The 72,089-nt window shown below is 45.4% G+C and overlaps 2 long non-coding RNA genes across 2 annotated transcripts; one reads left to right on the forward strand and one right to left on the reverse strand.

The window, feature by feature from the left end:
* Nucleotides 1-11,598: 11,598 nt before the first annotated feature.
* On the reverse strand, nucleotides 11,599-17,814 carry LOC148686749 (uncharacterized). Its single transcript, XR_015947957.1, has 4 exons — nucleotides 17,626-17,814; nucleotides 14,268-14,368; nucleotides 13,365-13,627; nucleotides 11,599-11,843 (listed from the first exon to the last, which is right to left on the reverse strand). It is a non-coding gene; the product is annotated as an uncharacterized LOC148686749 (long non-coding RNA).
* An 11,915-nt stretch (nucleotides 17,815-29,729) lies between these two features.
* Nucleotides 29,730-46,051, forward strand: LOC148686750 (uncharacterized). Its single transcript, XR_015947958.1, has 3 exons — nucleotides 29,730-30,510; nucleotides 40,783-40,878; nucleotides 45,659-46,051. It is a non-coding gene; the product is annotated as an uncharacterized LOC148686750 (long non-coding RNA).
* Nucleotides 46,052-72,089: the final 26,038 nt, after the last annotated feature.

Here is a 72,089-nt window from a genome sequence, read left to right on the forward strand (position 1 = left end):
ACCGGTTCCCACCAGTCTGAACCGGTCCCAACCGGTCTGAACTAGTTTAAACGGGCCTGAACCGGTTCAAACCAGTCTGAACTGGATCCAACCTGTCTGAACTGGTTCCAACTGGCCTAAACTGGTTCCAACCGGTCTGAACTGGTTCCAACTGGCCTGAACCGGTTCAAACCAGTCTGAACCGGACTGAACCGGTTCAAACCGGTCTGAACCGGTTCATACCGATCTAAACCGGTCTGAGCCAGTCTGAACCGGTTCAAATCAGTCTGAACCGGTTCCAACCAGTCTAAACTGGTTCCAACTGGCCTGAACCGGTTCAAACCATTCTGAACTGGTCTGAACTGGTCTGAACTGGCCTGAACTGGTCCCAACCAGTCCCAACCAGTCCCAACCGGTCTGAACTGGTTCCAACTGGCCTAAACCGGTTCCAACTGGTCTGAACCGGTTCAAATCAGTTCCAACCGGTCTGAACCGGCTCCCACCAGTCTGAACCAGTTCCAACCTGTTCAAAGCAGTCTGAACCAGTTCCAACCGGTTCTAACCGGTCTGAACTAGTCCGAACCGGTTCTAACCGGTCTGAACTAGTCCGAACCGGTTCATACCGGTCTGAACTGGTTCCAACCGGTTCCCACCGGTCTGAACCGGTCCCAACCGGTCGGAACTAGTTTCAACCGGCCTGAACCGGTTCTAACTTATCTGAACCGGTCCAAACCAGTCCGAACCGGTTCAAACCGGTTTGAACCGGTTCATACCGGTCTGAACTAGTTCCAACCAGTTCCCACCAGTCTGAAACCGGTTCCCACCAGTCTGTACAGTCTGAACTAGTTTCAACCGGCCGGCTCCAACCTGTCTGATCCGGTTCCAACTGGCCTAAACTGGTTCCAACCATTCTGAACTGGTCTGAACTGGCCTGAACCGGTTCAAACCAGTCTGAACCGTTCCAACCGGTCTGAACTGGTTCCAACTGGCCTGAACCGGTTCAAACCAGTCTGAACCGGTTCCAACTGGCCTAAACTGGTTCCAACCAGTCTGAACCGGTCTGAGCCAGTCTGAACCGGTTCCAACTTGTCTGAACTGGCCTGAACTGGTTCAAACCGGTCTGAACCGGTCCCAACTGGTCTGAACTAGTTTCAACCGGTCTGAACTGGTTCCAACTGGCCTAAACCGGTTCCAACTGGTCTGAACCGGTTCAAATCAGTTCCAACCGGTCTGAACCGGTTCAAACTGGTCTGAACCAGACTGAACCGGTTCAAACCGGTCTGAACCGGTTCATACCGGTCTGAACCGGTCTGAGCCAGTCTGAACCGGTTCTAACTGGCCTAAACTGGTTCCAACCATTCTGAACTGGTCTGAACTGGCCTGAACTGGTCCCAACCAGTCCCAACCAGTCCCAACCGGTCTGAACTGGTTCCAACTGGCCTGAACTGGTTCAAACCAGTCTGAACCAGTCTGAGCCAGTCTGAACCGGTTCCAACTTGTCTGAACTGGCCTGAACTGGTTCAAACCGGTCTGAACCGGTTCAAACCGGTCTGAACTGGTTCCAACCGGTCTGAACTAGTTTCAACCAGTCTGAACTGGTTCCAACTGGCCTAAACCGGTTCCAACTGGTCTGAACCGGTTCAAATCAGTTCCAACCGGTCTGAACCGGTTCAAACTGGTCTGAACCAGACTGAACCGGTTCAAACCGGTCTGAACCGGTTCATACCGGTCTGAACCGGTCTGAGCCAGTCGGAACCGGTTCCAACTGGCCTAAACTGGTTCCAACCATTCTGAACTGGCCTGAACTGGTCCCAACCAGTCCCAACCAGTCCCAACCAGTCCCAACCGGTATGAACTGGTTCCAACTGGCCTGAACCGGTTCAAAGCAGTCTTAACCAGTCTGAACCGGTTCAAACTGGTCTGAACCAGACTGAACCGGTTCAAACCGGTCTGAACCGGTTCATACCAGTCTGAACCGGTCTGAGCCAGTCTGAACCGGTTCCAACTTGTCTGAACTGGCCTGAACTGGTTTAAACCGGTCTGAACCGGTCCCAACCGGTCTGAACTAGTTTCAACTGGTCTGAACTGGTTCCAACTGGCCTAAACCGGTTCCAACTGGTCTGAACCGGTTCAAATCAGTTCCAACCGGTCTGAACCGGTTCAAACTGGTCTGAACCAGACTGAACCGGTTCAAACCGGTCTGAACTGGTTCATACCGGTCTGAACCGATCTGAGCCAGTCTGAACCGGTTCCAACTGGCCTAAACTGGTTCCAACCATTCTGAACTGGTCTGAACTGGCCTGAACTGGTCCCAACCAGTCCCAACCAGTCCCAACCGGTCTGAACTGGTTCCAACTGGCCTAAACCGGTTCCAACTGGTCTGAACCGGTTCAAATCAGTTCCAACCGGTCTGAACCGGCTCCCACCAGTCTGAACCAGTTCCAACCTGTTCAAAGCAGTCTGAACCAGTCTGAACCGGTTCCAACCTGTCTGAACCGGCCTGAAGCAGCCTGAACTGGTTCAAACCGGTCTGAACAAGTCCAAACTGGTTAAAACTGGTCTGAACCATTTCCAACCAGTCTGAACCGGTTCCAACTGGTCTGAACTAGTTCCAACCAGCCTGAACCGGTTCAAACCGGTACGAACCGGTCTGAACCAGTCTGAATCAGTGCCAACTGGTCTGAACCGGTTCCAACCGGCCTGAACCGATTCCAACCATTCTGAACCAGTCTGCACCAGTATGAACCAGTTCAAACCTGTCTGCACCGGTTCAAACCAGTCTGAACCTGTCCGAACCGGTTCAAACCAGTCTGAACCAGTCCGAACCGGTTCCAACCCGCCTGAACAGTTTCATACCAGCCTGAACTGGTTCAAACTAGTTCCAACCGGTCTGAACCGAGCTCAACTGTTTCTTTATTATTATTATTATTATTATTTATTTATTTTCATAAAGAAATACACAGAATAACAATAAAAAAAATTCACAAGTCAAAAGTAAGTGTCACGGTCCGGTCGGCGGGCGTCAGGACCAGAGGCAAGATGGTGGTGTAGAAGCAGGAACTGGTGCAGAGCTGAGGGTCCAGCAGCAGGCAGTCGCAGGGTCAAAGAGCAAGGTGGAGGCGAAGGTCTGGGAGTCAAGGAGCAAGGCGAAGGCTCAAGGAACAAGAAGTACGGCGAAGGTTCAAGGAACAAGAAGCAAGGCGTCGGCAAGGCAAGGGTCCACGGAGCAAGGATCAAGGCGTCGGCAAGGCAAGGGTCCACGGAGCAAGGATCAAGACGTCGGCAACGCAAGGGTCCACGGAGCAAGGATCAAGACGTCGGCAAAGCAAGGGTCCACGGAGCAAGGATCAAGACGTCGGCAAGGCAAGGGTCCAAGGAGCAAGGATCAAGAGGCCAGATGCAACCAGGCAAGGATAGCGTTGCTGTGGCAAAGAGCTGAAGGGAAATGCTGAGCTTTTATCCCTCCCAGCTCCTGCCACCAGGTGCAGTGAGATCTCAAGTGGCCTCACCTGGGTGACTACTCCTTGCCTCTCCAGCACAAGCTGAGGACTTCACCTGTGTGGCCACGCCTTGCTTCTCCAGCACAAGCTGAGGCAGGCCCCAGTCCTGCAAAGCACTACAGGCCCCAGAGCCTGACTCCTGCCCATACTCCTGACAGTAAGTACAACAAAAAGAAAAAAGAAAAAGAAAAAAGAAAAAACATTCCATCCTTCATTTACTAGTATAATTCTTGTATCAGTGACTTCCACCTTCCCCCCATCCACGTTTCTATTAATATCTTTTACAGCGCTCACGTTTTCAACACTCTTCACTTTTTCTAATACCAAACTTGTCATAACTGTTATCAACCCAATTCTTAATATTAATCTATGCATTCAAGCTCAACTGCTTCTAACCGGCCCAAACCAGTCTGAACCGGTTCCAACCTGTCTGAACCGGTTCCAACCGGTCTGAACTAGTTCCAAAGCAGCATAAGGCACAAGTCACATGGCAAAACCACAAGGTGGCACAAAGCCGCACAAAGCCGCACAAGGCAAAAGGCGGCATAAGGCATAAGGCAACAAAAGGCACAAGGCGGCACAAGGCAGCATAAGGCACAAGTCACAAGGCGGCACACGGCGGCTTAAAGCACCAGGCAAAAGGTGGCACGCGGCACAAAGGCCCGGGCCTAGGCTATGGTCCAGGTATGGGTGAAGGTGAATGGCGAATACTCTTACCAAGGCAGAAGGTCCACTTATCAAGGCAGAAGATGGGAAGATTTTTTCTTGTACAGTCTGCATCTGGTTTGGTTCTTCTAGTGCAAAATCAAGCAAGGATTAGCTGTTGCAGATACAGTATCGAACAAATCGACTCTGTACAAGCTGTAAGGCATGTTGGGAACCAGCAGGTGGCAACAGAAGACCACACTCATTCAGAAGTGGCTTTTCAAGCAAACTCCTTCGCCATTGAAACGAGAAAAACACATCTTCCGGAGCAACACGCTTAGTGAATGGGTGAGGGATTGCGCTCTTGATAACTCGAGGCGGTCCCAGCACCGGAGAGGAAGAACAGGGGCAACTGGAGGCATAGGTTTCCCCCCCAAAACCCAGATGGGGATCCTGGTCAATGCTGTTATTCTCTTGTCAGTATCTGAAGAGAGAAACCATTTTCCTCTGTTATTGTTCATGGTTTATGCTACAGCTCTGTCCTCTCAGGAAATGTTTAAGTGCAGTGGATAAACCATTTCCTGCTTCAGGGGTGCATTCTTATCTATTTGATCTGCAGTATATACACAGTTCATGAGAAAATAACCACTATTCAAGTGATCACTTCCATAAAGATCCCATCTTAACCCGTCTTAAACTGGAAGAGGAACCATCCCTTCCGAGCCATGGGGGGCACACCTATCCTGAATTGATGTTTGAGCAGGAAGATTGCATTATTGTCTTTTCAATTCTTCCACTGAAAACACATACACACACACACCGCAATTCCATTCTGTTCAAAATACTATTCATGAAACAAAACTGAACAACGGCAAAGGTTATTCCAAAAGGTTGTTCGTTTGCTTTTGATTTGCCAAGCTTTCTAATCAAACAACAATTCTGTAGACATCGTGCGCAAACAGATATCTTTCAATAAAGGCTGAAAAAGAAGCCGAGGCTAAAAAAAATGGAATATCTTGCTGCCTGAGAGAAGTCCCTTCCCAGAGAGACTTATATATATTTTTGATATATCAAATCACTATGGGTTTGTGCTACATTACATTCATTGTTTGACGAATTTGTGGGGTTTATTTTTTGCTTTATTTACATGCTACTGCGGTTCTGATATGATCGCAATAGTGACTGCTAATTTTTAGCACTGTGGTGATCTGCTTTGAGTTCGATGTTACTTTAAAGCCCTAAACGGCCTCGGTCCGGTATACCTGAAGGAGCGTCTCCACCCCCATCGTTCTGCCCGGACACTGAGGTCCAGCTCCGAGGGCCTTCTGGCGGTTCCCTCACTACGAGAAGCCAAGTTACAGGGAACCAGGCAGAGGGCCTTCTCGGTAGTGGCACCCACCCTGTGGAATGCCCTCCCACTAGAGGTCAAAGAGAACAACAATTACCAGACCTTTAGAAGGCATCTCAAGGCAGCCCTGTTTAGGGAAGCTTTTAATGTTTGATGGATTTCTGTATTTTAGAATTTCTGTTTTGTTGGAAGCCGCCCAGAGTGGCTGGGGGAACCCGGCCAGATGGGCGGGGTATAAATAATAAATTATTATTATTATTATTATTATTATTATTATTATTATTATTATTATTTAAAAGCAGAATACGAACATTAAATTGAAATCCATCTGCAATGCCTGCAGTTTCTTTATTATGTAGTTCACCCAACCCCCTACTAATAATCTGCTCTTTCTTTAGAAAGATGGGTGGAGGGAGAAAAAAGAAAAAAAGAAAAGAAAACGTCCCTGGTTCAACTTCCTTGCATCTCCAGGTATGGATGGGAATGCCCCCTGTCTGGAACCATGGAGAGCTACCATAATACTGAGCTAGGTGGACCAATGGTCTGGCTTGGGATAAGGCAGTTTATTCCTATCAGGATGCTTTCCAGCATCTCCAGGTAGAGCTGTGAGCATTCCCTGTCTGAATCATAGAATCATAGAGTTGGAAGAGACCACAAGGGCCATCCAGTCCAATCCCCTGCCAAACAGGAAACACCATCAAAGCATTCTTGACATATGCCTGCCAAGCCTCTGCTTAAAGACCTCCAAAGAAGGAGACTCCACCACACTTCTTGGCAGCATATTCCTCTGTCGAACAGCTCTTACTGTCAGGAAGTTCTTCCTAATGTTTAGGTGGAATCTTCTTTCTTGTAGTTTGAATCCATTGCTCCGTGTCCGCTTCTCTGGAGCAGCAGAAAACAGTCTTTCTCCCTCCTCTATATGACATCCTTCCATATATTTGAACATGGCTATCATATCACCCCTTAACCTTCTCTTCTCCAGGCTAAACATACCCAGCTCCCTAAGCCGTTCCTCATAAGGCATCGTTTCCAGGCCTTTGACCATTTTGGTTGCCCTCCTCTGGACACGTTCCAGCTTGTCAGTATCCTTCTTGAACTGAGGTGCCCAGAACTGGACACAGTACTCCAGGTGAGGTCTGACCAGAGCAGAATACAGTGGTACTATTACTTCATTTGATCTAGATGCTATACTCCTATTGATGCAGCCCAGAATTGCATTGTTTTTTTTAGAAACTCTGGAGAATCCCTGCCAATCATTGTAGACAATAATACTGAAGCAGGGAGACCAAAGGTTCTTTCTTTCTTTCTTGTTGCATTTCTTTTCTTTTTTTCTTTTATTATTATTATTTTATTTTGACAAAGTAATAATCACAAATAAATAAGAATAAAACTGTGCACCCCACCACCGAGACCATTCCATTGTAACTATCCAACCTCCCAAAATTTCAACACCTCTCGCAATGGTTTGACCCCTTTCCGTTTTTTAACAGTACAAACTCTACAAACACCTTCCATATCTCCTCAAAATCATTTCTCTTGGATATTCCCTTTCTTACCTTAATGGCACATGCTAATTTATCATTAATTCCACACCTCTGTATACCATTCTTCCATTGTATATTCTACTTGCCCCTTCCACATCCTAGCTATCATAATCCATGCAGCTATCATTAAATTTGTGAGCAGGTCCTTCATAGCCTGCAAACCTTCTACCCCGTCGTAAATGGATAATAATGGACATAAATGGATAATAATGGACTTTTAATAATGGACTCTGGACTTTCGGTCAGCTTTAACCCACTGACTTCTGTTATCTCCTTAAACACCATTTGCCAAATTTATTTATTTTTTTACATATTTACACTCCCACCACATGTGAATATAATTCCTGGTTTCCTGGCATCCCCTACAACATAACACTGAATAGTCCTTGTTTATTTGGTTTAATCTGACTGGTGTTAAAGGCAGATTCTTATATTCCTGTATCCCTCAGTGACATGGATCAGGTGAGTGATGCTTCTGCAAGGGCAATGAGGAGCATCATCATCATCACTAAGGAGGGCTTCAGAGATTGGCCATGAGCTTCCTACTGAGTCCTGTGCCTCAGCAGGTTCCTCACAATGATGCTGACCTCTGGTTCCAGTACTGACCCCTTCCCATGATCCAGTTCGTTCAAATATTGTCAGATGTGGATAGCTGCCTATCCAGTGGTACCAGCTTGCCCCCATGATTGCGGGGGCCTGGGGCCGCATGACATCAACACGCTGTGCGTACACACCACGCATTGTGTGTGCACAATGTCACCATGCCCCACAGCATACGTGCGCAGTCGCCGCCGCACTTCGGGGGAGCACGGCCCCTTCATTGAAAATGTTTGGGGGGGCCTGGGCCCTGTCAGACGAGCAAAACAAATACATGGACAGGTGGAAGTTGGAAACATAGCAAGATGGCATGAGACAACGCGAGGCGTGTATACCTCAGTTTAAGTATGCTTCGGTTTGAGTACTTTCAGTTTAAGTACTCCGTGGACCCGTCTGGAACAGATTAATCCACTTTCCATTACTTTCAATGGGAAAGTTCGCTTCAGGTTAAGTATGCTTCAGGTTAAGTACGAACTTCCAGAACCAATTACTCATACATCAGATTAAGTACGCTTCAGGTTGAGTACTCCGCGGACCTGTCTGGAACAGATTAATCCACTTTCCATTACTTTCAATGGGAAATTTCGCTTCAGGTTAAGTACGCTTCAGTTTAAGTACTCCGCGGACCCGTCTGGAACGGATTAATCCACTTTCCATTACTTTCAATGGGAAAGGTCACTTCAGGTTAAGTACGCTTCAGGTTAAAGTACAGACTTCCGGAACCAATTGTGTACTTAAACCGAGGTACCACTGTACTACACAACCGTAGTCAACCTCAGCTTCTCTGCATATGTAGTTCTGCAAAATATGACCATGTTCATATTTTGTGCCATATCCCATTCATGTCCATGGGGGTCCCGCTGCCGTTGATGCTGACTGGGGCTTCGGCATTGGGTTGCTATTTTTCAAATGGTGTTTAATTATCTCTGATAATTATCCATTTCGGACTGTGTGAGAGAGCATGTATAAACAGTTTAAATACAGTTTACATACCTGTATATGCAGGTTCGCTGACACAATCTCCACCACTGTTCTGGGTGCCTGATTTTATCACGTTTTACGGTGATTTCCTCATGGTGTCTGGCCTGTCCACATTCTTGTTTCCAAGGGCTATTTGTTTTGGATTGGACTTCAAGAGACCATTGCCTTAGGACAATTGGCAGCATTTTAGTTGCCCTCAGAGACTCCAGTGAAATTTTTATAGGCCATTATTCGCATGCTACTGTTTCCTGAATGTACCCATAGCATATAAAGAGCCAGAGGCTGTTTAAGGCCTATTTCATTTAGAAACACACAGTTAACCATGGGCTGTGGTGGTAAAGGGTGGGGAGAACCGGTCAGCTGACTTCAAAAGGCCTAACATGGCCAACCTAATTTGGAAGTTTTGACATGGGGCTCAGTTTGAAACAGGGGAGGAGGTCACCTGAACATAGCTGGACAATTGAAACGGTATTTGGGGTCACAGCTCATCTCAGAAAGTAATATTTTTTTTTCCTTTAATGAGGAAAAGCCATGAGAGGTACAGTGGCTGCTTGCTTGCCTAGTCATTGTAATGCATATTCTGAGTGGGGCAGCTTTTGTCCCTGAAGGACCAGGTGAGCAGCCTGGGAGTCATTTTGGACTCACAGCTGTCCATGGAGGCGGAGGTCAATTCTGTGTCCAGGGCAGCTGTCTACCAGCTCCATCTGGTATGCAGGCTGAGACCCTACCTGCCCGCAGACTGTCTCGCCAGAGTGGTGCATGCTCTGGTTATCTCCCTCTTGGACTACTGCAATGCATTCTACGTGGGGCTACCTTTGAAGCTGACTTGGAAACTACAGCTAATCCAGAACGTGGCTGCCAGACTGGTGGCTGAGAGCAGCCGCTGGGACCACATAACACCGGTCCTGAAAGACCTACATTGGCTCCCAGTACATTTCTGAGTACAATTCAAAGTGTTGGTGCTGACCTTTAAAGCCCTAAATGGCTTTGGCCCTGCATACCTGAAGGAACATCTCCACCCCATCATTCATTCTGAACATTGAGGTCCAGCTCTGAGGGCCTTCTAGCTTTTTCCTCTCTGTCAGAAATGGATTTCCACTGAACCAGGCAGAGAACCTTCTTGGTAGTCATGCCTGCCCTGTTGAATGCCCTCCCATCAGATGTCAAGGATGTAAACAACTATTTGACTTTTAGAAGACATCTGAAGGCAGCACTCTATAGGGAAGTTTTTAATGTTTGACGTCTTACTGTGCTTTAATTTGTTGGAAATTTGCCCAGAGTGGCTGGGGGTAACCCAGTCAGATGGGCGGTTTATTATTATTATTATTATTATTATTATTATTATTATTATTATTAACAAAAACAAATATGCATTGACCAGTTATTACAGGGCACACAGCTGCCTGTGTATGAAAAAATAGTTTGATATGGTGAAAAAATGCACTCTGGTATTGTTCATAGAGCCCAGACAACAACAACAACAACAACAACAACAACAACAACAACAACAACAACAACTTGTTATTTATACCCCACCCATCTGGCTGCCCACATGTCATATTCATGGTATATCTACTAATTCCATAATAACGGAAGTTTTTTCCAATGTCTTGTAAAGCAAATACTCCTTATATTGACCCAGTTTATACAACAGTGGAAATCTATGTCCATCTGGACTTAATTCTGTGGAGTCTCCCAAGAATGACTAACTCCTAAAAGGCTGAAAGCTCAAAACCTCAGACACCTGGTCAAAGAGCCCAGCTGTTCACAGCTGTTCTTTCAATCTCATTTGCTTCATTGTTTCCAGAAAACAATGTGGTGATCAAAAAGCAAAATAGACTTATGCGGACAAAATAATTTGTTGGGGGGGGGGGAGAAAGGCCCAAGTGCCAAGCTTTTAAACATTCTTAGTTGTACAAAAACCAATGGAAAATAAATCAAGCTTGGACGCAAACAGGAAATTGAAAAATTACATCAATGAAAAAGGCAGAAACATAGACGTCAAGCATTTGGCGGTGGATGCTGCAGGACAAAGATTTTATCTTGCTTCAGAAGAAATCAAAATAATTATGGTTCAATTTCCAGTGTGCAACATTATCTATATGTCAGTTTTTGTTGTTATAAGAAACAGGAGACTTTAGTCTTCACAATTTTAAAACACTTGCAGAATAACTCGTTTTGTACCTTCTCTCAACAGTTCTATAGAACTGTTAAGACACACATAACGTTTCATGGCTTACTGGAGATCCAGTTGTTCTCAAAGACTAAATCGCTATATGCATGTCATCAATTGTTTCGTCTTTTAAACAGCACATGCAAAAGCCTTTCTTCTTGAGAACAAAGGAGCAGTGAGTGACAGGGGCTGTGACCTGACCCTGAAAACCATTGGCGTGGGATCACGGGCCAACGATCCCAAAAGCTGTATGGTGCAGAAACTTTGATCCTCTCATCTGCACTGTGTTCTGGAGCCAGGAAGAATCACCCTGGTCCACCAGAGGTGCTGTTAACGGGGGCTTCTTTTGTGACATATTACCTCTTGTGGTTTTGCGAGAGGTTTCCAGCACAACATGAAACACACTCTTGTCATGCACACCCAAAGACTCAGGTCACACCTTTAATTCCTTCAGAGTTTTGCTTCCTGGTTCCTGGGTGTTCCCTCAAAAGCCACACCCACCAGACTAAGATTAAGTGGTTCTTATTTCATGTGCTTCTTCTCTGGGTACATTTCCTTAAGCACAGAGGGTGAAATCTAATGGATGCTTCTTGCATTTTTGCTTCAGCAGAGACACCTGCTAATGGAAGAAGAGGGTGGCATTTTTGTGCCACTGCTTACCTTGTTTTCTCTCTCCGGAGCTGATTTTTGGGGTTCCTGGAGACAGGAGAGGGAAGATATTGTCATGGAATTCTACTCAATATTGATCCAGAGCAGATTCCAATGTATAGTTAGCAGACTGAAAACTTAAACACGGTGCAGGATTCCCAAAAAATAAACCAGAGGCAATTGTATTTCATCCAGCAGAGCTTTTTTTATACAGTTGTACCTCAGTTTTTGAGCGTCTTGGAAGCCGAACATTTCAGAACCCAAACGCTGAAAACCCGGAAGCAATTGCTTTTGTTTTCGAACGTGCCTTGGCTTCTTTTTTCTCCATTGACTTCACCGACTGCCTTTTGCGCCTCGGTTGTCGAACGTTTCGGAAGTCAAAAGGTCTTCCAGAACGGATTACTTTCGACAACTGTAGTCAGCATGACCTTGACAGAAGAGATAACAGAACCAGTTTAAGCCAGCTGTACTCAGCTTCTCTGAAGGAATAACCCAAACATCATGAACCTCCTGCTTGTTTCTTTCAAAGAGAGAAGCTTCCAGGACCCTCTTGAATTAATTAGACTAGGAAAGATCTCGACACATCATATCAATACTTTTTGTACTAAGACATGCAAACTGACAGATACTTTTTATACCTTTTTATTTCAGCAGGCATTTCAAATAGGTCTTCTTATTTTAAGGTTAGTATTAACTACTTTTAGTTTATTGCATATTTTAAACTTTACTGTCTCCCATGGGGTTAAAAGGTATATAAATGTTTGATATAAAGTCTCTTCCTGCAATAACTGTGTCTTGCCTCATAGAAACCCACATACACATCCCTTAGAATAAACCCATTAAAATAAATGGGTCTTAAGTTAGCCATGGGCCCACCACAAAGTCTGGGATTCAGAGGGTCAAATTCAACTAAGTAGTGCTTCTAGTGGGAGCCCCAGAACAACATATGGGTGAGACGGGAGGAGGTTATTCTATCGGATAAGCAGAAATGCTTCCACTGACATAATGCTTGTTTTAGTGTGAGCGAGCGTTCTCCTTAGCCCATATTGAGAAAAAGTCCCTCCTGTGCCGAAGAATTTCTCCAAGGAGCTGTTACCCAATTCTTCCTTCGAAAACCTAACCTTTATTTTTGGCACATTCCCCACTGTTGGTTCTACGGGCTCATATATCAAAAGTCGTACCCAGACAGGATTTCAGTTGTGCAACAATAGAAGACTGCCCTTTGCATCATTTCTTTTCTAAAAAGCTATTGCAAAAACCTGATTGTATTGTGAAGTATTTATATGTAAAGCTCATAATGGAAAGAAAACTGGGCACTCTAAATACCTGTTGTTACAGCAACAAACTGTGGGTTGCTGCGCTCTCCATCGGCTAGTTTTGTCATCAAACATTCTCATAAAGTGTTCTGTGCACACTTCTGCAATAAATTGTACTGAAGGGACATTCATGTTGTTCATTTTGGACACAATTTTGTACGGCCCCTCCCAGGCTAATTGCAATTTATTACTTAAAGGAGTTATTGCAATTTATTACTTAAAGGATTGGCTTCGGGATATCTGGTTGTGAAATCAATAATTGTCAGGATATATTTATTTCCCCGTTTAGTGGCTCTGGGCAATGGTCCTACCAGGTCAAGCCCCAGCCTTTGAAATGGGGGTGGAGATCACAGATAAAGGACACAGTTTGGCCTTTGTCTTGTCCTGCCCCGTACCCCATCTCTGGCAAATGTCACATGCCTGGCAATACGGTTTGATTTGTTTCCCCATGCCTGGCCAATAGAAGTTTTGTGCAACCCATCGTTTGGTGTGCTTTATCCCCATGTGCGCCCCAAAAATGCTGTTATGGGCTTGGTGCAAGATCTTTTCTCTATAGGTATGAGGGATTACTAATTGTTTACGGGTTTCTCCTCCTCCACTAATAGGGTATTCTTCTATTACCAATTGCCTTACCTAAAGTCTGCTTTGAAAAGGAAGTTGCATCCATACTGAGGCTGATGTAAGAAAAGCCTGGTCACCATGTTTCAAAACCAGCCACTGGTTTCCATTTAAAATCTTTAATATAAACATAATACTGAAAACCATTCGAGTCAGTGAATTGCACTGATGTAATTGGGCCAGGCACTGCTGTTGAGAAGTCCTCCTGGGGGTTTATCAAACCGCTGTTTCTCTGGATACATTAAACTTGATAGGTGGCCTTCTCCAAGTTGCCTTCCCTGAAGAAACAGGAGAAATAAAATATAAAAAACGACACTTGGCTTATACAGTAATTGCAAGACATCTGTTCTTTATTATCTTTTTCCAAAAGGACAAAAACATCTGTTCACTCTCTGCAGGACAATTTAAGGCTATTCTTTTTTTTCTGGGGAGACAGTACCTTGAGATAGGGTGTACTTTTATAATTGCTTATTTAAACTATATTTCCAGCGGGGAAAATATTAAAGGCTTTGCACACACAAAAAGCCCTAATAAGTTGTGTTCAATATTTCTTCTGCAGTTTATGCATTTTATATATTTGTTAGCTTCTCCCAACCCCATCACACACACACATTGGTCAACCACATTGACCAGAAAATATTCTGTTCTCTTAATCAACACCAGGCACCCCCAAACTTCGGCCCTCCAGATGTTTTGGACTACAATCCCCATCATCCCTGACCACTGGTCCTGTTAGCTAGGGATCATGGGAGTTGTAGGCCAAAACATCTGGAGGGCCGCAGTTTGGGGGTGCCCGATCAACACTCATTTCTACTCTGAGACCTCTGGGCATAGGGCAATATATAAATTCAATAAATAATATGTTCACTGCTGCCTTCACAGTACCATATCCTCTTCTTCTTCCAAGTTCCTTCTCACCTCTTTCCCAGCAAGCCCTTTGCTTTACAGAATGAACTTTTGATTTTCTTGAACTGCAACGAAACCTGAACCATCATCTGCAAGCCTCTCTCGAACCTGAACTGGGACAGACATGCAGATTTTATAGATAGATTTTATGCAGGTTACACTGATCAGGTTGCTATATCAAAATATGGATTTGATTTAAAACAAAAAAAAACCTGAGATGGAACTCTCACAAGCTCTGCCAGAAGCAGAATGGATAAGAACCAGTTTGTAATACAAAGCACAGTATCTGAAATGGTTAGAGTTCCAGATCACACAGGGTTCCAGAATCTGGAGATGACTCCATGCAAAGAGGTGAAGGCACAAAGGCTTCCTTGCCACAGATAGACACACTATATCCAAGCCTGAGAGATGGGGCACATATTATGGGTGTAGGACCGAAGCTAGAACACAGCCCACACTGGGAACCAGTGCAAGGACTCCCGCTAGCACAAGAGAACTTTATCTCCTTTCCTCCTAGTGTGCTCCCCACTCATGTTGACTCAGAGGGCAAGTCATGAAAAAAACCCCAGAACTGAAATGAAGATGGGGAGATCATTCTGTTGGGCAGTCAGGAATTCAGGAACGTTTCTGTTAGCAACGCTGAATTCTTTCCTTAATGTTAGATTTGTCAGATCATTCTTTGGGAAGTTCGACAGCATTGAATAAACAGCAAATCTAAGTCTGACTCTGAGTAATCCTGAATATATATATATATAATGATTTTTTTAAAAAGAAATATAACAAATTGAGAGAACAACGAAAGTTTATTCACTGCACGAAAGCTAAGCACTCTCCCTCTTGTTAATATAGAAATTCATTAATGTAGAAATATTAAAATATTAAATCATGAACATGTTTTTTTGTTTGTTTTTTTAAGTACAGTGGTACCTCGGTTTATGAACACAATTGGTTCCGGAAGTCTGTTCATAAACTGAAGCGTTCATAAACTGAAGCGAACTTTCCCATTGAAAGTAATGGAAAGTGGATTAATCCGTTCCAGACAGTCCGCGGAGTACTTAAACTGAAGCGTTCATAACCTGAAGCGAACTTTCCCATTGAAAGTAATGGAAAGTGGATTAATCCATTCCAGACAGGTCTGCGGAGTACTTAAACTGAAGCGTTCATAAACTGAAGCATGGGTTTAATTGGTTCCGGCAGTCTGTTCATAAACTGAAGCGTTCATAAACTGAAGCGAGCTTTCCCATTGAAAGTAATGGAAAATGAATTAATCCGTTCCAGATGGGTCCGCGGCGTTCATAAACCGAAAATTCATAAACCGAGGTTCCACTGTAAAAGACATGGAAATAACACCAACATTGTTATCATGGAACTGATTCATTCCCTCTGAAAGGCTCAAGAGGGTTTCACTTGGAGGTAGTTTGGTACAGAGGGGTGGAACAATAATAATGAAGCCATGTTTTGGCTTCAGTTATTATTGTTTTCTTGACTGCTTCCCAGAACAGTACATTGAAATCTGCGGAGAAATAATTTTCATTGTGAAAGGAGAAGGGAACATTACCTAAACTGAAGTAGGTAGTTCTTAGGTTTCCACCCAAATGATGAGCTGTAGGTTGTTGTGGCCCGTGTGTGTGTGTGTGTGTGTGTGTGTGTGTGTACAGGAAGAAAATGTCCATTTGCAGAATATAATTCATGTGAACAAAAATTCAATAGTTGCTAATTGTCTAAGGGTCAAATTACATCTTGCACAGAAGACAGTAGGGTGAATGTGCCAATGTTTGTTCATCTCAGTTTTCTATTTCTCTTACTTATTTTCAGTTCTCCATATTTCCATGTAAGTTTTAGTTACAGGTAGGTAGCCGTGTTGGTCTGAGTCGAAGCAAAATACAAAAAAAATTCCTTCAGTAGCACCTTAAAGACCAACTAAGTTTATATTTTGGTATGAGCTTTCGTGTGCATGCACACTTCTTCAGATACACACGTAAGTTTGTACCTGAAGTTTGTCGTTTGTTTTTAAAAATGTAAGTTTGTCGTTTGTTTTTAAAAAGAGTCCTCATGAAAATTCATTAGCATTTTACTACGAATTTCTCCTAATACACACATTTTTGTATTCATTTTTCATCCAATATAATAAATTTTCTCTCATATAAAGAACTTTTGCATGTCATTTCCAATAATACGGGCCTCTATATGCACACTTTTCACCAGCATATGCCCTTTTGCACTTACATTGCAAAATTCAGAGAAGTGCGAATTTTGGAAGGTTTTGAATTCAATTTTTTTTCTACAATCAAGCAATATTTACATTTTATGAAATGGGTAAGAAAATAAGGGGTGTCCATGTTTCTGTTCGGTGTTTTGAATTTTGTTTTGGAAAATGCAAATCAGACACATTCATTTTTAAAATGTGAACTGAATCTTACTTTGTGACACAGCTGCCCTCCTGCAAACAGCACCCAGAAATATTTGATGGTGTTGATGGTGTGTGTGTGTGTTTATGGCAACTGGTGGCTGGGGAAACCCAGCCAGATGGGCGGGGTATAAATAATAAATTATTATTATTCCTGGTGCAATAGTTGGAGATAAATGAAGTGCTAACACCTCCCTGGGAGTCATTTGTTTTGAAGAGTATGTTCAATTTGACCAGCTCCTTCCTGTGACACGGCCAATTGTACACAGACCACCCAGTTACAAGGGCAAATAACCCTGTTTCCCTCCCAGTTTTTACTCTCTTCCAGCTTGGTCTCGGGCAGCTGCTGTTTTAAAAGCCGCCCTTGTTTTCCCAGCTGCTTACTGTGCCTGAAATGAGGTCGCTAAAAGCCAAGAGGGGGGTTTAAGAAACAAAACAAAAGTATGAGTAGGCCCAGCAAGAGGGTCTTGTTGCTACTAGCAGCAGGGGGGGGGGAAACTATGTTGGAAAAAGAGAGAGAGCTGCACAGAAGTCCATTCTTTCATGGGTCTGGATAACGGCAGGAATGTATTTGCTCCCCTAAAGTTCTCCTCAAAGAATGTTGGTAATATGCATATATCCTTTGGACATTGGCCTAGAATTTACAGATATATTTGATTATCTGTATTCGAAATTGTATTTCAGTATGTGCCAGTTGGACAGCTGTCGTGCAGTAGGCGACAGAGTTGTTCAGATGACATGCCATGGCGTTTTGCGCAGCTTGTGAGGTTTCCTGCGGGATGAATGCCAAAGACATCAAAAGACTGAGAAAGGTTTTTAAGTATACTTTTCCCAAGAAACCAGAAGCATTTTTGTTAGGAATTATAGGACAAGAGATAATAAAGGAGGACTATACACTATTCTTGTATGCGACAACTGCGGCTAGGACATTGTTAGCCCAAAAATGGAAAACTCAGGACTTACCGACGATTGAAGAGTGGCAGACAAAAATTATAGACTATGCGGAACTAGCGAGACTGACTAGCAGGATCCGGAACCAGGGGGAAACAAGGTTCCAAAGAGACTGGAGTAAATTTGTGGACTGTATGGAAAAGAACTGTAGAAGTTTAAAGACACTTGCAGGACTGAAATAAATCCTACGAATTGACTTTAAATGGGAGGTATAAAGGAACTGCAAGATAAGAACTGAATAGAAAACCAAATGAGGGGAGGGAGGGAAGTCAAGCTCGGCAGAGCATTGAGAATGAGAGTTTGGGAAAGAATTGTTAAAAAGATTGATGTATGTGTTGTATTGTTTCTTAATGTTTGTTTGTTTTGTTTGTTGTTTTATATGTGCTTTAATTGGAAATCTAATAAAATGCTTTTTTTAAAAAAAGACATCAAAAGATGCCAAGTCCAAAAATCTGAAGTAATAATTCACATTCAGAATGCAAACCTGAACTTTGAAAATTCATATTCAAAACGTAAGTGAGAAATTGGCAATTTTTGGAAAAAGCGAATAGCTAGAAAACTTTACCCGGTCTAGTCTGTCGAACAAGGGCCTCAAAGGAGAAAGTAGATAAAATTCTACTGCCGTGTTATAAAAAGAGAGAAGTCTCCTGGAATAGCCGAGTCACCACTGTGTATCCTTGAATAGCCCTGACTTGCTAGGGCACACCACACTGCACATTTGAAGTGCCCTCAAAACACACCAGTAGGGCTGCCATGTGCCTGGAACTTGCCATGGCTGGGAATTGGCCACCAGAAGCAGAAATCGCTGAAATGCCCAGGAAAATCCAGACGTATGAGATTTGAGATATGGGGGTGGGAGGTGGGGAGCGCAACAATTTTGTGTTCAGATTTTCACTTTTTGAAATACGGCAACCCTACACACCAGTTCCCAAAATGAATAGGGGGAACTGTAGTTTAACCCTCACCAATCTCCAGTTCCCAGTACCATTAACAAACCTCAGTTCCCAGGATTCTTTGGGGGGGGTCCTTTAAATGCATGGTTCGGACCTGTCCTGCTGCTGGAGTGAAAGGAGATCACAGAATCACAGGTGGCAAGAAGGAGGTTGTGCAGGGAGGGCGATGCGCACCAAAAAAAAAAACCACTTTGGAGTGCATGCTACTTGATAGCTTCAACATTGCAATCAGGAGAAATTTCCTGGCTTCATATTTTCCATCTAAACACTCCCACCACTGGCTCGAGTTAATGGCTCCCTTAACTGCCGTGTAGAAGAGCTCGATTGACTCGATTGACGTCACCGATGCAGTGCGTTTCAGAGAAATGTGCTGAGCTTCCCTCATTTATATGTTTGACCCTAAACCTCTACCAGATGTTTCACTCGTTGTGCACACCGATGTGCGTGTGTGCGTGCACAAACACACACATGGCCCGAAGGGCAGCCGGCTGGAAGCAATCTGTACTGAAATGGAAATAAAATTTCTCTGACAAAAGCTTTTCTTGTTTTTGTTTTAAGAGCTCAGCGCACCCTGCTGTGATGGGATGGGGAGGGGGGGAAGGGGCTCTGTTCTGCCATCTCCCAGTATAAAGGATTTGTAAGTGTCAGGCAGGCCTCCTGTCAGGCAGGCAGGAGGGGATATATGCAGCTGACCAGAGAGGAGCAAACCCTTTTTGCCAAATCCAATCTTTGCTGTAGTAAGATAGCTGCTTACACGTCACCAAAGAAAGAAGAAATATATCAACAAAAAAGAGAGAGCACAGGGAACAGGGATTTTTTTTCAGCTGGAACTCGCCGGAACTCAGTTCTGGCACCTCTCAAGTGGGTGACATTGCCATTATGCGAGAACCAAGGAGACATTCACGGTGAGTTCTTTTTCTAGGAAAGTAGCACTGCCTAGAATTATGATTGTCACCTTTAGCTCCTTGGAGAAAATATGTGATATAAATGCAGGAAGTGGTAAGTATAAGCCAGGCACCCCCAAACTTCGGCCCTCCAGATGTTTTGGACTACAATTCCCATCATCCCTGACCACTGGTCCTGTTAGCTAGGGATCATGGAAGTTGTAGGCCAAAACATCTGGAGGGCCGCAGTTTGGGGATGCCTGGTATAGACAGACTATACGTAGTCTGTCATAGTACAATCAGTGTTTTTTTACTAGAAAAAAGGTTGGGGGACTCACCATGAAGTCTGTCTGTCTGTCTGTCTGTCTGTCTGTCTGTCTGTCTGTCTGTCTGTTGTGGCCCCAGTTGCAGTGCCAAAACCTTCCTCCAGGCAGTGGCTAAATGTAAAGGTAAAGGTAAAAGGACCCCTGACCATTAGGTCCAGACGCGGATGACTCTGGGGTTGTGGCGCTCATCTTGCTTTACTGGCTGAGGGAGCTGGCGTACAGCTTCTAGGTCATGTGGCCAGCATGACTAAGCCGCTCAGGGCAGTCTTAAGCATATCTGGCGCCGTGGCGCGAAGATCGCTCCTGCGCCCCCCCGCCCCGTTTCCCACCGTGGCTGTCTGGCAGGCGCAGCTGCGCGGTGCCCCCTGGCGGCCCGGCACCCTGCCGCCTTGCGCCACCCAGCCTTGCCTTAGAGCCGGCCCTGAAGCGAACCAGAGCAGTGCATGGAAACGCTGTTTACCTTCCCACCGAAGCAGTACCTATTTATCTACTTGCACTTTGATGTGCTTTCGGACTGCTAGGTTGGCAGGAGCTGGGACCGAGCAACGGGAGCTCACCCCGTCGTGGGGGTTCGAACCACTGACCTCCTGATCAGCAAGCCCTAGGCTCAGTGGTTTAACCCACAGCACAAGATGTGCTTAATAAACTCAAGCAGACAATGATCTAGATTACAAATGACCACAACTTTATTGATTACAGATATAGGTGGAATTTTGGCTCGGGCATTGGGTGTGTATCCATTGCAGCCCCCACAGGCAAGAAAATAATTATTCAATTTTTAAAAGACTGGCCTTGCTCAGTGGCAGAGCAAGCCGATCGGGGCGCCTGGGATGGCGCACGTGTCCTGCGCCCAGGGGTGGGGCCAGCCGCCCGTGGGACGGGGCGAGTCAGGGCAGGATGCTCCACGGGGCCTCCGAGGAGCCTGTCTGCCTCCTCCCACTCAGCTGCCATACAGCTGGGGGGGAGAGGCAGCAGGTGGACCGTTTGGGGCAGTGCGGAGCCTGTGGGCACCTAAGCCACTGTGTCACTCCCAGGAGAGATGCATGGCTCGGGCGCGCTGCAGGCCCTGTGGTGAGTGCCACCCGGAATTTCTTCACCCCCTTCAGTAGTGACACCCAGGGCGGCCCGCCCCTGGCCCTGCTAGTAGGCATCTCAAGCGGCAGGTGCTGGAAACCCCCCAGCTGTTTCTCCTGAGCCCACTGATATTCCCCAAGAATTTGATGCTCAGCCTCCCTTGTCCAAGTCCAATCAACTAATGTCATGCTTGTCTTGGAGGGCAAGACAGCATTAGAACAGATTGCAAACTGGAGATTCTCCCTTTACTCTGCAGGGAGGTGGGAACCAGGCAGAGGGCCTTCTCGGTAGTGGCGCCCACCCTGTGGAATGCCCTCCCACTAGAGGCCAAAGAGAACAACAACTACCAGACCTTTAGAAGGCATCTCAAGGGAAGCTTTTAATGTTTGATGGATTTCTGTATTTTAATATTTTGTTGGAAGCCGCCCAGAGTGGCTGGGGGAACCCAGATGGGCGGGGTATAAATAAATTATTATTATTATTATTATTGTTGTTGTTGTTGTTGTTGTTGTTGTTGTTATTATTATCACCTTCATTTTCTCCAGCCTTTGTCAATCTGCATGTGCTGCATAGGAATTGGTGGTGGAGGAAGTGAAATCATAGAATCATAGAGTCGGAAGGGACCCTGAGCATCATCTAGTCCAACCCCCCGTGATGCAGGAATATGCAGCTGCCCCATGCGGGGATCGAACTTGCAACCTTGGCATTATCCACACCATGCTCTATTCAACTGAGCTAGGCTAAAGGACCAGGGTATATTTGGAAGAAAGGGTGGAATCAGATCTAAAAGTAAAAGGGAATCTCTGGGTAGCAACCTGGCATCCCTCGATCTCAGAGAAGAGATGTGTATTCATTTCCTAATGAATAATAGTAATAATATAGCTCCCAGTGCTTTTTATTCCTAAAAAAAATGTTTAGGGGTACTCTCATTTTCCTACTCATATTGAAATACTGCACCTCAATGAGGCCAAACTTAGATTCACAAAATGTTTAGGGGTACGCACCCCCCCCCCGAAAAAAGCACTGATAGCTCCCATTTGTTTCATTAAAACAGATTAAGTGGAAATGAATGAGTCCAAGACAAAGTGACGGATATCACCCAAGTTGCAAGCAGTGTGAAACCATCTGGCCCCGGGTCTCCCACTGAAATCAATGGGTACAGGAATGAATTGGGCAAAATCTGTGACAAGATGAATCCTATTCCAACAAATCCATGATGGTGCAAAAGACGGGTTAGGGTCACAGAAAGCCAATTCATGGACACAGAAAGCCAAACGGTGAAAAGACATGCCAATTTCAATAGACGCTTGCACTGGAAAAAGCAACGCTCCCTGCACAGTCCCTTGCTGTCGCAGGTTGATAGCCAGCCCATTCACGCAAATGCTTTTTATAGCAGGAAATCCTGGATCCTGACATCAAGATGGGAATGTAATCACACGCTGAGTTTTGACAAAAAAGGTGGCATTTGGACTGAGGATACACTTAGTACTGGGGCTTTAACTGTAGCAGGGGACAGGCAGGGGGAAATCCTTCACGTATGACAAGCTGATGAACTGGGACATTTTTTTAGCTTGCACCTTCTGTATTTGCTTTCACAAGCAGATCTTCATTGCTGCACCTTGCTGCAAGCATTTGCTTTATGCTATATGGTGGAATCTAGAGAGGGAGAACGAATCTGCTGGAGGTGGGTGGTGGTTGTTTTTTAGGTCAGTTGCTACTTTTCTAGTAATGGGAAGCAAGCAAGACTGTAAAACGGCCTCTTCTTCTCCTTCTTCCATACAACATGACAGTGCCACAGGTACCGTAAACACAGCGGCCTAGCGCTTAGTGCAGACCTAAGTTGTTGAGCTTTTCTTTTATATAGGAAAGTTGTTACTTGATTCCATAGCTGCTGATTTCAGAGATGGCCCCCTTCTTGCAGTACCCAAAACATCAGGCGACTGCCACAGAGTGATGGAGCCTCAGACAATGATTGGTGGAGCTGCTCAGATCCTGGAAAGGTGAAAGAAGAATAGTTAGTCTCTGAGAAGGCGGCAGGGCAAGGAGGCAGAAGAGAGATCTGAAAGAGGTGGTGGCCTAGAGCAGGGGTCTCCAGACTACGGCCCGGGGGGCCACATATGGCCCCCAAGGCTCTTTTATGAAGCCCCCGGGGACCCCCGCCGCCAGCTGCTGCTGCCCGCTCTTACCAGCGTGGTGCGGATGCCGACTTCCAACCCGGAAAAGCAACGGAAATAGTTTGTGTGCACGCGCAAGCGTCATTTCCGGTGTACTTCCGGGTCGGAGGAGGCTTCTGCACATGCACACAAGCTATTTCCGGTGCTTTCCAGGTCGGGAGTGTGCCAGAAATAGCATTTACACATGTGCATGGGTGCGCACAGCCGCACGCTCCCCCACCCTCCGGCCCACCACGCAATCGGCGCGGCGGGCATCCGGCCCAAAGCCGGGTAAGTTTGGGGACCCCTGGCCTAGAGGGATGGGGATAAGGGTGGAAATGGCCCGAGAAAGGTTTCTTGAGAGGAGAAATAAATGGAGAGAAAAAACAGGCCAAAGGAGAGAGACATGTGACCAAGAACTCAACCATCATGGAGTGCATGCTTTAATTTGGTAAATTGCCTGACAAATGTTTGGCTGCATACCTCTAGATTCCTCCTACTGTATAGGTTAACAGTAGATTACGCAGGTCTGCAATGTTATCCCCAGAGCAGGGAAATGTGTTGTTGATGCCTCAAATTGGCTCTGGCCTGCAGTAAACCAGAAGAACGGACCTAGCCTTCCTCTTGCTTCCTCCCAGATTTATTCAGCTGTGACATAATTACAAGTGTTTGACATTTAGAGTATTACACTTGGCACTCGGATCGAGCACCTCATGGAATGACTGGATAAATCCACACAGCTGCAACAAGAGCCCAAGGGCCTTTGCATTTGTTCTGCTCGCATCATAGCAGGAGGGAATAGGTGAGGGAGGGAACAATGAAGAGTGGAATCACACAGCCATCCATGGGCGAAGGTCCACTGTATAAAAAACGGGGAGTGATCTACCCATTGTCATTGGAGGGAAGAAGAGCATGCGTGGGGTGGGTGGATTGCCCAGAGTTGCTGAGCCTTTGTTTAGGAGGACATCCCTGGTTTAGGAGAGAGCAGAAACTTAAAGTAGCCAACTCTGTATCCCCAGATGATACTTGGCTTCAGTTTCTATCATTCCCATGTTGGCTGGGGATGATGTGATTTGTAGTCCAGCAACATCTGTAGGGCACCATGTTGGCTATTTGTGTGTTGAGGTCACTGGATTGCCCCCCAATAAATTCACACACACACGTGAATTAAGTTTAAGGTTTGGGGCATTATTTTGGCCACAACTTTATTAAAATGCAATCAAATGTGAGTGGTTGCTTAGGCATTGGTTAACCCATCTGTCCCCCGCCCTGGGACCGATCCTGCACACTGACTTCCTCTAGTCAATTGTGGAAGTCAGTAGGTAAACATTCTCAGCGGGAGGACTGAGCCGGGTACCAGGCCCTTCTTTTGTCCTCCCTCGAATGTTTCCCGAGGCTCAATTTGCTCTGTGTTAGGCCCAATTCCCCTAGCGGGGTACTGGCGAGAGCCGTTCGAGCCCCGGGATTCCTTTAACGGAATACCACTATAAGCAGCAGCAATTTAGCGTAATTTCAGCCTTTCCATACTTCTCTTTCCAGCCAATTTCTTACCAGCGAATTTTAACCAATGCCTAACCGCCAACCTTATAAGTTGTGACGATTTGCTATGCAGTAGGCAAAAACCAAATGGCAACAGCCAATCAGCCAGATGGCAAAATTCCTACCGGGCCCCTGCCCCAAAGCAGGCGACCCCATGACAGGCACGGCAATGTCAATATGCAAAGCATCCTCAAAAGGAGGTGGGTGGGCGGGAAATCCGAAGCGCTTGGCAAAAGTGAAACCAATATGGCCCTGCAAGGGGGTTTTATAGGCTAGGGGCCGTCCCTTATTTCAAACTGCAACACTCTTTTCTCCCCAGCAACAGCACCAAACTGCCCAGTCATGCTAGTGGCCATTTTATCTAATCTACCTAGCAACAACAGGGTCATCCTGATTTCCCCTCCCCCAACGCATGCTCTCCATAATTGGAGAGCCCGTACTCTGCTCTTAGGAGTTAGCAACAGCTGCAACCCAACATGGAACTCACATTAAATGGCCTTCACAGTCATAAATCTATGGCAGCTTGTCTCATGGAGAGAAGCTACCACACACAAAACCCAGATCTGTGTCTTTTGCTGGTCCCTACTAGCTTACAGCTGCCAGTGGACATAGCTTCCATGAATCTGCCTGTAAGAAAAGTTGAAATACATTTGGGAAATGCAAAATCGTTGCCCGGGCAACAGAGTCTTCTGGCTCGTCTTCCGCTTAGCATCACCGGAGAAATGTTACTCCGAAAGCTTCACACCCATTCTCCCCCACGCACATGTGAACAGAGCTGTGACTCCATCAAGGGATTCCTTCCAGACTTCCCAACTGGGGACATGATCAAACCTCAAAGAAAGCACAATAAGGATGAGAAGATCCAGAGAAATTAATTCCTGCTTTTATCACACCCAGGCACAATTACGGTAATCCCTTTTCCCGCTGGACTTCCTGCTGAGCTGTGATTTACGATCTGTTCCTACGAAATGCAGCTGTTTGGCTTCTCGCCAGCCTCTCCCTCCCTGATCTGGAAGGAACACCTCTTTGCACGAGGGTGGGGCTCCAGGCTTGAGAATAGGTGCGTGAGCTTTTAGTCCCCCCCCCCTGCCAACAGAAGCCCCCCGCTGCATCTTCTTGTTCTCACCAAACATGGGTATGAAATAATTGAAGTTCCAGAGCAGGAACAATGAGACCCAGATTCAAATAGCCACTCAAGCCATGAAGCCCAATGGTGTCAGGAGCTAGGAGGAGAGTTATTTGGCCCCTCCAGCCTGCTCAGTCTGGTATGTTTGTCCCATCTCCAGGCCCCCTAAACATTCAACTATAGACAGGTCATTTGCATGGGCTTGTTTTGGCATAAAATGTAATGCATGGATGCCTGAACTTCTCATAAAATCCAGGGAACAGTCACAATCAGTGCATGTACTGAAATTTCTACATGCAGAAAAGCACCACAATCACACATGGGCGTAGTTTGGGCCTGGAGACTAAAACCCATTTACCCAACACACATCGCTTCTGCGCGCATTGAAATCTGCCTGAATCAGACCTATGTCATGAAGACATACCATTCAGCCGTGGTCCAAATGTGTGAGTGGTGCTATGCAATTCTAGAATCCTGTGGGTGAAAGAGATTTGAAAGAAGCTGCTAGCTGAGACTTTTGTTAGGCAGAGTACCGGTAAGGAGCCGAGAACGATTGGCTGAAGTTTCTTCAGGAGGAGGTAATAACGGGGAATAGCTCCAGGGCTGGAGTCAGAGGTAGGCATTATTGGGCACCTACTGAGGCAAACACATACCCTCCAACATTTCTCCAATCAAAATAGGGATGTTGTATTCCATAACAACAACAACAACAACAATTTATTATTTATACCCCACCCATCTGGCTGGGTTTCCCCAGCCACTCTGGGTGACTCCCAAAAGAATATTAAAAAGACGATAAAACATCGAACATTAAAAACTTCCCTAAACAGGGTTGAGTTCAGATAGTTGTTTATTTCCTTGACATCTGATGGGAGGACGTTCCACAGGGCAGGCGCCACTACCAAGAAGGCCCTCTGCCTGGTTCCTTGCAACCTCACTTCTCGCAGTGAGGGAACCGCTAGAAGGCCCTCGGAGCTGGACCACAGTGTCCGGGTTGAACAATGGGGGTGGAGATACTCCTTGGGCCAAGACCATTTAGGGCTTTAAAAGTCAGTACCAACACTTTGAATTGTGCTCAGAAATGTACTGGGAGCCAATGTACCAGTGTTATAATAATAATATTTATACCCCACTCATCTGACTGGGTTTCCCTGGCCACTCTGGGGGGCTTCCAACATATATCAAAACATAATAAAACATTAAACATTAAAAAACTTTCAGTTGTCTTTTAAAGGCTGTATAGGTACTTATCTCCTTGGCTTCGGAGTTGCATAACTCCTTTCCCTCCAACATTTCTCCCATGAAATAAATAAATAAATAAATAAATAAATAATAATAATAATTTGTTATTATTTATACCCAGCCCATCTGGCTGGGTTTTCCCAGCCACTCTGGGCGGCTTCCAACAGAAATATTAGAATACACGAATTTCTTAAAGATTAAAAGCTTCCCTAAACAGGGCTGCCTTCATCGTATAGGGACATCCTAAGGAAAAGCGGGAGAATCTGGGATCAAATCAGAAACTGGGATGGTTTCTGTAAATCGGGGATTGTCCTTGGAAAATAGGGACACTTGGAGGGTCTATAGACACCCCTGCAGGTTGCCCATTGCCATTCATATGAAAAGCCCTTCTGGATCAGGCCAAAGACCATCTTGTCCTGCATCCTGTTCTCACAGGGCATGAATGCAGTAGCGCTCTGCCCACTTGTGATTCACAGCAACGGCCATTCAGAGGCAGACTGCGTCCAACAGTGGAGGTAGACCATGGTCATTGTGCCTGGTAGCCATTGAAAGCCTTATCCCCCCCATGAATTTGTCTAACCCCCTTTTAAAACCTATGCCTACTTCTTGTAGGGTAGTGAATTCTGTAGCTTAACTCTGCCCTCTCCTGAGTGTTCTGAGTCTTGGTCTCTTTGTGTTTACGAATATTAATTCAGACACATGTCACGAAGTTTGAGGAGCTTTTGTGTGTTGGTCGAATCTGATGTTGACAAAGAACTTAGCCTGGCTCACTTGTGGTGGATGTGTTCCTTTGACTCTGGGGCTATTGTTCTATGACATAATAGGGCAAGGTTTATAATGGTCCCTCTGGGATAGTATATGAACCGAGTGAAAGCTTGTTGTGTAATGCTGCCGGCTGCCCCCACTGTCTGCTATCAGACAAACAAAAAACATGCTTATTTATATGGATTCCTCTTCAGCTGGTTTTCATCTGAGAACCACATAAATGTCAGCTTGTTAAAATGGCCTTGTTTTTATTTAGAACAGCCATTTTGGCTTCTTGCATGCTCACAGCTCTCATCATGGCCAGTTCCTAAGTCCACTTTTTTTAAAAAAGAAAAGTACAGTATCTGCAACAACACTGTGGAAACCCAATACCTGGGCATCTTGTTTTCACAAGTGCCATTTTACTTTCACAGTGTCAGTTGAGATTCTGGGCCCTCTCACTGTTTGACCCAGTTTCTTGCCACCAACATGATTGCAACATTCCAGGTTCTAAGGAGGCACAAATTTTAGCTGTGACTAACAAGCTAACTATCAACAATTGGAAATACCTTTCTGCACCTCTACTAATTAAGATGTATTCTTTTTATGTAATATTTTTTTAAAAAAACAAGATCATGGCCACTGGTCCTGTCACCTCCTGGCAAATAGAAGGGGAGGAAATGGAGGCAGTGAGAGATTTTACTTTCTTGGGTTCCATGATCACTGCAGATGGTGGCAGCAGTCACAAAATTAAAAGACGCCTGCTTCGTGGGAGAAAAGCAATGACAAACCTAGACAGCGTCTTAAAAAGCAGAGACATCACCTTGTCAACAAAGGTCCATTTAATTAAAGCTATGGTTTTCCCAGTAGTGATGTATGGAAGTGAGAGCTGGACCATCAAGAAGGCTGATCGCCAAAGAATTGATGCTTTTGAATTATGGTGCTGGAGGAGACTCTTGAGAGTCCCATGGACTGCAAGAAGATCAAACCTATCCATTCTGAAGGAAATCAGCCCTGAGTGCTCACTGGAAGGACAGATTGTGAAGCTGAGGCTCCAATACTTTGGCCACCTTATGAGAAGAGAAGACTCCCTGGAAAAGACCCTGATGTTGGGAAAGATGGAGGGCACTAGGAGAAGAGGACGACAGAGGATGAGATGGTTGGACAGTGTTCTCGAAGCTACGAACATGAGTTTGACCAGACTGCGGGAGGCAGTGGAAGACAGGAGTGCCTGGCGTGCTTTGGTCCATGGGATCACGAAGAGTCGGACACGACTAAACGACTAAACAACAACAACAATATATTCTATTTACAGTCATACCTTAGTTTCTGAACAGCTTAGTTCTCAAATGTTTTGGCTCCCAAACACCATAAACCCAGAAGTGAGTGTTCCGGTTTGTGAATGTTTTTTGGAAGCTGAACGTCCGATACGCCGACTTCCGAACGGATTCCGTTTGAACGGACTTCCGGAACGGATTCCGTTTGAGAACCCAGGTACTACTACATATCATTTTTATTTGGTCTGTAACTATAACATACCCTCCAACATTTCTCCAATGAAAATTGGGATGTCCTAAAGAAAAGTGAGACACTCCAGGGTCAAATCAGAAACTTGGGTGACTTCTGTAAATCCAGGACTGAACCTGGAAAATAGGGACACTTGGAGGGTCTGTGGTTTGGAGTGGGAATTTGACTCTTTGCAAAGAAGATGTAGGATAAATCTATAGCTCTTGGTAGGACATGGACCACATTTCACCACCTGAAACTAGAAATTATTGAGATTATTGTAGTTTTACCTATGTGATTGCTCTTATGTTCTGCTTCACCATCTGTTTTGCTCTGTGATTCTTGTGAACTGTGTGCTTTTTATTTTTGGTCTGTTGACTTTGATGGATGGATTGGGTTAAACAAAAAAAAACAAACCAGACTGCAGGGCCCCTGATACAGCCAGTAGTTACTACTGGTGGCAAGAGGTTCAGCTTCAGCATGTTCCAATGGCAGCGGTAGACGTGGTGGAGCTGTTTACGCAACAGATAGATGCAGGTCCTTGGAGGCTGCAGGGTCTCACCAGTTAAAACTGCCTGCACTTTAAGCAAGCAATGTGTTTGTCTCGAGTGTAGAGCCTTTTCCCCAGAGGATATCCTGTCTGAGATGATTAGGATGCAAAGGGCAGACTGGCATCTGAAGGGAAAGTCTAGCCAATGTGGAAAGCACAAAGGAGAATGGCCAACAGCACTGGTTTAACTCCAGGTATGCTGAGAATGTGGAAACCAGACCAAATGCCTTTCGCTTGCCTGATTAACCAGCATCCGCATTGTGAAGGGAGCACACAGCTCAGTTTTATGTTGCATTGTGTTCTTTGCTGGCACTTCCAGAGAGCCCCAGATTGAGATGGAATCCTGACAAGACAGAAGTGTTGTTCTTGGGGCTCAGGGGGCAGGCTGGTGTGGGGGACTCCCTGGTCCTGATTGGGGTAACTGTGCCCCTGAAGGATCAGGTGCGCAGCCTGGGAGTCATTTTGGACTCACAGCTGTCCATGGAGGCACAGGTTAATTCTGTGTTCAGGGCAGCTGTCTACCAGCTCCATATAGTACGCAGACTGTCTTGCCAGAAAATGCTCTAGTTATCTCCCGCTTGGACTACTGCAGTGCACTCTACGTGGGGCTACCTTTGAAGGTGACTTGGAAACTGCAATTAATCCAAAATGTGGCAGCTAGACTGGTGACGGGGAGTGGCCGCTGAGACCATATAACACCGGTCCTGAGAGATCGGCAGCCAATCAGAAGCTGCAATTTGTTTTTTGAACGTTTTGAAAGTTGAACGGACGTCCGGAGCGGATTCCGTTTGACTTCCAAGGTACAACTGTACTTCTGTTCATATAAGCAAATGTTTTAGCTGTTTTAAAGTATGCAGTTGTTCGTTGCATTTTTTGGGGTGTGTGTGTGTTTTTTTGCCAATAATTTTGGGTTGCCTTCTGGGAAGTGCTCTATAAATGACATGAAGGCAGGAAAGAAGGAATAAATGATGCAGTTTGGCTTTGCAACAACTGGAAAAATAAATACAGTAAATGGACAAAAACTCACAAAATGTTTAGGGGTATGTGTACCCCTGCATACCCCCAGAAAAAAACCACTGGAGTTAAGAGACCCCCGAGCTAAGTAGCTAGACAACCTTTAGAAGAAATCTGAAGGCAGCCCTATCGAGGGAAGACTTTTTAATGTTTAATGACTTATGTTTTTATATATGTTGCAAGCCACCCACAGTCACTAGGGCATCCCAGTCAGATGGGTGGGGAATAATAATAATAATAATAATAATAATAATAATAATAATAATAATAATAATATAGGACATCCCTATTTTCATGGGAGAAATGTTGGAGGGTATGCATTTGGGTTATAAGTCTTCTTTTAAGTCCACACTCCTGCCAGGGCTTTGAAATCCCCGGGAAAAAGAGAAACTCTAGAAGACCCCAGCCAGCAGCACTTGTTTCTTTTATGTGACAATAGGATGGGCATATTCTTTTACAAGGCAATATGCTTCCTTGGGAGATAAACTTAGACTGAAGGTCGAGTCGTTTCTCTCATGGAGGCAACTAGATGACGGCACAGATAAACCGAGTGCCCACCCTATTGTTAGAGTCCCCGCTAGAAGTGAAAAGGAGGAAGGCAGCGACAATGCGGCGTTTGCGGGAGATTGTTCTAGGGAACTTGCACAGCTCAGAAGTAAGTCCCTATTCAATGGAACACGACTCCTACGTATTGCATTCAATAAACACGGCGTTTTGCCTTTCCACCGAACGATGACTCTTGCTAAACTTGGGTTTCTGAATTGTGTTCCTTCAGAGTGCCCTGTGTGGGAGTGAGAGAGGTCTCTAACCTTTATTTTTGAATTGTATTCCATTAATGTGGTGCTTTGCCTCCCCAACCCACCTCATCTAAGAGCCTCACAACATTATTTCAGGTCAGGCAATAGACTGACGAAATGCCCAACAAGGGTGCATAAGACGGCAGCCTTGGTATGTTATCGTTCCAGCGGTATCGCCAGTTTTGGGAAACACTGCAAAATTCATTTGCCCTCTCATCCATTTATGGCAGGCACCCCCAAACTGCGGCCCTCCAGATGTTTTGGCCTACAACTCCCATGATCCCTAGCTAACAGGACCAGTGGTTGGGGAAGATGGGAATTGTAGTCCAAAACATCTGGAGGGCCGAAGTTTGGGGATGCCTGATTTATGGTTTAATCAAATGTATTAAAATTAGAATAAAGTACAGTGGTACCTCTGGTTAAGAGCTTAATTTGTTCTGGAGGTCCGTTCTTAACTGGAAATTGTTCTTAACCTGAGGTACCACTTTAGCTAATGGAGGTTCCTGCTGCCGCCATGCCGCCGCCACACAATTTCTGTTCTCATCCTGAGGCAAAGTTCTTAACCCGAGGTACTACTTTCGGGTTAGCGGAGTCTGTAACCTGAAGCATTTGTAACCCGAGGAACCACTGTAATAAGACAGGGATGGGGAAACTGAGGCCTGGGGGCCAAATGTAACTGTCTAAGACTCTGTTTGGCTCTTAGGACTCTCAGAGAAGAGGCCATTTGGAGGGGCTTAGCTGTCTGAATTAGGTCCCTGGGCCAGAGATTGGGATGAATGGGAAGCTAATGTGACAAGGCTTCCCAATTGCACTACTGTCTATTCCAGTGTTTCATGAACTTGAGTCTCCAGCTGTTTTTGGACTAAAACTCCCATCATCCCTAGCTAGCAGGACCAGCGATCAGGGGTGATGGGAATTGTAGTCCAAAAACAGCTGGAGACCCAAGTTTGTGAAACACTGGTCTAGTCACCTGGATTTCTGCACAGCAGAAGTTGTGATTATTGTGTGGGCATTCTGCGAGGGTTACTGTGAGAATCGGGGCTGCCATCCCTTGGAAAAATATCTGTAGTTCAAGTTGCTGCTAGTGGCACAAGAGCAAGGGCTGCTAAAATGTTGGCAGCCTCCCTGCCGGGGCAGCCTAATTTCTGGAAGTTTCATTTAGGTAATCAAGGGGTGTCCCTAAAAAAACAAACAAAGCCCTGAACCCTGGGCGGCAATGCGAAGCTGATGCCGAAAGTATTGCTCCCCCCCCCCTCAATCTCCTTCCTGCCTTCTGCAAAACCTCTCCCAGCTGCAGAACACATGCTGGAAATAAAAAGGAATAACACAGACGAGATCCATTTGAGAGCTCTAAAGCTAAAGCCCTCCCAAGGCAAATGCTAGAGGCTGAGAGACAAACAGAACCCCTCATGTCTGGGACTCATCAAATTATGCTACTGCCCAGTTGCACAGAAGAGTGGAGGACCAAAGGGCTGGCTTGCTTTTGTGTTTTTGTGTTTGGTTTTTTGTTTTGAGAGAGAACACAATAGAGATCCACAATTACATCACTGAGAGGAGCCCAAAGCAATGGCAAAATATTGTTACAAAAGCCAAGCAGTGGCAAGAGGGCATGGGGCCACAGACAGACAGACAGACACACACACAGAGAGAGACACACAGACACACAGACACACACACACACACACACACACACACAGGGTCTGTGTCCCTTTGGCGAATAGAAGACACGGCAGGGATTGTCGTGCTTTAAGAAATATTGTGTTATTCATCTATTTACACCTTCAGTTTACGTGGAGGGAGTCCAGCTCTTACAGCAATGCCCAAACTGGTGCCTTCCATTTCATGCAGGCAACCTTGCCTTCTCCCATCCCAAAACAGATCTCGGCTTGCATCCCTTCCTCCTCCTTCCTCCTCCTCCTCCTCCTCCTCCTCCTCCTCCTCCTCCTCCTCCTCCTCCTCCTCCTCCTCCTTCTTCCCAGAAACCCTTGCTTCAAACCTCCCTTTTCCTGTGCCCTCAAACACACAGTTACCCTGGCAACCTTTGTGACATCTGACTCCCCAGGCCAAAGGATTCTTCTACATACTCTCCAACACTTCTCCGATGAAAATAGGGACGTCCCATTCCACAATGACAATTGTACTGTTTATACCCCACACATCTTACTGGGTTGCCCCAGCCACTCTGAGAAGCTTCCAACGTATAAAAAAACCACATAATTAACATTAAGCATTCTTTTTTAAAAAAAAACAAAAACAACACTTTTCTATACAGGTTTGCCTTCAGACGGCTCGGGGGTCGGATAACTCCATACCCTCCATCATTTCTCCAATGAAAATAAGAACGTCCTAAGGGAAAGTGGCACATTCCGGGATCAAATCAGAAACCAAGATGGCTTCTCTAAATCAGGGACGTCCCTGGAAAATAGGGAAACTTGGAGGGTCTGCTTCCAAGGTCCATCAATACCTTTTTCTAATGCTAATGATGTTCCAGTTTACTACCCCCCCCCCCCAGCCAGCCACGCTGGTTTGCATAAGCCAGCCCAGGAATTCCTTTGCAGCTTGCATTTCCCCTTCATACCACCAATTAGCCAAGTCCTAGCATTTTTTAATTTCTAGGTTTATCCTGTTTATAACCATCTTTGCTCCCTGAAGGCAAGCAGCAGGGCAAGGGAGAGGAGAGGGGAAGAATTAGGCATGATATGCAAGCCTGTGTATGCCGAGCAAACAGTTAATGCAGTTGCAAGCACGACTCTAACCCCATTTTTTCTGATATGCCAAGCTTTGGAGCCAGATAGATGTGCAAGAGAGATAGCCGGGCACTCTCTTTTCTCCTCCAATTTCAGTTTTGCTGCACATAGTTGGAAGAAGTTAACAAAGCCTGTACTGTGTTCTCAATTAGTGAGCTGGCCTAAGTCGTTGCAGACAGAGCTGTTCTGTAATGGAGCGCTGCTTTGAAAGATGTGGAGGCGTTGCCTTGCTGAATAACACTAGTAAAGTTGTGTGCTCCCCTTTTTGGGTGGTGCCATATATATTTGTCCTGCATTTGAAAATACAAACTGTATTTTCATCAGAGAAATGTTGGAGGGTATGCAATTCGCCCCAGGGCCAGGGCCAGGTTAACAGCCCATCAGGCATTGGTCAATTGGCAAGCAGGCTATAATCCACTTTCGAGGCCTGCATGAAGCCTGTTATAAGAATTCTAAGGTCTCAAAAATAAAATAAATGATGATGATGATGTTAATTGAATTTATATACTGCCCTATACCCAGGGGGGGGGTCTCAGGGCAGTTCATAAATGTTCAAGGCAAACACATACATAAGTATATAAACCATTTGTCTGAAATAGTACAGGAGAGCAATCCTGAAGCCATTTTGACTCTCCCAAATTGACCTCAAATATTCCTCTGCAATACGGGAGGCAAATGGGGAAAGCCTTCCCATCGTCTTTTTGTTTACAAATCCTTTCTTAAGGGCATATTTGTGTATGAACAGGATTAGCCTGTGGCCTGGATTCAGGAACGAAAGTATTAACCATCACAAAATAATGGCCAGGCTGCCCATTCTTTTGTGACCATTATCAGTGACCATTATCAGGCAGCATTTCTGCTGTAGACCGCCTCCTTCTGTGATGTATGTATGATATTTTTTGTGGGTGGTCTTGGACTACAGGGCAGGCAATTTCAAGGGCCTATATAAGGGCTTGCACACCATTGTTCAGGGTTCTCCTCCCTCCTGCGTGTGATGAGTGGGGACCCTGTTGCAACAGTTTAATGAAGTATGAGCTTTCGTGTGCATGCACACTTCTTCAGATACACTGAAATAGAAGTGTATTTCAGTGTATCTATTTCAGTGTATCTGAAGAAGTGTGCATGCACACGAAAGCTCATACCAAAATAAAAAACTAGTAGACCAACACGGCTACCTACCTGTAACTAGTTTAATAAAGATCAGGCTTACTAGCCACTTTGCTTCTCATTATACTCTGGTTGGCCTCTGTTATTTTCTCCTACCGATAGGGAACCCACTTAAATACTCTATACAGGCTCTTGGATACACCCAAGGGAAAAGGAGCAGGCTTTTTCTTATAACAAGCCAGGTTCACGCAGGCCCAGAAAAATCCTCACCTCCAATGAGCCCAATCCTGGGCAGGCACTGGCACTGTTCCACAAAGGCGCCTGACCAGCAGGCAAGCATCATTACCAGGAAAATGGGGGGGGGCAGGAATGGGTCACTGGTAACCGTGTGTCCCCTCTAATTTTTAGCTAGGTGGCTGTAAGTCACAACTGACTTGAGCTGCGTTGGGATGCTTGAATTACTCATAGATGCTGGTTTTGGTATTTCTTGCTTCTTTCTTTCTTTTTTCTGTTAGCTCTGTTGAAACAGCCGCCTGAAGAGCATGGTTTGTGTCAACATAATTCCATAAGGAAATGAGCCAGAATATGAAAAGAGAAAGTCTGTTATGCTATGTAAACTGGCATCTCGTCAAGCAGATTAGAGCTGGAGAAGCCAAAGTAAATATATATAATCTTAGCTGTAACACTGTGTGACCCGTAGCTCATTAGCTGAAATGGGAAGAAAAGATGCAGCAGAGGTACATGAGCAAAGAAGATTCATAAACTGGCCGATTTGGTTGGGATCGTCGTTTCCAGCTTTCAGTTAAACGAGCCTTGCATGAACAGGAGGTTAGATATACGTTTATGGTTTGTCACAATGATTAGTGTGTTCAGCCTAGAGAAGAGGCACTTAAGACATGGCAGCTGTCTTCAGATATCTGAAGGGCTGCACATCGCAGAAGGCGAAGCAAACTTGTTCTCTGCTGTTCCACAGGAGGGATAAAACTGGTGGGTGGAAATTATAGGAAAGCAGATTTTGGCTAAATATCAGGAGGAGGGACTTCGCAAGGGTAAGACACACATTTAGATCAGTGAACAGTTGCCTCCATGCATAGGATTTCATTACTCTGCTGCGAAAGTGTATTGGGGGTCATATTTAGGGTGGAGAGATGTAGGGGTTGCCCTTCCTCTTTACTGCTGAATTGGACCCACCTCCATCTGTGGAAAACCCGATTGACATCTGCTCCAATTTAGTGGTAAAGAGTGGTTTTCCGCGGGGGAAAGCAGTGGGACAAGTGAAAGTGTAGACGAGCCCTTAATGTGTTTAGCATCAGCCATCAGAAGCAAACTCCATCTTATTCCTCTGCAGCCATGACGGTACCATGATTTCAAAGAATTGTAGAAATGTTGTTGTTTAGTCGTTTAGTCGTGTCCGACTCTTCGTGACCCCACGGACCATAGCACGCCAGGCACTCCTGTCCTGCACTGCCTCCCGCAGTTTGGTCAAACTCATGTTCGTAGCTTCGAGAACACTGTCCAACCATCTTGTCCTCTGTCGTCCCCTTCTCCTAGTGCCCTCAATCTTTCCCAACATCAGGGTCTTTTCCAAGGATTCTTCTCTTCACATGAGGTGGCCAAAGTATTGGAGCCTCAGCTTCACGATCTGTCCTTCCAGGGAGCACTCAGAGCTGATTTCCTTAAGAATGGATAGGTTTGATCTTCTAGCAGTCTATGGGACTCTCGAGAGTCTCCCCCAGCACCATAATTCAAAAGCATCAATTGTAGAAATGTAGAGTAAGGGAATTTTAAAAAAGTGAAACTTCACACACTCAGAGACTTTTCTTCTTTTAGGAATGAATAAATCAAGGGCTGGCAAACTGTTTTTATTTGTTCGTTTCTCTAATATATCAGGGACTTGGGAGCAGTTGCAAAGCACAGAATGACAGCGAGTGGGAGAAGAGAAATAGTAACCTCCTTCTTTGGTGATCACTCGTAGCCGATTCAAACAATGGGTCCGTAAGTGACTGTGGAGGCCAATTCTGGATCCACACGTCCTAACCGTGTGGTTGTTAACTGAAGGAATGCACAATCATGTCTGTCTAAAGAGCCTCGCAAAGCCGTTAAGTCCAAGGTCAAAAATTACCTAGCTGCACCGCAGCATTTTGGTGGAGCAACTACCCAGAAGCCCTTGCTTCTCTGGTCAATGTCAAGAGAGGCCTAAGTGACCTCCCTTGTTCTATGCCAAAGTAAGGCAATTCATTGAAGCAAATGCACAATTTGATAAGAAAGGGCAATGCTTTGTTAAACAAGACCTGGTACACACACACACACACACACACACACACACACACACACACACACCGTACTTTTCCATGTGTAACACGGCCCGGTATATAACACAACACCTATTTGAGGGGCCTCAAAATTAAGAAAATGGGAAATTCCCCACAGTTGTTGAGCTTTTTTGGGGGGAGGATTGCCCACAGTTGTTGAGCTTTTTTTGAAGGGGGGGCAAAAAATGCTCACCCACCAGACCGCCAATGCCATTCACACGCGTCGCCAGAACAACCTATCCTCTGTCCCGTCAGTGAAAACAGCAAGCAGCAAATTGACCTCCCAATTGCTGCAACGACAGCCAATCAACAGCAGCTCTGGCGGAAGCAACCAATAACAACCTCCAACTTGCGGAAGCAACCTATCCCACGGCCACACAATGCACTACCCATGTATAAGACGACCCCTAATTTTGAACATGATTTTGGAATAAAAAAACACCATAGTCTTATACAGGGAAAAGTATGGTATATATGAAAATTTTCCACATTAAGATCTTGATCTCTGGATAACCTAAGAGGAAAAGCTTGTGCGGGCTTTGGGGAGTGGTTTCTAATGCTGGAAGTCATTACTGATTTAAGCAGTGAGTTATTGCTTTGAGGTGCTGAACCAGCTTGGAAGATGGAAACTCAGAGTAACAATCCTTGGCTTTCCAATACCTTCCAATTTATAGCTGGCAGGATCTGATTGAGGCACCTCAGGTGAAGAAGGGGGTAGGAGAGGGAAGTGGCTTCTGATTTCGTTGGAATGGCTCCAAGCGTACACTGGCAAAACCGAGGCGGGAAGCCAAGACATTGTGAGTCACGTGTGCTAAGCATTTGTGCTCAGAGCAAGGGAACGGGCATGGGACGCAAGGATGCTTCCTGGGAAAAGATATATAATGAATTGAAAAGGATGTTTAAAATAACGTTTGTAAAACAAACAAACAAACAAACAAACAAACAAACAAACGAGGCTTTTTGGGGGGGGAGTAGAGAGACAGAACTACTGAAACTGTATAGAAACTTATTCCTGTATGCTACTACGGTGGCAATAATGTTACTCGCCCCAAAATGGGAAAAAGCAGAAGTTCCAGCAAAGGACGAATGGATACAAAAACTTAACGGAATATGCAGAAATGGTGAAACTTACCGGAAGAATAAGAAATCAAGATAACAAACTTTTTTATAAAAGAATGGAAATGGTTTATTGCATACTTACAGATAAATTGTAAACAGATAGGAACATTGGCAGGATTATTGTAATAACCTGCAGTTTCGTAAGAGTATATATTTAAAGAAGATGAATAAATGAGCAAATTAAGTCCATTTGGATATGCAGAAGATTTTAAAAATAAATTTAAGGAACCGCAGAAAGAGGGGGAAGGAAGTCAAGTTTTGAATTGTTTTTTTAAAATGATCTTTATTGGTTTTACAGATTTTCCAAATTTTGCCATCATAACACGTAATACATACCTTATTTCTTTTAACCTTAATACTTTAACTCTAAACAAATTTGTACTTCCCTCCCTCCTTCTTCTGGTTTCTGTGTATTTTCTTTATATTTACGCATTCGTCATGTTTACATTCTATGTTTACTTAATACTACTCAAAATTTCATTAACGTACGTCCTTCAGTTGTTGTAATATGTTTGTTCAATATTCTTAAATCCAAAACGAAGGATTTTTAAAAAATAAACATTATGAGTTTTGAAATGTTAAGATGATTGTAAAATTAGTGAAATGTATAAACCTGAAAAGCATAAAAAGGTTTTTTAAAGAATGCTTCCTGCTCTAGCCACTTTGCAAGGTATTTGTGCAAGAAGAACTCATCACCATAGCTATGGGTGGTCGTAGAGAAGACATAACCCTTAACTCAGAAAATAGCCTTAACTCAGGTATCCCCAAACTGCGGCCCTCCAGATGTTTTGGCCTACAACTCCCATGATCCCTAGCTAACAGGACCAGTGGTCAGGGATGATGGGAATTGTAGTCCAAAACATCTGGAGGGACGAAGTCTGGGGATACCTGCCTTAACTCATCTGGCTGTATAAACCAAAAATGATCCCCCAAAGCATGAGAAGGTACCACATTGGACACCTCAGTGTTCTTTTCGTGTCGTGTGTGAAGAAATGTTCTCTAACCAGGCGGAGGGCCTTGTCGGTAGTGACTCCCTCCCTGTGGAATGCCCTCCCGTCAGATGTCAAGGATATTAACAACTATCTGACTTTTAGAAGACATTTGAAGGCAGCCCTGTACAGTGGTACCTCGGGTTACAGATGCTTCAGGTTACAGACTCCGCTAACCCAGAAATAGTACCTCGGGTTAAGAACTTTGCTTCAGGATGAGAACAGAAATTGTACAGCGGTGCCGCGGCAGCAGCGGGAGGCCCCATTAGCTAAAGTGGTACCTCAGGTTAAGAACAGTTTCAGGTTAAGAACGGATTTCCAGAACGAATTAAGTTCTTAACCCAAGGTACCAATGTATATGGAAGTTTTTAAAAATGTTTACTGTTGGCTCCCATTACGTTTCTGAGCACAATTCAAAGTGTTGGTGCTGACCTTAAAGCTCTAAACAGCCTTGGCCCAGTATACCTGAAGGAGCGTCTCCACCCCCATCATTCAGCCCGGACACTGAGGTCCAGCTCCGAGGGCCTTCTGGCGGTTCCCTCACTGCGAGAAGTAAAGCTATGGGGAACCAGGCAGAGGGCCTTCTCGGTAGTGGCGCCTGCTCTGTGGAACGCCCTCCCACAAGATGTCAATGAAATAAACAACGATCAGACTTTTAGAAGATATCTGAAGGCAGCCCTGTTTAGGGAAGTTTTTAATGACTGATATTTTAAAGTATTTTTTATTTTTTTGTTGGAAGCCGCCCAGAGTGGCTGGGGAAACCCAGCCAGATGGGCAAGGCATGAATAATAAAAAATATTATTATTATTATTATTATTATTATTATTATTATTATTAATCACACTATTGGCTTTCCCAGCTACCATAACAGAGTCAGCTGTTCCTGCCTCTCTTTTTTTATTCTTTCTAGGTCGTTTATCTTATTTTACTGTTGGAACAAAATTAAAAGCAATCCTATCTATCATTTATCTATTTGTCTGTTTACAGATCCCTCATCTCACGTGCATCTGACTTGTGTGATTTCAACCATACGCGCTTGAAGGCAGGATGTTTGGGATCAAGCGAGTCAAGTCCCAAGCAAGGGTGAAAGCTTAAATGCTCCTTTTCCGCTGGGTTCACTTGGGGTCACCTGCCACAAAAGTGCTTTTAAACTCTCTGAGCTGCTTGCTGAGATTTGCTTAGTGCAGACTCTCCAAGTGTCCCTATTTTCCAGGGTCAGTCCTGAATTTACAGAAGCTATCCTGGTTTCTAATTTGACCCTGGAATGTCTCGCTTTTCCCTAGGAAATCTGTATTTTCCATAGCTGCCAAGTCTCCCGTATTCCCTGGGAAACCCCCGTTTTTCCAGCCGTTCCCAGCTGGAACAACGGATTTTTTTGTTTCCCCCCGGTTTACTTACCAGCCGGGGGAGGCTCCTTCTGCGCATGTCTGGAGTCTCTGGACATGTGCAGAAGCGATTTCTGGCACGGTGGCCATTTTGGAACTGGGCAGAGCATGCTCAGAAGCGACTTTTGATGCTGCTCTGCCCAGTTCCAAAATGGCCACAGCACGACTTCCGGCGTGGTGGCCATTTTGGAACTGGGCAGAGCAGCATCAAAAGTCGCTTCTGAGCATGCTCCGCCCAGTTCCAAAATGGCAGCAGCGCTACTTCCGGTCTGCCGATCCCTTATTTTTCCGGCAGGAACTTGGCAGGTATGGTATTTTCATCAGAGAAATGATGGAGAGGACATGTCTATTTTCATTGGAGAAATCTTGGAGGGTATGTACCAACTCTGGAAAACTCTGTGATGCTTGCTTTCTCTCAAACGCACACCCTCACCTGCTAGCCATGGAGTGGCTCCAAAGGTTTGGCCAGTGCTATTTTTTTCTAGAAAAAAGGAGTGCTGCAACTCAGCATGAACACCCCCCTTGTTTTCTTATAATGGCAATGGCACACACCTGAGCGGAGTTCCGGTGAGTTCTGACTGAAAAAAATAGCCCTGGGTTTGACTATATGCAATTTTCACATATACACATAATCTTTGGAACTGAATGTAAGATGAGGGATTGCTGCATGTGTGAGTTTGTGTGAAAAGAACCAGCATGGTGAAGCAGTTATCGAGCACCAGACTAGGACTTGGGAGACCAGATTTCAAATGGCCATTTGGTCATGAAATTTGAAGTGTAGGTGGGTTCCCATGAGACAAGACACAGTGATAATAGCAAGAACCTTTACTGAACTACGGAACTGGGCAACAGGGACAAAGCAACTGCTTGTATACATCTCTGAAGGCCTGGGCCACTCCCATTCCCAACATGATTGGCTGTGAATCATGACTCAGAGTTTAAGGGCCAATGGCAGAGGCACAAATCCTGAAATGTTCTGTGATTGGATATTATGTATTGAATCAGAACACGGGGGCTCAGAAACCTTAGTCCAGACTCAAGCTCAGGCAAACACAGACTTTGTAACAAAACTCACTAAGGACCTGGGGCCAATTGCTATATCTCAGCATTACCTACCTCCCAGAGTTGTTGGGAGGATAAAATGGAAAGGTGGGAGGCTAAATTGAGCCCCTTGGAGAAAAGGTGGAAGAAATATAAAGGAAGAACAGTTGGATATAAATACACAAACACCCCTTCTCTTTGCCTTGGGGTTGCTTTCCCTTATTTCTGCAAGGCATCGCATCTGAAGAAGTGTGCATGCACACGAAAGCTCATACCTATGACAAACTTACGGTAGTTGGTCTCTAAGGTGCTACTGGAAGGAATTTATTTTATTCCCCCCCCCCCTGCAAGACAAGATTGTGAGCAAAAGCAGAGAGCAGGAGAAATATATAAAAGTGTCTCAGGCCCCCAAACTGCCTTTTGCATTTCTTTCCAGGAGTGTCTAGAAATATCTCCCACTTGGGGTCATTCCCACCATGCTAAGGCTTGGCCATCCACGGCCTGTTTTATTCTGTTTGCATGCATGGTTACCTTTTAGCTTTTCAGTGCATGCAGACTCCTACATTTGACACGCAGAATGGTGCTTGAATAAATACATTTTTAAAAGGCTTTCTAACTCACAAAGGAAGGCATATCCCAGGCCCAGCTTTCAGGGCGTGGTGCACAATTTGTTGTCAGCCGGCTATGCAGGATGTTTAAGGAGGGGAGGCCCTCCGTCAAACTGACCAATGATATCATTGTAAAAACAAACAAACACAAGGCCAAAAAAGAGGAGAGGAGCCCTTGAGAAAAAATTCTCACTTTCTTTCCAACTTCACTTTCCTATCACAGAAAGCTAAAGGCACTAATTTATTTTCTTTTTTTTTCTTTCTTTCTCATTCTCGGGTCTGTAATCAGTTTTATTGAGAGTAAAACCGGGCTGGGGGGTGGGGGGTGGGGGAGGAACCGGTGCCTTAACGTGCATTGTCTTGAAAGGGGCTTAAAATGCGGAAATTGGGAGTTGGGTCAGCAATTGTAAATATCCTCTGGGTAATTCAATGTGTTTGTTCTGAAGCGCATTTCCAGCAGCCAGCGAGCTATCGGACACCCTGGCACCAGAGTTTTTGGTGGGAAAGATCAGCTGTTCAGATAACACCCGGAGACTCCACCCACAGACACAGCTGACGAAAAAGAGAGGGAGAAACCTGGTGGCTTCATTAATTGCTTTTAAAGAGCGGTTTATGAGAATACAATGGGGTAGAGGCAATAAAATGCCTTTCTGTTGCTGTGAGGAACAGGACTCCCCCGCCCTTTCTGATTATAATAAATCTCTTCTTGGAACTGTGCAAGCCTTGCATGAAATTGTTTGAGAATGAAACAAATTGCCCCGTTAGGATGCAAGAATAGGACTCTTTGGAAAGATCATTTCCTTTTCCTTTCATTTTTAATTGTAATACATTTCTAGTGTCGGAAACATAATTTACCTTCTACGTACAGTTTCTAATAGCAGATTGACAACCCCCAGATTGTTTTCCAAAGTCAACTAGTAACGTGAGAGAGACGATCGTTTTGAAATCCCTCTTGGTGATGCATTGCTGAGAAGTCAAAAGGACAAGGGCATTGTATCAATCAATCAATCAATCAATGGGGATTGAACTAGGGCTTCAGAGCATGGTAGCATAGAAGGGAAATGGTGTAAAAGTGAAGTGTTGGGAGGTAGAAAGCAACCAACCTCTGTGGCTTTTAAGCATCTTTTCACAGCTGTTTCATACCCTCCAACATTTCTCCGTTGGAAATAGGGACGTCCTAAGGAAAAGCGGAACATTCTGGGATCAAATCAGAAACTGGAATGGCTTCTGCAAATCCAGGACTGTTCCAAGAAAAAGTGAATCCTGGGAGGGTCTGCTATAATCATTCATTCATTCATTCATTCATTCATATTGTTGCAAAAGTCTGTGCCATCCCTACTCTCTGCAAGAGAAATGAGATACGGCAGAGACTGTCACAGGTTTAAGAAATACGGTTTATTCACCTATTTACACCTCCCATCTGCATGGAAGGAGTCCAGATCTGATCTTACAGCATGGTCATTTCAAGAGGGGCTTCTTCCCCCCAGCAGTGCAACCAGCCTTCAGCCAGCCTGCCCAAGATGAATCCCTGTTTTTGTTCCTTCTCCTTCTTCCTGGAACACCCTGCTAAAACCTCTCTTTTCCTGCCACCTCACACCCAGTTATCCTGGGAACCTTCCAACCCCCCAGTCTCTGTTTACACCTCAGGTCTAGGGTGAAGGACAGTTCTCTTGCAATGCCATTGGCTCTCAATGGCCCTGTATTGTTTCTTAACGGCCCTAACTTGGCCAGGTCGTTTTTTGCATTGGCTACGATAGCTCAGGAATTCCTCTGTAGCTTCCTCCCTTCACATTCCAAATACAGTCATCCAATCCTACCATTTATTAATTTCTAGGGTTTAGGGGGGGTCCCTCTAAATCTATAACAATACCTAGCAACAACAGCCCTCTTCAGGAATTCAGAAGAATTTATGCGGGCTTAAAGGAGGAAAAAGGGGCTTCTGCAAATTTAGCACAAAGATCAGGAGGAGGATTCTTACCCCCTTAAGCTGAAGACTGTTAGAGTCCTCCCCACAATCCAGAATTTTGCACAATTGACATTCCCAATTGCAGTGAGAATTGTAAGCATGTTCAGCTACTGAAAAGACTTGGAGCAGGGGTATACAACTAGTGGGCACAGGGACAGGATGGACAAGGGCATTGTACTACACACTTTAAGCTCACACATATTTTTTTGAAGGCACCAAGAAGGCTAAAGTTCCCAAGGAATGTGACAAACTACAGGCTGGTATCACACCAGCTTTGAAAAGGTTTAATGATGACCTCAGATAACCAGGCTCAATATAGGCTGCTAATGAATAGTTAAAAAGCAGAAACATTATAGAAACATTAGCACTAGATTTCAGCAAGAATGGAAAAAGAGGCAATAAATATCTCACCAAGAACCCAGTTCCATATGGGAGAAAGAATAACCTGGAATTTCCTCAGCGCCAGCTTCTTTAGATCAACCAATCCACAATCCATTCATGGGCATACCCAGCGAGGGGCAGGGGGGCAGCTGGCCCCCCCAGAAGCAAAAAAAAAAGTTATAAAGTGATGAAACAAAACAAAATTAGGTAGGGCGATGGCGAATCATGGCGAATAATCAGTTGTTTACCACACTGAAATGGTGTAAAAACCGAGAAGTATCTAGAGCCACCTAGCAACTGGTAGAGGAATCTATGTCAGCCAGCCTTTGGGATTCAAGGGAGGGAGAGGTCTCTAGCGGGCTCTAGCAGAGAGAAGAGGGAATCTTCTAGAAGGGTCTAGTGAGTTCCGCGTCACTAAACTGAACCGCCCGCCGCTAAACCTGAGCCACCCGCTATAAGTTTACCTTCTTATTTACATTTAGAAGACATCGAGGCTGCCTAAATGGATATAAGAAACTGGTTCCAAAAAGGTAAGTTAAGTAATTTCTGTAGAAAATTTAATTTTAAAGGGTAAAGACCTGGCTCAGAAGTACAATGGGAGAGGACAGACTGACTGGGTTGTGTTTGATGAGCATCCATCAGAAATTCTTCAAGGAAAATCAGGACTGGATTGAAATGAAAGTTTTGAACAAGTTTTCTTCAAACCCAAGAAAAATGATATTAGTATAAGACATGTAACTAGAATAACAATTTTTTTCAAGCAAATAATTAAAGCACTGCTATAATTATATATAATTTTCTTAAAATTTTGGTTTCATTCGCCTTTTCCGTGCTGAATGACCATGGCTCCCCCCCCCCCAGTTTTGATCCTGGGTATGCCCCTGAATCCATTACTTTTATAGGATTTTTAAAAGTCTTTTATAAAAAAATAAAAATGAAAAATGAAAACACAGAACAACAGAAACAACTTGGAATTATTATTTTTTTGTATACACAATATTTTATATTGCACCTTCACCATTCTCAAGAATACAGAGAGAGAGAGAGAGAGAGAGAGAGAGAGAGAGAGAGAGAGAGAGAGAGAGTGGGAGAGAGTGGGAGAGAGTGGGAGAGAGTGGGAGAGAGTGGGAGAGAGATGCAGATTAAGGTTAATGAACCTATTTAAAAAAAAGAGGCAGGGCAAAACCTTCAAAAAATCAGCCCCCTCCTCAAAAAAAATTTGGTGGAAAAGCCATGGCTTTACATAGTCTCCGAAAGTGAAGAACACTACCAGCTATCCCAAGGAAGGGCATTCCAAAGTTTGCTTGTTTATTTTTTGACATTCATATCCTGTGTCTCTCTCCATGTATTTGGGAAAGAGCCTATCCCAGACCTACCAGGAATTAAACTAGTGGCCTTTTCAGTACAATGCATGTACCCTCCCACTGAGAGACATCCAAGCCCTTATTGAAATAAATGTCCCCAGTCCCCCAGCCTTTGCAAGAAACTTGATTTGCATGGGATTGTTCGCATATTTCCAAAATGCCTGTACTGTAATTGGCTCCAATTACGGCGCTGAAAATATACCCAAAAGGATGAATTCCAAAAGTCGATACAGGTAATGGGTTTACAGTTCCTTCTCCTACATGAGACAGCAGCCTTCATTTCAACGAATGGGTGTTCCATAAATGATCTGCCATGATGAAATGCTTATTGACATCAACCACATATTTCACACCTTGCTACCGGAATGTCCTTTAAACCCGTCGAGAAACTGAGCAGGCTCTCTGCTGGTGATGTTGCCTTGTGTGTCCAAACTGAAATTATCGTATCTAAGGATGCAGGAATATTTTATTCACACAGATTACATAAAAGGCTTTTAGAAGACAGGGAGTTCCTACTCTTTTGAAAGATTAAACTGAAATGGTACCATTCATTACACATTGCTGGAGTGTGGAACCACTTCCCCCTTGGGTTGTATTCAGTTGAGTTCTATTCCAAGTAGACCCCATTGAAATTTATTATTATTATTATTATTATTATTATTATTATTATTAATTTACACCCCAGCTTTCCCCAGCCGCTCTGGGTGGCTCCCAACAGAATATTAAAAATACGATACAACATCAAACATTAAAAACTTCCCTAAGCAGAGCTGCCTTCAGATGTCTTCTAAAAGTCAGGTAGTTGTTTATTTCCTTGACATCTGATGGGAGGGTGTTCCACAGGGCAGGTGCCACTACCAAGAAGGCCCTCTGCCTGGTTCCCTGTAGCCTCACTTCTCACAGTGAGGGAACCACCAGAAGGCTCTCGGAGCTGGACCTCAGTGTCCGGGCTGAATGATGGGGGTGGAGACGCTCCTTTAGGTATACTGGGCCAAGGCCGTATAGAATTCTAGTATAGAATACAACCCTGGTTCTTTATCATGTATTCTCCTGGTGATACTGCTGAGACTTAATAACAATGATATATTGTGAATTAAAATACCTTTGCCTCAGGCAGAAGTAATGTTCTGCTGTGTCAAATACCTTCACGTAACTTCATTATTATTAATATTAATATTACCATTATTTGAATGTTCTGAATTATTTATACACCTCCTTTCATCATAGGATCTCAGGGCAGTTCACAGAATAAAATACAGGATAAAAACAAGTAAAGAAGTAAAAAATCAAACAGGAAAGCAATAACGCCCCCTTTCCACAAGAACATTTAAAAGGCTGTAGAATATTAATCAGCCCATGTAGCGTTGAATTAGAATTTGCTGTATAAAGCAAAGGAAATTCTGAGTGGCAGCGTCGTGGTCAGTGCTGTGGCTCTCTTAGAAGGAGAGCTGTGTTTATTTTGCAATGTCCTTTTCCATAGGAAGTGTGCCAGTAAAAATCTGGGGAAATTAAACGTTCTCTTTTCTTTGGAAATGCCTCAAAGATAAGTGTGTTGTTTTAAGGAATTATTGTAGGAACAACATCTTGGTTTATGTGCCTCAGCAATAATGCCGTGCACTCTCCTGATGTAAATGATGGGACATCTTACAGTTGGCTAGACTTCTTGGAAGCAAGTGTCTTCTGGAGCGATTTAACCATAGAAGGCATGGGTTACCACAGGTGAGGCATGCCACGGTGGCCAACATTTTTATCTTGGAAGGGGTCATGATAGCACAGTGGTACCACACATGCTCTGCATGGAGAAGATTCCAAGTCTCACCCCTCATATCTCTGGTTAAAATGAGTCCCGGGAAGAGCATAAGAAGAGTCCGTCTGGATTAGACCCAATCCAGATTTAGTCCAGAATCCAGTTTGCGTTTGGAGACCCTTTAACCTGGTCTAGAAATAAATTCAGGCAGGACTCCGCTTTTTGGTTTGGTTTTTGGCAGACTTTAGGCCACAACTTTATTGATTACAAATCAAGTGAGTGGTTGCATGGTGTTATGTACTGAGCTGAATCATAGAACAATAGGATCCAGAATCAGCAGTCTGATTGGTCCGCAGGAGCCACCCAATCCAACTCCAGGTGGAAGTGAATCCGCAACCTGATTGGCCTGCAGGAGCAGCCAATCAGGCGGCTGGCAGAAGTGAATCCACAAACTGATTGGCCTGCAGGAGCAGCCAATCAGGCTGCTGGCAGAAGTCAATCCACAAACTGATTGGCCCACAGGTGTAGCCCTGAAGTAGCCAATCACGCAAAGCCCATTGTGTAAATAATGTATATAAGCAGATGGTTTGGGGGAAAGGGCATTCTTCTCTTCTTCTCCTTGATGAAGAGAAGAATAAAAAGCATGAAATTCACTCTCGACTCCAAGTATATTTCACATAGGCTCTGGTTCGGCTAGCTCCTGCAGCCCTGCAGGCAGCGCTGATTCTGGGCACCAACCATAAGTCAGCCTTGGGTGAACACCTGGGACAGAGGCAGGCAGAGGTGTCTGACACACCTCCACCCAGATGAGCCCTGGACTCAGGCTCAGGGCACAACCCCACTCGGGGAAGACCAACCATGAGTCTTTGGATTCCTTTTAAAGGAATACCCATCGCATAGGGATGGCTAGGCATCCTGCCACCCCTTTCAACAAGAACCAGAGCCTATCCGCAACCTTACAAGTTGTGACGATTTGCTAAGCGGCAGGCAAAACCCAAATGGCAGCAGCCAATCAGCCAAGTGGGGGAAATTCCTGCTGTGCCCCTGTCCCACGACGGCATAGCAAGGTCAAGCGCAAGCCCTATAAACAGGAAGAGGTGGGCGGGTGTTCCGGTGCACTGAGACCAGAAAGAGAAGTTCTTTAATTCCTCCTCACTTTCTGCCATCAAGGTTGTATCATCAGAATATCTGAGGTTGTTGATATTTCTTCCAGCAATCTTAATTCCGGCTTGGGATTCATCCAGTCCAGCCTTTCGCATGATGAATTCTGCATATAAGTTAAATAAGCAGGGAGGCAATATACAGCCTTGACGTACTCCTTTCCCAATTTTGAACCAATCAGTTGTTCCATATCCAGTTCTAACTGTAGCTTCTTGCCCCACATAGAGATATCTCAGGAGACAGATGAGGTGATCAGGCACTCCCATTTCTTTAAGAACTTGCCATAGTTTGCTGTGGTCGACACAGTCAAATGCTTTTGCGTAGTCAATGAAGCAGAAGTAGATATTTTTTCTGGAACTCTCTAGCTTTCTCCATAATCCAGCGCATGTTTGCATGTTTTCATTTCTCTAGGCCTCTGTAAATAAAACTCTCTCCTTGTGAGCTTCTGTTTTCCCCAAATATTCGGAATGCTTATTCCAGGCTCTTTCAATAAATTATATTGTGCACTATATATAAGCACTGCGATGATATATACTGTCACCTGGAGGAACTGCATTGCACCTAGCACATGTTCAAAGGTTACATCTGGATAACGCATATGGAATTCACCTGAGTGTAATAAGTGTTTGAGCATGACTAGGCCTATCTAGTTCCCTCTAAGCAAATTTAAGTCTAGGCCGTCAAATTCCTGGAAGAGTTCTATGCAAGCTTTCTTTGGTTCCACGCGTGCATTTTTCCATGGAACCAGGGGATGTTACAGCACCTGTTTATAAACACTGCAAATCCAAAATTAGCAGGGATGGATGGAAGAATCATTTATCAGCCCCTGGCTTCCCAAACCATCTTTAAAAAATGTCACAGATACATTGACACTTCTGCTGATGATTTAAATAGCAACCACCATCCAGCATCGACATCTCTCCGAGAGGGCCCAGTACGCAAGGTTTCTGTCTGCATATCAGATGACTCATCAGCATGCCTGAGAAACTCCCTTTGACTACAGACTCCACTAGCAACACCCACAACAAACACTTGACCAAGGCTTGGGATAGTAGATGGGCTTTAGGACATAATCCTCTCTCATTGCTCAGAGGATGGCAGCTAAAACTGGTGTGCGTGTAGCTCTTGTTTTTCCAGGCTGAGCAAAGGCATGCCGATAGGAAGATCAGTCCTGTGACACCATCACTGCTCTCCCCAATCTCAAGGTTGTCAGGTTTTTGTACTTCGATGACAGTCTTATGAATGGATCCAACATATATTGAGCGGCTTCACTGTCAAAAGCTCGCTAGGTTCTTAACCTACACACACACACACACACACACACCAGCATAGTTTTTGATTGATTTGTTGGCAGAAGAAACCAACGCATATCAGCCTTGATCACAAGAACACCCCCAAGAGGTGTCACTTTGGTCTAAGTCAGGGATGGTCTAAATCAGGCATAGGTAAACTCAGGCCTCCAGATGTTTTTGGACTACAACTCCCATCATCCCTAGCTAACAGGATCAGTGGTCAAGGATGATGGGAATTGTAGTCCCAAAACATCTGGAGGGCTGAGTTTGCCTATGCCTGGTCTAAACCCTGGGTAGCCACTAAAAGGAAAGGATGCTGGAGTAGATAGGCCTTTGGCCTGATCCAGCAGGCTCTTCATATACAGTACAGATATTTGTGGACTCCATTAGCCCTTTCTCATACCCTGTGACATTTCTCTGGTGGAAATAGGAAGACCCAGTGCTCTTTTTCTGGAAAAAGAGGTGCCAGGACTCACAATGGCAATGGTGCCCACCGGAGAGGTGCCGAACTGAGTTCCATACCCTCCAGCATTTCATGGATGAAAATAGGGACATCCTAAGGAAAAGCGGGACATTCCAGGATCAAATCAGAAACCGGGATGGCTTCTGCAAATCCAGAACTGTCCCTGGAAGATAAGGACAAATGGAGGCTCTGCTATCTCTCATTGCCAATCGCCAGAGATGATGGGAGCTGCAGCTCAACAGCCTAGGGAGAGCCACAGGTTCCCCATCCCTGTTCTAAATGTTCTAGCACAGTGGTCCTCAACCTTGGGCCTCCAGATGTTTTTGGCCTACAACTCCCATGATCCCTAGCTAGCAGGATCAGTGGTCAGGGATGATGGGAATTGTAGTCTCAAAACATCTGGAGGCCCAAGGTTGAGGACCACTGTTCTAGCATATAAACTCTACTATGCTCACACCACATTCCTAAATCTTGTCCTCTTGACTTGGCTGTTCCTTCAGAATCACTCCACTTGCTTTCTTCAGCCTCCAAGAAATGACACTCCCTACAGAGCTGGCTTGGGAAAACAAAAGTTCCCTTGGTTTGTTTTAGTCTGGATCTAAATCAAACCAGCGTGCGTCCATATCAGTCCTGAAGAAAATGGTTGAGTGACCAGATCTGGATGAACTGTGAGATTGTGGGAAACATAAAGGGCAATCCCTCAGCCTTAGTTAATTTGTACCATTAAACCTTTAGTTGGGGTCCCAGTGTAGTTCCTTTGACCCAGAATTTCCTTCCTTTCCCAATTTTAGTCAAGCCCATCGTGTTATTTTAACACAGCCCTTTGCATTCGGTTTCCTTTACTTTTGAATGCAACGCAATGAAAGACCTTTCGCAGCTGTGTTATAGCTAGGGGTCATTAACAGTCTCAACCTATCCACAATGTTTCTGCATGGTCTTTTTTCCATACAGACTGCAGTTATTGAACGAAGGCTGAACCTAAAAAGCTCCTTCACTTCAGCTGCAGTTGTCCTATGCTGAGCCTTTCGCTGAATTTTTCATTTCAGCTCCTTCTCTCCCAAACTGTCTTGTTTCCACCTTCTTGTCTCAGAGAATATTTAAGGCCAATTCAAGTGGACATGTTAAATTGCAATTTTAGTGATCTCCATGAAGTTTGACGCCTGGGGAGGAAGTAATGAAATTACTCCACCCTGTGCCCAGCTAGCAATTTATCCCTCTTTCGAATGCATCCTTGCTCTCTTGGTATATGAGTATACAGGCAGACTAAGGAGCCTGTTTCATATGCCAAACTCTGCTTAGATCCATTCAATTCCCATTATTATTATTATTATTATTATTATTATTATTATTAAGCGATATGTATTTACTTCTGTAATAAAATGTGTGGTCTCAATGAACTATATCCTAATTACTCAATCATGTATACAGATTGTAAGTCTTCTTCTGTTTCTGGTAGTTTCCAGCTGCTATTCTGTTATAGAAAAACAAAGAAGGAGGAGGAGGAGGAGGAGGAAGGAGAAGGAAGGAGAAGGAGAAGGAGAGTAGTTTGGATTTGATATCCCACTTTATCACTACCTGAAGGAGTCTCAAAGCGGCTAACATTCTCCTTTCCCTTCCTCCTCCACAACAAACACTCTGTGAGGTGAGTGGGGCTGAAAGACTTCAGAGAAGTGTGACTAGCCCAAGGTCACCCAGCAGCTGCATGTGGAGGAGCGGAGACGCGAACCCAGTTTCCCAGATTGTGAGTCTACCACTCTTAACCACTACACCACACCAAGGCATTTGTTAACATTTTTCTCCTTAATCTCTTGTAAGGAGGAAGGTAGGGACCAAACTAGGATGAGCCAGCTCTCCTAATCATTGGTTTGGGTTCCATCGACTGTAGATCTCTCTACCTTCTTCCCTACCAGTTCCATTGGTCCCAGCCACCACCCTCAGCCAGTGCCGGATTTACACATAAGCTAAACAAGCTATAGCTTAGGGCCCCACTCTCTTCGGGCCCCCCCAATAAATTAAAGGAAAAAACCCTGGATGTACATTTCCAAAATATAAGATAAAAAATAAATAAAACGAAACCTACATACAGCAACAGTGTTTTGTGTTGTGTAGGCTCCTACGATGCAAGTAATGGGCCCTGCCTGCTATATAAAGGGCCCCATTACCTTCAGTAGCTTAGGGCCTCATCAAACCTAAATCCGTCCCTGCCCTCAGCCCACATTTAGCTCACTGGTGCAAATTTTGGAATCAGCCTGAATGATGACATAGTAATCTATGAAGTAAAGCTGCAAATTGTGCCCATGGGAAGGCATTCACACCACGAGTGGAACACAGCAACCATCTGTCCCACCTGCATTCTTCTCGGCATGTTCCTCTGGTTTGTGTGAATTGGTCCTTGTTAGGTAAAGACAGTTGAAGGAAGCCCTTCTTGCTCTTCACTGATGTCTGCTACTAATTTTAGGAGAGGATGTTTTTGTTCATCCCCAGAAGTTCAAGACCAGGCACCCTCAAACTTCGGCCCTCCAGATGTTTTGGCCTGCAACTCCCATGATCCCTAGCTAACAGGACCAGTGGTCAGGGATGATGGGAATTGTAGTCCAAAACATCTGGAGGGCCGAAGTTTGGGGATGCCTGTTCAAGACACTCTCGAGCAGCCATGCCTTCTTCTCCACTGAATGATAATAGGTACTCTTTTCAAGACAGGGTTGAGTCTGCAAGCTCTTTTTTCCTCATTCTCTCCCAATGCGTGTTTCTGAGATGTTGTTGTCAAGCCGTATGTGTGAAAATCCTGCCTCCTGCATGCAAATGGCTAAACAGATGACTCTTTTCACCTTATCCAGTGAGAGATTGGACAGATACTCCAAAACAAACACTTCTCTCATCTAGATCGTGTGTGTGTGTGTGTGTGTGTGTGTGTGTGTGTGTGTGAGACACAAAACTTCCCATTACATCATTGTTATCCACTTGTGTGACCCTTTGTTGCCAGATCTGGCAAAACCTTAACATTTTCCACCAGTCCAGTCTAAGGGCCTGATCCTGAAGCCCTCCTGCTTGAGGAAAAGATATAGGAGCGAGGCTTACCTTTGAAGCTAGTTTTGTAGGCAAGAGATCTCAATTTGTTGTGTTTTTGTTTCTTTCAAGGCTGCAATCCTATATACATTTATCTGGAAGAAAACCCCATCGGACACACTGGCCTGGTTTGCATGTAACGCTAAGGCAAACAATGGCTTTTTGAGAATAAGCAAGTGTGTGGGTACCCAGAGCAAAAATAATTTCTACTTTGTTTCTCCCTAGTTCCTGTCATGCTACCTGGGGCTAAGCCAACAAACCACAAGCTGAAACCAAGGGTTCTTCTTGATTTGCCACTCGTGGTTTGTTTGGTGGAGACAAACCGTGACGTTTTTACGCTGTTTGTTATAGCTTTATCAACCCGACCCATCAAGGGTTAACCCTGTCGACTGACTGGACATTCCATGAGGGGAGGGGAATGGTTGAATGTTTAAAGAGAAGGGACAGCCCTTTGGTCAGTTGAGAGGGTGCTGAGGGAGCGGGAGTGTGAGGGTGATTGTAAAGAAGATCTAGGAGAGTAGGTTTAGGTTAGGGAGTCGTTAGGTTATCTAGTACATGAGTAACAAGGTTATTACCATTGAAACTAAGCTTGTACAACAGGAATACTTAAAGCAGGCATCCCCAAACTGTGGCCCTCCAGATGTTTTGGCCTACAACTCCCATGATCCCTAGCTAACAGGACCAGTGGTCAGGGAAGATGGGAATTGTAGTCCAAAACATCTGGAGGGCCGAAGTTTGGGGATGCCTGACTTAAAGCAACCATTACGTTCTTGAGAAATTAAAATTCCAGTGTTAAAGTGCCAATCAGAAAATCGTCTGTGTTATTTTCCAGCCAAGGTACATGAAACTCATTCATGAGGACACCCATTAAAAAGACAACATTTCCTTCAAGAGTGGAACTTTGGGGTGCATCAAGAGGGCGAGCCAGGCAGACAGACTCAGGGTGTCATAAAGTTACCTCAGGGAAGGGGCAAGCTTTTACAGGAAGGGATTCTTAGAGGCAGAACTCCCTATACTGTGGACACAAGGGATAGTCTCAAATACAGCCCTGAACTTCAATAGGTACCTGGCCACGGTGGTGCTGGAAGAGGACTCTCTTTTGTATAAAAGAAGAGGAAATAGAATAAAACCCTTGAGTGCATGAGGGAATACAGAAAGGCTAAGGGGAGCAATAGGGGGGAGGCTCGGCTTACCCCAGACCATCCCTGTTAGTTCTTTTAATAAGTGAAAGGTAGAATAAATAGGACGGAAGCAAGGGTCTTTCATCGCACAAACCAAAAGACAAAACATCAGGAGATCAGAAAACAGTCTATGGTGCCTGGTTTATACTTGCAGCAGAGCCAAGTGGTAGAATACTTAGGTTACAGAGTACGACTTTGGAGTACAAGGACATAGGAGATGCCATTTCTGAATGCTTCTTTGTTAAGACAGCAACTAACACACCAGGAGGTTTTAGCCGAGCCCACTCATAGGGCTGATAGTTTTCTACCTGCCAGGAGCTTGGAGCATTCCAAAACGGCATGCCCCTACCTGCGTACTGAAGAGGTACAATCCATTTTTAGCCCAGCAGATCCACCAGCCCATTCTCAGGTGTAGCCCAGGCCTTTAAAGATGTCTTATGGGAAGAAGGTCACCCTGTTTTCAATTTGGCCTTTAGAGCTAAATCTAGAGGTGACTGGGCAGCCATGTGCATTTATGCACATACCTGCCCTATTTATGTATAAGACATGATATTGGGGGGGTCTCTCTTTTTTTTACAAGAAAAATACTTTGTGAGAAGGGGAAACCAACCCCCCACCATGTTGTCGACCCCTGACCTAGAGGCAACAGGGCATCATTTATTTCCTTTGCTATGCCACCCATAAACCATCACTTGTCCACCCACAATATAAAAGTTCATCCACTGAAAGAGTTCTAGTGTTACCACAAATTGAAAGTTGGAATAGCCTCTCATTATTTTAGTTAATCACGGGTAGCTGGCATAGTGTCTCCCACCAGTTTTGACAATTTCAGGAGGGCGCCATGTTGACTACCAGAGAAGAGGAAATTCTGCTCTGAAGTGACCCAGTTTGGACACCTGGAGGTCATTATGTCCTCTGCATGAGAGGAGGCCGTCTTTCCCCCTTCTTCGTCTTTCTAGATAGCAGAATTAAAAACAAGAGCCAGCTGCTTTTGGTCTGAACGTGACTGCGGTTTCAATTTCTGCCTCTTGCTCAAAGAAGCTTTTTTCATTCCGTGCCTCCTGCCGAGATCATCTTGAGCCAAGGGGTTCCTAATGAGCGCAGAGCGCGATTTAATCCCTCCACATCCCCACAGAGTAGATTTACGTAGATGGGACGGAGTTCACTTTCTTTGCTGCATCACACAAATGCACATCTCGCAGGCGACTGGGACCTCTTACAACAGCCCATGCAGTACAGCCAGCAGTTAGCTAACCGTGGGCTGGATTCTAGCCCAGTGCCTCCTGAAAGGGGGATTTCAGAGCGTGGCTTGGAATGAAGAGAAGCGGCTCAGGCTGCTGGCTGGGGTTTGTGTCAAAACCAGCTCCTGCCTAGTCTTGGGAGGGTGGAGGTTTTGAAAGTAAGTTGATGGGGGTAAGGGCAAAATAAGGCTATCTTTCAAAGATACAACACACAGGGTGGGATCCTCAGTGGTACCCCTCTGGAGGCTTCACCTGGAACAAAAAATTTGACTACCCCCCCCCCCCAGCTACAGTTCTGGATGGGGATGAGATGAGGCAAGTTCAAGGCAAGGGCTGTAGCCAGGGAGAAGCAGGCAGTCCTTAGGAATCCCCGTGACGGGGTGAGCCCCCGTTGCTCTGTCCCAGCTCCTGCCAACTTAGCGGTTCCAAAGCACACCAGTGCAAGTAGATAAATAGGGAGCACTGTGGTGGGAAGGTAAACGGCATTTCCGTGCGCTCTGGTTTCCGTCACGGTGTCCCATTGTGCCAGAAGCGGTTTAGTCATGGGGTTGCAGTGCTTATTTAGGAAGTCTGAATGGCAACCCTATAGAAAATTTTCATCCAGGTTTTAGCCATGGTACCATACCATCCATCATTTCTCTGATGAAAATAGGGACATCCCATTCCATACTGATAATTTTAGTATTTATACCCCCCACACACACACATCTTACTGGGTTGCCCCAGCACTCTGGGCACCTTCCAACACATATAATAACAAGCTTCCAACACATATAATAACAATAAAAACTTCCCTATACAGGATTGCCTTCAGATACCCTCCAACATCACTCCAATGAAAATAGAGACATTCTAAGGAAAAGTGGGACATTCCAGAATCAAATCAGAAACCAGGATGGCTTCTGCAAATCAGGGACGTCCCTGGAAAATAAGGATACTTGGGGGATCTGCTTCTATGGTCTACTCTTCCCCCAGCCAGCCAGGAATTCCTCTGCAGCTTGCATTTCCCCTTCATACCTCTAATTACTTAATTTCTAGGTTTATCCTGTTTTTAACCATCTTTGCTCCCTGAAGGCCAGCAGCAGGGCAAGGGATCAAATCAGAAACTGGGGTGGCTTCTTTAAGTCAGGGTCATCCTTGGAAAATAGGGACACTTGGAAGGTGCGTGGTACTCAGGTTGAAACCTGACATTCCCCACAGTAGGGAAGCAAAGGGTTAAATCCCCCTCCCTGTGCCCTGAGGTCCAGATAAAAATCAGCCCACGCCTACTATTAATTGTTTTTAAAAGGACACAGCAGCAAGTGGCATGTTTAGCCTCATGTCTGGATTCTTCTTCCTCTTCTTGATGCTGGTATTGGCAGCAACCATCTCGGCCTGTTGAGATAAACCTCGGTTCCTGACGTAGGCAGATGTATGTCTTCAAGCATATCAGCTAAGTACATGAGCGCTGCTAACCGCAACTCCCGTTTGTTCCATTCCATTATGTGAGCTCTGGTGTAGAAAGCCTTAGTTCACGACCCCCTTGCAAATCATTGTGTAGGCTGCCGCTGTTGGGAACAGCATGTCCACGGTTTTTGCCCTTGCCGATTAGTCACGCTAAGGGAGCAGCGATGCTCTGCTTTATGTTATGCTCGTGTAACCTGGTTGAATTTGCGGAATTGCTGCAGCCTTCCTGCTGTTTGTTTTTGCTTTAAATGCTTGCAAGCCCCCCCCCCCCAAGTCCTCATTAGTGACTTAAGGATGAAAGCAAGCCATAATTTGCTGTGACTGCAAACCAAACAATTTGCTGTGTTTTGAGGAGGCTCGGTTTGCAGACCAGCTTCGCTCATTTTCCCCTGCTCCTTACACATTTTTGGCACACTTGCCATGATCCTTGACATATCCAGCGTCTTGTGGCCTCTCAAAGTAAAGAGGTCCCCCCCCCCACACACACACAGAGAGAGCATAGCTGTCAACCCTCCCATTTTGCACAGGAAACCCCCTTATTTCAATCCGTTTCCCGCTGCTATCCTGGATTGTAGATGTCCCGTAAATTTCCCGGGTTTCAAAGCAGCTTCTCTCCCTCCCTGCTGGCCAGGGAGGCTCCACTCGGCGCCCCCCCCCCGCGAGCGAGCAGCCAGCCACTGCCCGGTAAAATGCCTCGCTCGGCAGCTGGCTGCTCGCTCACTTGCCGAGTGCTGCCGGAAATTGCCTCTGCACATGCCCGGGCATGCGCAGAACCGATCTCTGGTGCCGCTCTGCTCATGTCTGGGCACCGGAAATCGCTTCTGTGCATGTCCAGACATGCGCAGAACCGGTTTCCAGTGCTGCGCCACTGGGTGAGGCTGCTGATCCCTTCTTATTTTCCAATCCGTAAGTTGGTAACTATGACAGAGAGGGAGGGAGGGAGGGAGGGAGGGAGGGAGAGAGAGAGAGAGAGAGAGAGAGAGGGAGGAGGGTTTGTGTTTAGACTGCCTGGATGGTTTATGTACAGTGCAGGAGACCTCACAGGCAGATGAATGTGATTATACGCTTCACAAATCTTTCCCTGACAGCACTAACTGACAAAGACATTTTAACCCTGACTTCTCTACAAAGCACAGGTTTTTTCTAACATAAAATTTAAAGGGGCCTTAATAAAAGAAAAGCCAACATATTCTGAAGACATATAGAAGATGTGCATGAAAGCAAAAAATATACTTCATTTTAATGAGATGAACAAGATGGTTTATATTACAGGTAAAGGTAAAGGGATCCCTGACCATTAGGTCCAGTCGTTTCTGACTCTGGGGTTGCGCCGCTCATCTTGCGTTATTGGCCGAGGGAGCCGGCATACAGCTTCCGGGTCATGTGGCCAGCATGACAAAGCCGCTTCTGGCGAACCAGAACAGCACACGGAAACGCCGTTTACCTTCCCGCCAGAGTGGTACCTATTTATCTACTTGCACTTTGATGTGCTTTCAAACTGCTAGGTTGGCAGGAGCAGGGACAGAGCAACGGGAGCTCACCCCGTCACGGGGATTCGAACCACCGATCTTCTGATCAGCAAACCCTAGTCTCTGTGGTTTAGACCACAACGCCACCCATATTACAGGTAGAGAAGAACATATATTATCCAGTTTCCCCTTGGGGGTAAAAAAACACCAAACAAACCTAGAATAATCCCCCCCCCAAAAAATAACATTTTATTTGGCATCAGGGGTGTAGGGAGATGCCGCGACACCCAGTGTGGCAAATTGCCATGCAACTGGGGGGCGCGGCATCGCTACGTAACGCCGCATGCGTGTTACGTAGCGCCGGATCCAGCACGTGCGCAGTCAGCATAGGTCGCCGTGCGCGAGCGGCGCTCCGTGGAGCCGCCGTAGGCCAGCGGCACCCTGATTGGACTGCGCATGGGGTGCCACTGGCCTACGGCAGCTCCACAGAGTGCCGCTCGCGCACGACAACCCGTTAAGGGGTGCCACACGAGAGCGGCACCCCATAAGGGCCGCCGAGCGTGTGTGGAACACCATGGAGCCACCGCACACCAGTGGCACCCCAAACGTACTGTGCATTTGTGGGCGGAGGTGAGGGGTGGGCCAGGGAGGCTGAGTGTCTGTCACCTTCCCCCCGGGCATCGCTTGGGGTGGACTTGCTCCACCCCTGTTTGGCATCATAGGTTCCTACACCCCTGTTTGGCATCATAGGTTCCTACAGCCAGTGGTGTAGCATGGGATGGGGGGGGGCGGGTACAAGGGCAGCACAGAATTGTTAGGGGCACAAAATTTCAATACCCAGTGCTGCCTCAATAGAATTGTGCACTTCTGTCTCTGGGCTCCGTTGAAAACGGCTTCTCCATGGGAAACAGGAAGTGACCTCTCCAGACAACATAATGACTCTCATTTTCTTATCTCTGCAGCTCCTGGGTGATCTCCTGGGTGACATGGACGTCGCTAAGCAGTTGAATGTGCATGTGTACTCCGTCCATTTCCATTTCCATTTCCCTCCCTCCCACCCACTCCCACTCTGTGTGGCCCCGGGCGCTGGCAACCCACGCTACAACACTCCCTACAGCTGCTGTTTCTTCCTTCTTTCTGGACTAGGCACATGGACGGTCCTGCTCAGTCAGGAATCTCGACGCAAGTGGGGGCAAATGTTATCAACTGAGAGTAAGGGCAAGTGAGGGCAAGCCAAACGAAGAGGTGGAGATTTTCACAAGATGCGCTGGCGAAGCATCAAAAAGGAGATGTGTTTTTCAGCACTGCCAAAGTGTTCCTGAAAAACTGTGAGGTTGCCATATTTCTAGAAGTTAAATTCTGGCCATGAAACTCATTTTTTCCAAAATTCCCTCTGGACACTATTTTTGCAGGTTAAACCTCAGACATTACAGTCGTAGGGCAACCCTACCTAATAAATAGTTGAGTTACTTTCTCTTTTACGTCTAACTAATGAAGGCATTGGGAACGATGGTTGGTCACATTACCTGCAACATTTCCCTTGTCCATCACCATCCCACCAGATTTCGGAACAGTTGCAGTAATACTGAGATATTGCCACAATGAGTAAAACTTAATACAGTCGAACCTCTACTTACCACCGCCTCTTCTTACGGTTGTTCCAAGTCGCGGCCGTGGCAAACCCGGAAGTATGGGATTGCCGCCATTCGCACATGCGCAGGAGACGCGATTGCTGTTTGCACATGCGCAGAAGCAGGCAATCACCACCCACGCCTGTGTACAAGGACACCTCTCCCAGAGACCTGTTTTCACCTCCGGACGGACCTCCGGACCGAATTACGGTCACAAATAGAGGTTCCACTGTAATATGTTTTTGCTCTGCTCAAACATGCACCTTCACCAGCGAACGACTGCAACATGTCTGAAAGCAGCCTTTACAGGACCACTGGTGTCACTTTCTTATCACTTGATATCACAAATGGTTGAGGCATCAAGAACATGTGACGAAACCTTTCATCTAGACACATAAGAAACAGTTTCAGGAAAACGCGTTGGGAACCTCATAATGGGAAATCACATTGCCAAAAGACCGAACTCTACAGCGTCATCTGGTGTCACAGTGTTATAACACATTTAAAATGCTCCTCACCCCCTTTCTTTTTTTACTAATGTAGCTGAGTCCTGTGTGTGTGTTTGTGAAGCAGGTCTTAGAGGTTGGGTGGTTGGCTGCATGTTCTGACAGAGAAAATGTCTGTTGGAACAGGCATCCGTCTTGTAAGCACGTGATTGCTTGCAAGCACAATTTTTCAATTTTATGAGTAGCAATAAAAAAGCAAAAAACTGGCTCACTGGCCATTTACCCCCCTCTCAGCTGGTTATTAACCACTGGAAGGCAGCCTGCAATCCTAGTGGATTTGCACTGATATTCAGAAGTGTGCAAAGAATGTTGCACTAAGTACACATGATCTTTGTGATAGAATTAGTCTGGATTACGTCAGGCATCCTGACTACCTATTGAAACAATAAATTCTGATATGTACTTACTTACTATTATAGTTTGTGGTGAAATTGATGTGACAAGCTATGGTTGTTTTTGTTGCATGATTTCCTTTTCAGAAGGTTTCCCACACCATGGACTTTAAACTCCTCCACATTAAAAAAGAAAGAAATATATCTTTTGCAATGACATTGTATATCTATTGTTTCTTTGGTATTATTGTTCTGGGTGTTTATAATTATTCCATGCTTTTTATAATTGTTGGGAGTGACTGTTTAATCACAGTTTAATCATATTTAAAATATCATTTGCTGATATTTGGTTCAGTTCATAACTTGTAATCTATGAAATGGTCTTATGAGTTTCATGTTTATCCATTTTAAATTGGTTTTTTCCAGTTATACTGCTCATTATAACTTTTTAAAAAATCAAATTGCCTATAATATGTGGTTTTTGTTGCATATTTTGTTATTCCTGTTCATTTTAAACTGCCTTCAATTTTAAAATGAAATGAAAACAGCAGTAGGAAGGGATTGGATGCAAAAACAATTCATACTCTAGGTGAGGTCAGACCTCACCTGGAGTACTGTGTCCGGTTCTGGGCACCACAGTTCAAGAAGGATACTGCCAAGCTGGAACGTGTCCAGAAGAGGGCAACCAAAATGGTCAAAGGCCTGGAAACGATGCCTTATGAGGAACGGCTTAGGGAGCTGGGTATGTTTAGCCTGGAGAAGAGAAGGTTAAGGGGTGATATGATAGCCATGTTCAAATATATGAAAGGATGTCATATGGAGGAGGGGAAAAGATTGTTTTCTGCTGCTCCAGAGAAGCGGACACGGAGCAATGGATTCAAACTTCAAGAAAGAAGATTCCACCTAAACATTAGGAAGAACTTCCTGACAGTAAGAGCTGTTCGGCAGTGGAATTTGCTACCAAGGAGTGTGGTGGAGTCTCCTTTTTTGGAGGTCTTTAAGCAGAGGCTTGACAGGCATATGTCAAGAATGCTTTGATGGTGTTTCCTGCTTGGCAGGGGGTTGGACTGGATGGCCCTTGTGGTCTCTTCCAACTCTATGATTCTATAATTCTATGATATTGTTGATCAATGCAAGAAAACAACTAATGTGTTGGTCCCAGCAGTGCCCAAAAAATTAGAATTTGCATTGCCAAAAAAGAAGCTGAAAGAAGACACAAATCTGCATTTAGCAATGTATATGCAAATTTGGAAATAATGACTCGGGACCAGATTCAATTAACTAGTTCTGCCTGTGGAAGCCCATGCAAGGATGCTTGCTAGCACAACTGGGTTCCCCCTCCCCATCTCCACCCCAACTCTGTAGAGGGTTGGAAGAACCCTCAAATCAGAATGGGTGGGAAGAAAGGGTAGGTTGCCCCCCTTTTTTTGCTCGCTTGGAGGAACGATCTCCGGAGTCCTCCATCAAATTACAGCCAGCAGCACCTTCAGGTTATGTGGGTATCCCTTGCTGATTCCAGTATCCATCCGGTAAAGACCAGACCCGGAGGCAGGGATAGTCCTCAGACAACGACTAAACCTGCCTCCTCGGTAATGACATGGTCTGGTCTTAACATAACTCCTCCTCCTACCCATGACCACTGGCGATTCCCTCGCTGCGAGAAGCCAAGTTGCAGGGAACCAGGCAGAGGGCCTTCTCGGTAGTGGCACGCCCTCCCACCAGATGTCAAAAAGAAAAATAACTACCAGACTTTTAGAGGACACCTGAAGGCAGCCCTGTTTAGGGAAGCTTTTAATCTTTAAGAAATTAGTGTATTTTAATATTTCTGTTGGAAGCCACCCAGAGTGGCTGGGGAAACCCAGCCAGATGGGCGGGGTATAAATAATAAATTATTATTATTATTCCCAACCCTACCTGGAGACTTCAGGGAATGAACCAGGAACCTATTTTCATGAAAAGCATGTGCTCTATCACTGATCTATGGCCCATCCCAGTTTTCACTCTAGAACATGGGTAGGATCCAGCCCAATCGCCTTCTAAATCCACCCTGTGGACGGTCCAGGAATCAGCGTCTTTTTACACGAGTAGAATGTGTCCTTTTATTTAAAATGCATCTCTGGGTTATTTGTGGGGCATAGGAATTCGTTCACCCCCCCAAAAAAATATAGTCTGGTCCCCAACAAGGCCTGAGGGACAGTGGACCAGCCCCTGCTGAAAAAGTTTGCTGACCCCTGCCCTAGAAGGTGCCAACTCCATACAGTATCAGGCTTTGTTTCAGCTGGAACTCAGTTCCGGCACCTCTCAGGCAGATGCCATTGCTGTTCTAAGAGAATGAGGAAGGTGTTCGTGGTGAGTTCCAGCACCTCTTTTTCTAGAAAAATACCATGGGTCGAAGCCTAGAATCTCTTCACCCCTCATCACCTTGAAATGAACCATTGGTTTGAGAGACTACTTCATGGGGCCATTTATAATCTAACACAGGCACCCCCAAACTGCGGCCCTCCAGATGTTTTGGCCTACAACCCCCATGATGCCTAGCTAACAGGGCCAGTGGTCAGGAAAGATGGGAATTGTAGTCCAAAACATCTGGAGGGCCGAGGTTTGGGGATGCCTGATCTAACAAGTCAACTCTGTGTCAACTGACCTCAGATGACAGGATCTCAATAGCCTGCTGTTACGTCAACATCTATCGCTGAGATGTTGGGGGTTAGGCTAAAGTATCCCAAAGCTGGGTCCATAAACACCATGGAATGTTGATTTTCCTGTTGGTGATAGACTGACATTTCACAGCCACCCCTTTGTGCAGCATTGACAGGCCTGGTTGTTTTCAACAGTGCAGTTGATTAGATTGTGGTTGAAATGACAAATGGGCGATGCCTTGGAGCCACTGTATGGCTGGAAGGATAGGTTTACTGTGTGAATATGGCATGCAGAAGTCCCCCCCCCCCAAATTCCTCTCTGTTTTTAAGGGGTTCTGGAGCCAATTCAACTTCCTTTTCTTTTAAAGTGGGTAGAAACCCCCCGCATTGCTTCAGCTGGCGGGGCCATTGGTTGCTCTTTGCGTAACCGTCAGTATCAAATTCCTGCAAAAAACAACAACAACAGCAACCCACAAACAAACGATAAGGAAGTTTGGAACTTTGTACGCATTCCATTCTTCAGAGACACAGCTTGAAATAAAAAAATTAATCTGTCCATAAATAAAATGTCCTCCAACCGCCGCCAAATACTCACACAGGACATTGACTGCCTTCACTGGCTCTGATTTATCCAAGAAAAAATGAAAGGAAAAACAAACTAAAACACACACATACTGGGGGAAAGTTGTGGTGTGGTCATTAGAATGGTTGTTGGACTAGGACCTGGGAGGTGGGTGTTCAAATCCACAGTGAGCCATGAACTTCATTGGGTGAGCTTGGGCCATTCAGGGTCTTTCAGCTTAACCAGGGTTGTGTGTGAGGCTAAAACTGAGAGTGGGAGAACCAAGGTTGCCATATTGTACACCAGGCACCCCCAAACTTCGGCCCTCCAGATGTTTTGGACTACAGTTCCCATCATCCCCGACCACTGGTCCTGTTAGCTAGGGATCATGGGAGTTGTAGGCCAAAACATCTGGAGGGCCGCAGTTTTGGGGTGCCTGTTGTACACCTTGGAAGGAAGGTTGTGTGGTGATGAGTTGGGGGGCAGGGATAGACCATTTTATCCATGCCCATTCTACATCTTTGTCACAAGTCACATTTGGCTTCTGTTCTATGGCTGGTCTCTGAGGTCTATGGCTGGTCTCTGATTGTTAACAGACAAGCAAGTAACATCACCTTGACATACATTCTGAAAAGCCATATTCTGTGGGAGCAATCAGGGCCAGAGACAAAAATGTGGGCATTGGGGAGGGAAAGGGATGTTGAATCCTTCTCCTGCCCACTATTTCCCCACAACAGATTGTCCCCCAAGTGGCTCCCCACCAAGTGCACCTTTGCCCAATAAAGAATATGTAAATCATTCAAACTCGCTGGCCAATCCTGCTTCTACCTTTTTCCTGGATTTACCTAGTGGAACATCTGCTCCACCTTTGCTGAGCTGTCAGGCGGTACTACCCCCCTCCTCCCCTTAAGGCCTGGAAGACACAGATGGTACAATGTGAACATCTATTTCTAGCCTAGGTTTTATTAACCCTTTGTCACACCAAGCTGTCACATCAATCAAGCGGCAACGATTTCGCGTCCAGATCAGGAAGCAATTGATCCAATTCTGGCGAAAAACGGTCTATTTTTAGTTTAAGTGGCTAGGACAGCAGGAAGTCTATTTGCAAACTTATTTCAAGAAGCCAACCGTGTGACCGTGGTCTCAAACAGTCTTTTCTTCTTGCACGGTAGAAAAAGATAGTGCTTACTCAAAAATGGTAATTTGCCAGCAGGACATTTGAAAAGAGATCTACGTTTTACTATTATGAAGGGGGCTGGTCCAGACTCGTTTAAAATGGTATGGTTACCAAGATGCAAAGGAATGCTATAGTGTTGGAAAGAATCCAGTGGGTTACTGTGTTCAATACCATGTCCCTGGGCAGGATATCCTAGACCTAAAACATCCCTAACAGGTGTCTGTCCAGCTTGCTTTTGAAAGCCCCCAGGCATAGAGATCCCACCCACAACCTTCCCAGTTAGCGAAGAGCCATTTTATGTATACAAAATCTATTAATAGAATGGGAACTAATAAAATCAATAGACACATAGTAGTCCAGATAGATAGATAGATAGATAGATAGATAGATAGATAGATAGATAGATAGATAGAGGTAGATGATGATAGATAGTCCTCTGTTCCTGCACTCTTAACGAACGCTGAGTTCTGAGAGAAGGGGGGGGGGGTCAGAAATACTCTCCAGTGACAACGTGTCAGCTGGCTGCCCTGCCTCTGTCTCCTTCTTCTAACACTTCCCAACTCTTCTGTTCTTCTGTCTTTGAGCTGTGACCTTCTTCAAACCCCTGCTGTAAACCAATGCTGCGTTCCACTTCTCCTGCAGCATCAGGAGAACGCGGGGGGGGGGGTTCCTCCACCTTTCCTCCTCCATCTCGTCCTCTTGAGTCCAATCCCTGACCATATCCTAGTGCAGCTGAATGGAACCATGTATCACCAGTCCTGAAAGTGTTGCAGTGGCCTATTCAAGGTGTAAGTTCTGGTGTAGAAAGCCCTCAAAATCCTGGGACCTAAGTACCTAAAAGAGAATCTCCCCTGACATCAATTTATTTGGACCGACCCTAAAATTGGCAGAGGAGGTGCTCTTGGGGGTGTTGTGCCATGACAGGTCCTTCTTGGTACCGGCTCCCTCCTTATGGAAGGTAGTCCCTGCTAAGGTGTGTCCCCCGTGTCTCATTGAGCCCATCTTTCTCAGTAAAACTGGTGGGTAGAGATGGGGGTGAAATTTGATTTTGTTTGCATTTTAACGAGAAACTACCTAACCACACTGTCCAAACCCCTATGTGAACCTAAGCACAGCTATCCTTTGAAATTCATACTTCTCCGAAGTTGCCGATGCAGTTCTCCAGCCTGCATATACAAAAATGTAGGCATTGGGAGAAATGTTATTAAGAAAGGCATGCAGTGAAATTAACTTACAAAAAAAAAGCATTATAGCAGGAGGAAATGCTTGCAGAAATGTGTATATTAGTCAAAACTGCATATTAAAATTTACATATTGGGAGAAAAATGCACTAAAATGATGATAAATTTTCCTGACTCTCCCCCCCCCTTCAAATTGTAAATGACTGTGGAATGGAGAGAACTGAAATTAAGATTTGGAAAATGAGAAATGAGCAGAAACTAAAATTGACAGCTTCATTACCCACCAATTGGAGGGAGCAGGCAATAGTCCTTGGCTTTGGCTGGGTAATGCGTGTTGCGTTCCTGTTTTTTCATCACTTTTTAAAGTGGAGAACAAGATGTTCAAGACATTTCTAAAGGTTTGCCACTCTATCTTATGAGCCAAAAGGCAGGAGATAAAACAGACGAGCAAAGGGTGTCCCAAAATGTCCTTGTTCCTAGGAGAAATTGCTGCTTTGGAGTGTTTCAAACAATGGATACAATTGAACCAAAGTTAAGACACACTGATTGCAATGGGGAGATGTCCGGCACAGTTAGATGTCTACTTATTAGGATGTAGTGTAAGTCCTACTCTGTTCAAAAGGCCTTACCCCCTTGCATATTTACCCCCTTGCATATTTACTTCCTCATTAAAATCACTGGGTCTTGAAACTGCTTAAAGTTTTAAGCCAGGCTTCCTCAACCTCGGCCCTCCAGATGTTTTGAGACTACAGTTCCCATCATACCTGACCACTGGTCCTGCTAGCTAGGAATCATGGGAGTTGTAGGCAAAAAACATCTGGAGGGCCGAGGCTGAGGAAGCCTGTTTTAAGCCATAAACTAACACTGGCCAAATTGCATCTAAATATGTATCCCAACTCAGGGGTGTACCCAGGATCAAAACTAGGGGGGCAGGGGCAAGCCATGGTAAAGGCATCTGGAAGGGAGAAGGGGGACAGGAATGGGGATTAGCACTCCCGCCGCTGCCCAAAGTGCTCCACGATCCTTCAGGGGGGGGGCGCCTTAGGGGAGCCTCCGCCGCTGCCTTACTCATGGCTCCTGCTTGGATCTCTCTCGTCGGGGCGGGGCGGGCACGATGCGCGCAAAGACGGCGCTGGCTGGAGGGAGAGGGCTCTGGCTTGCCTTCCCTTTGTGCGCCGTTTCCTTCCCGGCCGTGGCCACGAGTGGCACTTGGCGAAGAAGGTGCGTCGTGGGAGTGGAGCGGGGTCCTCCTTTCTTCGCGCTTTGTGGAGCGGAGATGGAGGGCGGGTGGGGGTGGTTAGAGACCCTCTCCCTCCCTCCTTGCTGGCGTCTGTGAAGAGGCTTGGTGGGGAAAGTTGGAGCAAGGCGCAGCATTTTTTTTTGCTTCGGGGGGGCAGCTGCCCCCCTGCCCCTTCCTGGGTACGCCCATGTGTTTGGTGATGATTCTCAAAGGTTCGTTCAATGCAGGACAGCCAACATCTGATCAGGTGTCTTGTTTCATTATGAAAACATGAAACTTTATCTCAGAAGAGTCATGCTGGTCGGGAGACATCTTCTTCTTCTTCCAGGAATGTGGCTCAGCAGGCATGAGGAATTTAGGACAAAATTTCCCCGGGTTAATTTTGTGAATTCCATGTGTGGGTGTTTGAATGAGAAGGCTGCTTTGGCTACTGATGCAGTCTGAGAAGCCAAAGTATCTCAGGCAAAAAAAAACCCTTCCAGTGATCCCAGTTTGGCACGCATCTCTCCCTGGGACGTGATTTGCCAGAAGAAGGATTGCAGGATCATACCCTCCATAGTAGCAGCAGGACTAAATGCAGATGGATGATGGCTTGCTTACAAACAAACAGTTTCCTTTCAGCTGCAATCCCAGAATGCCATTCCGACATACCCTGGCTTCCTTCCACAAGCCCCGGAAATAAAGGTTCTTTTTTGGGTTGCATGCTTAGCATTGCCAAATGTTAGACAGACATCTCTGTATTTGCCTGGGGAGGCAGAGCTGCTTTCCTTTCTCCGACAGAATACAGAGCCAGGTTCATTGCGATTCCCGGTAGACTATATTTTCAGGCACTGCACGCCATTCAGAGCATTTATTTCAGTCTTCCATCCTGAAGTACCCTGCTGTGGGAGTAGTATCTCGCTTGGTTGTCCATAGGCTTATCTTTTCTTCTTATGACTTTATTACCATAAAGTCATAAGAAGAAAAGATAAGCCTATGGACACAACCAAGCGAGATACTACTCACACAGTCCCCAAAAGGTTAATCTCCATCACTAAAAAAATAACCCTTGACCCGTGCTCCTCCCGCCAATGGAGGGGACACAGGAACGGTGTGCGTGCATGCGTCATGACACATGCGCCCGGGGGGGGGGGGCGCCAGGTGGTGTTTTTGTCTAGGGTGCAAAAAGCCCTAGCACCACTCCTGGATCCAATCATAAGCCAGGATGTCTTCTGGGATTCTGGGGTGTCCTGCTTAAAACGGGATGTGCCTTAGCTAAGAGGTGCATGGGTTAAACTTACCTGAAGTAAGCAACCGTGTTGACAGCGTTTAAAGCACACCCACCCACACCACAAAAGCTGTAAAATAACAATGCCATCATCATCTGGAAACCCGTTTCCACTGCTATATTTTTCAGCATTGCCGTTGACCACACTTCCTTCTAAAGAGGAGCTTTGAGACATGGAAACTGTGACCCTTTCGTTTTCATGTTTCCCTTGGGTGAACTTTTATTTCAGCTTGTGTCAAACAGTGACTGGTAGCGGGATTGTGTTTCGTTCTTCATTTAGAACCGGTCAGAACCTTACGCCTGCAGGGGAACAAAGAGATGCGTGGGGAGCCACCGGCCGGAGAGAATGTCACCGCCTTGTGCTTCCCATGCCGCAAAGGGTTTCTGCAGCAACCTGGCCAGCTGGATGTTATTTTAATAGCTGTGCATCCCACCCATATGCTTCTGTGGGTCCAGGAGCCGATGGGCTCTGACGCCTCGCAAGCTTCAAACTTATTCATGTTCAGGAATGGGAGGGTCAGGGGCACTGACACACACCAGTATCCTGCTGCCTATTATTTCCTGCCAGTTCTGGCAGCTTCCCAAACTTTAACATGACAGGTGGATGGAGTTCACAAGGAAATCATGTCATCATGGGCCAGTTTTCCAGGAAAGCTGTTAATTCAATTCACAAAGCGAGTGCTTGAGGCAGAAAGGGGAATATGGCTGAATTTGAATGGTTGTGGCTGGCTTGGAGTGTTTGCGCTGGGGGTGGGGAGGGAAAGAGGGACACACCTCTCCATTTTAGGGATGGACAAAACGGTCTCCCCCCCCCCCCGGTATTGAGTTCTGTTTGTCACATTTGCACTGCATTGTGGTTTAAAGATAAAGTTATCATGAAAACTCACCATTTCCACAGCATTGTGGTTTAAAGAGAAAGTTGTCATTGTCTCAAGGACAACCTCTCTCCATATGAGCCTACCTGGACCTGAAATCAACAAGGTGAGATGGCCTGCCTAAGATGACAGATTTGGGGGTATCATTATCAAACGGCAATTATTTTTGTGCTCATACTTTGTGAATCAGAAATAATGAGGTGAGTATGGTGACTTCTAGGGACCCAGGTGGCGCTGTGGGCTAAACCACTGAGCCTAGGGCTTGCTGATCAGAAGGTCGGCGGTTCGAATCCCTGTGACAGGGTGAGCTCCCGTTGCTTGGTCCCAGCTCCTGCCAACCTAGCAGTTCGAAAGCACATCAAAATGCAAGTAGATAAATAGGAACCGCTATAGCGGGAAGGTATATGGCGTTTCCATGTGCTGCTCTGGTTTGCCAGAAGCGGCTTTGTCATGCTGGCCACATGACCTGGAAGCTATACGCCGGCTCCCTCGGCCGATAATGCGAGATGAGCGCGCAACCCCAGAGTCAGTCATGACTGGACCTAATGGTCAGGGGTCCCTTTACCTTTACCTTTATGGTGACTTCTAAATTCTTCTCCAGCTGCCACTAGGCAGAAGAGGGAAGGTGAGACTCTAATCTTCTCTCTCTTCAGTTGCTACTGGAGTGCTCCTATCGCAGTCTGCTTCATAGCTGTGGTGTAAGGGAATTTGGGGAACCAGTGGTTGGGCTGAAGGGTCTGGAAGGGGTAAAACAGGCATAGGCAAACTCGGCCCTCCAGATGTTTTTGGAACTACAACTCCCATCATCCCTAGCTAACAGGACCAGTGGTCAGGGATGATGGGAGTTGTAGTCCAAAAACATCTGGAGGGCCTAGTTTGCCTATGCCTGGGGTAAATAGTTGGACAGTTGGGAGGGGTATTAGGTTCTGCTGATTCTAGTCATTTAAGCTCCATTCCTTATTTACATAGGAATAGTGGTGTTGTGGTAACTTTGTTAATTGCAGGAGCTTACAAGGGCAGTCTTCATAAGCCACACCTCCAAGAAGTCTCTAGAAATGCAGGCCGCTGTATTG

Source organism: Zootoca vivipara, chromosome 2 (genome assembly GCF_965207765.1).
Source record: "Zootoca vivipara chromosome 2, rZooViv2.hap1.1, whole genome shotgun sequence".
In the NCBI taxonomy this organism is placed as follows: Eukaryota; Metazoa; Chordata; class Lepidosauria; order Squamata; family Lacertidae; genus Zootoca; species Zootoca vivipara.